Source organism: Chenopodium quinoa, unplaced genomic scaffold (assembly GCF_001683475.1).
Source record: "Chenopodium quinoa cultivar QQ74 unplaced genomic scaffold, ASM168347v1, whole genome shotgun sequence".
In the NCBI taxonomy this organism is placed as follows: domain Eukaryota; kingdom Viridiplantae; phylum Streptophyta; class Magnoliopsida; order Caryophyllales; family Amaranthaceae; genus Chenopodium; species Chenopodium quinoa.
The window spans coordinates 81,587-153,675 of NW_018743691.1; the positions used below are offsets into that span (position 1 = coordinate 81,587).

The 72,089-nt window shown below is 34.5% G+C and overlaps 2 protein-coding genes and 1 pseudogene across 2 annotated transcripts; 2 read left to right on the plus strand and 1 right to left on the minus strand.

Annotated features, from left to right (window-relative positions):
• Positions 1-758: 758 nt before the first annotated feature.
• Positions 759-1,860, plus strand: LOC110683693 (50S ribosomal protein L10, chloroplastic). The gene has a single exon (XM_021860081.1). It carries the CDS (start codon positions 984-986, stop codon positions 1,668-1,670), a length of 687 nt encoding a protein of 228 aa, XP_021715773.1. The 5' UTR covers positions 759-983; the 3' UTR covers positions 1,671-1,860.
• Positions 1,861-5,955: 4,095 nt separating this feature from the next.
• Positions 5,956-13,108, plus strand: LOC110683694 (annotated as a pseudogene).
• A 109-nt stretch (positions 13,109-13,217) lies between these two features.
• On the minus strand, positions 13,218-18,191 carry LOC110683695 (leukotriene A-4 hydrolase homolog). Its single transcript, XM_021860082.1, has 5 exons — positions 17,573-18,191; positions 15,836-16,287; positions 14,886-15,119; positions 14,452-14,778; positions 13,218-13,795 (listed from the first exon to the last, which is right to left on the minus strand). Exons 1-5 carry the CDS (start codon positions 18,102-18,104, stop codon positions 13,499-13,501), a joined length of 1,842 nt encoding a protein of 613 aa, XP_021715774.1. The 5' UTR covers positions 18,105-18,191; the 3' UTR covers positions 13,218-13,498.
• Positions 18,192-72,089: the final 53,898 nt, after the last annotated feature.

Consider the following 72,089-nt stretch of genomic DNA (forward strand, 5'->3'; position numbering starts at 1 on the left):
AATCTTAACTTTTACTTTACTTCATAATCACTTTATAATATCAATGATTAGCAATATTGTTTTGGGTGTTTTTGTCCCTCGGGAGAGTTACAACACGAAGACTGATCCGGGGTGAGCTGTACCTGCAAAACAAACGGAGACACCAGTTGGGTGGTGCTCCGCCTCCGACGCACAAGTTAGAAACTTGAAAGGAGAAAAAGGTGCGGAAATTTAGGTGGGGATCTGCTTGGATTCCAAGCTCAGGATGTCTCTATCAAAGAGTAAAATGTGTAATAAATGGTAAAACGTGTCCTCAAAATGAGGGACATCTCCCTATTTATAGGGTCTTTGGGAATTGTGCCCCTGATTAGGTTACTGAGCCCTAATCATTGGTGGGCTGCGCCGCTAGGCGGCATTCTCGGGATTTGGGCCTGAAGGCCGCCTTTTCCCATGATTTCGGGAATGACACGTGTCGAGCAGGGATTGGTCCATTTTAGACCAATCTGGGACTGACACGCGTCACCTTCTGATTGGGCCACGTGGCAGGGTAAAATTACCCTAAACAAATATTATTAATAATTTGGTCAAGATCATATGGTATTGTTTATAATTAGTTGTAAATTATATCATAATAACTACATAATTAAGTTTAATTATCATTATTGGATATCTTATTAGGTGCCCGATAACCGATCCGAAAATCCGGATACCCGAACTTATCGGTTCCGGTTATGGGTATCACTTTTAGTGATTTTGGTTATCGGGTACCCGAACCGTTAGTACTAACAGTACGGGTACCCGTCCCATGCTCACCCCTACTTAAAATCATACTCCGTATAACCGAGCACTTCGTATGAGTTAGTTTTGTCAGGTTTATTACACTAAACGCCGGATCACCAATTCCACATTAAAAAAAAGAAAAAAAAATAGAGAAGATACAGATAAGCCTCATCTCCCTCCATTTTCACCCTTTCAACCTCATCTCTTCATCTTCTGCAACAACAATGGAGTCCACCCTTTTCCTCTCCAAACCCCTTCCCTCCACAATCAAACCCACTCATTCTCTCTCCTCTCTTTCCCCAAATCCCTTCTTTTCCTTCAAACCCCACAATCTCTCCACGCACAAACACCCCACAACCACCATCAAAGCCGCAATCAGTCGCACAAAGAAGGAAGAAACAGTCGAAACAGTGCAAAAACATCTCGAAAACTGCTACTTATTAGCAGCAATCAATTACAAAGGTTTCACAGTTAAACAGTTCCAAGACCTCAGGAAATCACTCCCAGAAAACACTACTTTACTTGTTGCTAAGAACACCCTTGTTGAGAAAGCAGTTCAGGATACCCAATGGGAAGCCATTAAACCTTGTATGAAAGGTATGAATGCTTGGCTTTTTGTTCATTCTGAAGAAATCCCAGTTGCAATTAAGCCTTATAGAACTTTCCAGAAGGAGAGAAAGCTTGAGGACAATGATTTTACTGGTGCTTGTTTTGAGGGTAAGTTTTATGGGCCTGATGAAGTTAAGAGATTGGAAACTATGCCTTCTAAAGCTGAGGTTTTCGCGAAATTGCTTGGGTCTTTGAAGAGTCCTGGGAATGCTCTTGTGGGTACAATTCAGGCTCCTGCTAGGGATTTGGTGCTGGTTTTGAAAGCTTATATTAAGAAGCTTGAGGATGAGCAGCAGCAGTAGCAGGGTTGAGATGATTTTATTGTCTATTTTGTTGTAAGTTTTTAATTGTGTTTTTCTTATAAAGGTTTATTTTTATTTGGGAATTTTTATGTTGTTCTTAGTAGTGGAGAATTGTAGAGGTTGGAATTTGGAATTGGTGAATTGTATCATGAGTTTTAATGAAATAGAACCAAATTACTTTTGGCTATGATTTAAGTGTCTTTTTGGGTTTTTTGATGTATTGTGGAGGTCCTTGTTATTGTTGCAGGATGGTTGAAATGATTGCTTCCCCTTCAAGAGTTTTTCAGATCGTTTACGAATTATATACACTATAAATATGTATTTATGTTTATTTGGCTTGCTTGTGGATTCTATGAGGAGTCATGCTCTTTTTTTTTTTTTTTTTTTTTTTTTTTTTTTTTTTTTTTTTTTTTTTTTTTTTTTTTGCTCTTTTGCTCAGTTGATATTGCCTTTGTCTTTTGTTGAATGTAATGGTATCAATGCTAGAAACAGGAAGATACAACGATTATGGGGCTATGTGAGTATAACACCATGTCGACATTGATAGTTCTTCATATTGCATAAGAGAAGATATCTTGCTCACCTAGTTACCTTCTAGGAAGAGGTATACATTACCACCTCAAGCCCTCAATGTTTTATATTCAATACAAGTAGTTGCCATAGAATATTAACAAATGTCCTGGATCTAAAGTTTCTGAAGCTAACTGAAAAATATGGGCTGAGTGTCATATGAAGAAACTTGTTTGATCTCTGCGACGTGGAAGTTCCTCGTATTCCTGTGTAAGTACATAAACAGCATTTGTGCTATGTACTATGTGGACCAAACTACCATTGTGGCATTGTCTGTTAGTCTATGGTCTATGTGTTAATTGGACTCAGGAAGATGGAATGGGTGTTGCAGAAGATATATGGGAACACAGGCATTAAATTGGGCCATTTAATGTGCTTTGGCATGCCTTGAGATATGAGTTGAGTGAAATGTAAGGTTATGTCTTATGTGAAGCACTTGTTCAGCCTGTGAAAGAAGATATCAGAGTGCTTGTAAACATGCTCTATGGAGGTTCCTTTTCTTGGATGCTTTAAACAACCAAAATCGTAAGTAATATTTAGTTCAACCAGCTGCTGGTTAGTTACTCCCACCCCCCAAAAAAAGTACTAACCATGGTGGTTGTTATCAGGGAATTGCTGTTGACTAACCTCAATATAACTTGCTGTCATGCCTACTGTTCCTATACTTATCGCAGAGATTGTAATTCTGAGCTGAATAAGAGATCCCATGACATTGTAATGGTTAGTGTCTGAAGATGCGTTCAATAGACAAGCAAGTGATTATTCTTCTTGTTTTAAGCTGAAGGATGTGATTTAAGCCTTAGTAAATAATTTCCTAGAAGGTTAGCGTCTTAGCCCCAGGCTATGTCACTTCGATACCCTATTGTACTTCAGGTGTTGCGTGTCGAATCTTCCGGGACTTTGACATGGCACGACACCCAAATATATGGTGTCCTGTATATGAAATTTTTGTAAAACCTAGAGTGTCGGAGGATCTGACGCTGTGTCGGACACGACACCCAAATCCAAGTCACTTTACCCAAATCCACTGAAGGAGATATTTATGGATCTTTTTAATTTTCTGGCAATGTATTTTCCGATTCACTGAAGGAGATACTTTATAGCTTGAGCATCAGCATGTAAATGTTAAAATATATGTTGCAGTAATATGATTATGGGAGAAGCAGCTCCCTGTCTCTAACTATCTATCATTCTCACCAGTGAGTTTTTTTTTTCACTATTCAGCGTATCGTCTGATATATATAGTTAAGGGATGCTATTTGAAATATACTAAGGTGCATGATGGCAACTTCCTTTCAGATGCTTCTCTCTGTTGCGAAGTCCACTTTCTGTTCTGAAATGTCATGCGCGTTTCTGTTGACAGACTTATTGATGAGGAATACTTCTACAATTATACAGGCAAGCTTGCAGATGAACTATTCTGTATATACTCTGTAGCATTATTTTATCCTGTTTATGGTTCCTTAAATTGGTTAGAGCATGCTGTGTATTCAAAGGAAACCAAAGATGTCAAAGAATAACATGAAAAAGGTTTGTTATTCAGCTTGTTTCTGAATTTTTTATTTTTTACTTTTTATTTTTTTCTGTTTGAGATCCTTTAGTGTGTTTGCTATATTGCATGGTTTTGATGATATTCCAAGATTATTAGGGCCTTAAAGTTATTAATTGGATGTAAATGTTATGGATATACTTCGTATGTTTTAACTTAGAGCCATCTTGTCCAAAATATCCATGCCTGTCCTGCAGATGCTTGATTCTCTGCAACTACTTGTTACAATGTTTGATTTGTTGCAATTGCTGTTGAATTGTAATTTGAAATCTTTGTAGTTATTTTGAACTAACTCAGTTACAGAAAAGGAAGCCCCCATCCCACAAGTGGTCAATTCTGTTATGGACTAACTTAGGATTTTCTAATTTAAGGACTAATTAAGATATAAAAGCTTGATAATTTAGATTAATAATGGCAGAATTTGGATACAAAAAGATAGATTAATAGCTTAAGGCCATCACTCTCTTGATAACTTTAGGTTATCACTCTCCTAGTAACTTGAGGTTACTACTCTCAACATTTTTCCTCACAATTCACATGATAGGTAATGCATACACTATCCCTTATTTATACTAAGGCTTAGTTAGAAATAAGGGCTACTAACCTAAAAGTACTAAAATTCCCAAACTACCCTTGTGAATGTTAGTCTATTACAAATTCTTTCTGGTAGTAATTGCAGAGGATATTGCTTATCTCCTATAGCTTCTTCCTTATCTGCCAAGTTTATTTTTGGACTATTCCACCCTTCTTGGGCTTCACCTGTAGACACAGCTGAGCTGACCTTGCAGCCCACAAAGGAAGTCTAGTTGAGTAATTACTTTGTATCTGCTAAATTGTGAAGAGAGATCATGCTATTTATACCCCACTCTGGATTACATATAATATATTCGTATGAAAAAATGCCCACTTCCCTTTTACAGTGGCGTGTTCACTCTTTGAAGATCATGACTACCGTCAATCCTCTCTTTTGTCTTCTAAAATGTAATGTACACTGATTGACAAAAACAGCAGAGTCACAATAATAATTTTGGATCATCTGACAAGATGAGAAAATCAGAAGAATATTATTATGATAAATGTACCATAACACCTAATTTTTGAAATATTTGGGAAAAATTGGTTTGAATATGTTTTTTGACCATTGTTTCATGATGGATTGTGTCAGAAAAAATAACTGCCTATTATGTTTCATGATCATTATGGTCTCTCTTGTATTGGAGCATCCAGTAGAAATTTGTCTATCCTGAAGAAGATTGTCAAGTAGATTTGACATTATAATGCATTTGTTATTTGCAGATGCATATCAATGGCAGGTAATTACGTATCGAAGTTGATGAAAGGGAAATGAGATATCTGTCATGGTGAAATGTAAAACTGCTTATTAAATGGTTCCTGGTTTACAAATTCAGGTTAGTTATTCAACCCATATAAAAACTGTTTTGTTCTTGATGCAAACCATTTTTATTTGTTTTAATATGTCATTCTGTGTTTCTTTTTCAGAATATTGTAACTTATCTATTTACATGCTAGAGATGGGTGCTAACTGCTAAGTTGTTATACTTGCTCATATCTTACTAATCTTAGTATTTGAATCAAAGTTCATATACTACCTCCGTTACATATTATTTTGCAACGATTAGACATTTTTCTTCTCTACTTTATGTCAAATCGTTGCAAATAATATGTAACGGAGGTAGTATCTCATATGGTACAAGATCATAAACTAAAAGAATAGAATTTTATGTTTACATAATTTTACATGGAATATTGGAATGTTGCGCGTATGTGTTACTGATAATGCATCTAAGTTGCCTAGTATCACAAATTCACAAGGGAGATGCCATCATATTGACCACTGTTGCTACATATCACTCCCTTTACCTATATAGCCTTCTTTACCACAAGGCTATGAACAAAGTGGCTACCAAGTTGTCTTTGCTTGGTTATATCCTACATTTCCTACTATAACAATATTCGCTTGGTGTGTAAATTGCTATTGGATTTGTTACTTTCCAGAAAAGGATTTTTTTTTTTTTTTATAGAAAGTTTTTACTAATTGACAACTAAGGGTATAGTTTGTCAAAATTGTACGGTTAGCAAAAATGTGCCAAATTAGAATTAAAAATAAAATTATAGAGATAATTTTATTAATGAAAATGGAAAATCTGGGACACTATTATTTTTTTGTGTTTACTACGACATGGCATTATGAATTTATGATGCATCCCTGTGAAACATTATTGGTTCATAAAGCTTATTTTTATTATGTTCGTATAAAATACTCTATATTTGAATGTAACTTTTGGTCAAATTTTTTGCAAGCTGTTTCATTTACTGTATGCCTTCATGGCTTCACCTTTTGCCTCGTATCCAGGATACAGAACTTTCTAAATTCATAAATCTTAGCTCAAAAATGCCCCTTATTAGTCAGAGTTCAAATCGTTCCTAAGTCAGATTATATTACTTCCAAGATCTGCAAATTTGCAAACTCTGATTTTTATTCATCCCTCGATTCCATGACCCCTTTTGCTTCTTTACACTTGGTCCTTTCTAAAGAACTATGAGTAGCATAATTAATGGTCAGTGTTTCAAATTTTTAGTAGTTCACTGTTCATCTGACTTGTGTAACCAACTAACTACTATTAAGCAAAAAAAAAACCTTGAATTCTCTAAAGTAAAACAAAGGTTTTAATGGGGTTAAAGGATATTGATTTTAGTCATTCAGTGTCAGATGGTTAACATATTAGCCATTCTGCCTTTCTCTTCTTAATCCAAGGAAAATGGAACACCTGACTACCTAAAGAGAGGATTGGTATTTTGCTTCTATGTCTGAACAAGTGTGAAAAGTTCTGTTGGTGTAAATGTAAAATATATCTTGTTTCTATTGAGAATTTGTTGAAGGGTCAATCACTTATGAAAGTGACACCGTGATTGTGAAGGATCATTTCATTGTTGCTCTAGTTAGGAGCTCTGGGCCAGGAATGTTAATACTGATTTGACTCAATTCCTCACTGCCTGGTCAAGAATATACTCAATCTAGCTGGCAGCATTGCATCTTGCTTTAAAAAGGTTGAAGGAGTAACAATTGGGATGGAAATTATCTCCTAGTCAACCAAATTCCTTCCTTTTCCATGGATATAAATGGGCCAAGGAAAAGGCAAGTCTAGAGTCAATTTCTATTAGTCAACCATAGTATTCTTTTCTTTTCCACTTTGTTGTTCCTTCTGTGCTGTTTCATATTTCTTGTTATCACACTTGGATTGTTACTATCAGTGATACGTAAACCACATAATGTTTCTTGTGATGCACTTTCATTGATTGTGAGTTTTGTGACTTCTATGGAAAAAGGTATGCACTTAATATTCTAACCCATTTTAAGGGAATTGGGGGACATATGAAAATAAAAATTCAAAACAAAGCAAAACAAAATGCCAATGCTTGAACTAAAGCAATAACTTATCTGATCTCTGAAATTACTTCTATGATGGAATGTGTATATTACAGATTAAGCTGCGTCAAAAATGTAGATCTTTGTTTAAGAGGATTCTCAAATTTTATAGTGTTACAATTTCTCCAAGTGACTCGGAAAATTAATGGAAAAGTTTCTATAATGTAATCTTATTTGCTAAGAAAATACTTAAGAGGAAACGTTGTCCTCAAAAGATAAGGAAGAGTAGGGAAGATGCCACGACAATTATGTTTTTTTTTTTCCTGTTTTTCTAACATTATTAGGTTTGAATTTAGATTCATACTGTCAAGCATGAACATAGTCAAGCAATACAGTCAAAGATACAGTTGACTCCTTCCAAAAAAAAACAGTTGACATGTCTTTTTGATTATCATCCTGTATTTTCTTTGTTTTTCCAATAATTTAACATTTTAATAATCCCTATATTATTTTTTGTTGGTTATGCTTTGACCATTTTTCTCACAATAAGAATTCAAACGTAACCAACAGATAGAAACTGACGGAGTAACATATGTTTGTTCCTATATGCTTCTAACTTATGGTTGTTCTTTGTAGCTTATGCACTTCTTGTAGGAAATTAGGAACTAGAAGTTCATCATTTTTTATATCAATAGAGAGTACAAAATGGGCTGTCTTCAGCATCCCATACTTGTTTCCCAAAATGTATAACTTCTACTGTTGGCTTATTCAATACTAATGACTAAGGTTAGTACGAGTCAATTGGTCTTTTTAGTTTTTACTATAATGATGCAGCGGATAGAATTGACCTAATATGAACCATTTTCTTCCTGCCCCTTGGCGAGGGCTATTATTCTGAATCCATAGTCAGCGGAAAAAAAAAAAAAAAAAAAAAAAAAAAAAAAGAGTCAAGTATGATTTGACCATTGCTACCAAAATCCAGGGAACAAAGGTTAGCATGTAAATTTCCTATAATCCTATAAATCTTGCAGGGTAACATAATTCAAGGCCGTTGTGTCAAAAACCTCACCATATAGTCCCATCTATTGAGATAGGAATGTATATTGTGATATGATATTATGAAGATAATATCATATAAGATATTATTGTGAAAAGATATACGTAAGATATTGAGTTTAGGAAGTTAAGATAATTAGGAATATTAGGGTTAGGTATTCCTACTGTCTATATATATTGTAATGTGACCAACTATTATGAATGGGAAATATAGAGTTAAATTTCGAAACAATATGAAAATGGGCCTAGGCTACCCGAACAAGGAGGAGGAGAGTTTGGTCCACAAACAAGGCTTTGGAGCTTCCATACTAAAACCAATTGGCAATAGTAGGAGTTACTCCTCTACCTTATAAAGTGGAACCACATCTCCTCTTTCTCCAATGTGGGACACTCACAAGTGATACATATTGGGTTCCAACACCATCAGATGGACAGATTTAAGAAGATATAAAGTTAACGGAATTCCTAGAATATTCCTGGACATTATCCTAGAAGACTTAGCTAGCGTGCATTTCACTTGTGTTTTAAATGCTAGTCAGCTTTAGACCATGTCATAAAATGTAGTATAAATTTAAAAGTCTAGGAGTTATCAAACATCACAAAATAATACAAAGATAATATGCAACAACAGCAACAAAAAATGGGGGTGGACTATGAGAGAACATTACTCTTTTTTTCCATGAGTGATTTCCGTTTATATGTTCCTTCTTCTTCACTTCATAAGAAACACCTTCTGTTCTTCGTTATGTTATTGATACTGTATTTTGCTACTTGTGCTGGTACTGCTACTACCTCTAGCATTAGTTCTGATGCCAGAGGTAACATGACTGACCATTTTGCACTGTTAGCCTTAAAGAGCAAGATACAAGGAGATCCAAAAGGGGCCTTAAATTCCTGGAATCATTCCCTTCATCATTGTCACTGGGAAGGGATTACATGTGGCCACCGCCACAAAAGGGTTGTCCTCATAGACTTGTCGTCAAGAGGTTTGGTTGGTACCATATCCCCATATATAGGAAACCTCACATTTCTCCATAATGTAATTCTTCATAACAACTCGTTAGGAGGTTCAAGTCCTGCTCAGATCGGTTTCCTACTCAGGCTGTCAGGCCTGAGTTTATACCAAAACTCACTCACTGGGGCAATTCCAGTCACCTTATCTAAGTGCCTTCACCTTGAGTATCTTGATATAAGTGAGAACAATCTGGTTGGCAGATTCCCCCAAGAACTTAGCTCCCTTTCTATGCTTAAAGGTTTGTATATTCATAGCAACAATTTAAAGGGACCTATTTTTAGAACTATTCAGAACTATACCTCTTTAGAATTCTTATCTGGATCATTTAATTCCTTCGAGGGAACAATTCCTGAAACCATAGGTCAGCTGAAAAATCTCTCTTTCATTGCCTTTGGGTCAAACCATCTTACTGGGATGGTCCCTCCCTCTATCTATAATCTCTCGTATCTTACCGTGCTTTCATTTCATTACAACCAACTTCATGGAAGTCTTCCAACAAACATAGCATCCACACTTCCACGCCTTAGTGTTCTTAACCTGGCTGGTAACCAGTTTTCTGGACCTCTTCCAGTTTCCTTGTCAAATCTTTCGGGTCTTACTCGCCTTGAACTCCGTAAAAATAGATTTAAGGGTAAAGTATCAATGAACCTTAGACGCGTAAAACATCTCCAGACACTACTTATCAATCACAACCACCTAGGAAGTGGAGATGCTGATGATTTGAAATTTGTAGCTTCCTTGGTCAATTGCAGTGAATTGACGGCTCTTGATGTGGGTTCCAACTATTTTGGAGGTGTATTACCAAAATCCATGGTCAATCTGTCAACCAGAATTAGATCACTAGGCTTCGACAACAATATGTTATCTGGTGAAGTTCCTGTAGGTATGAGTCGTTTGTTTAACCTTGTCCTCTTGAACCTGTATGGCAACCAATTAACAGGAACAATTCCTACTGATATTGGAAAGCTTCATAACCTAGGAGGACTAGACTTTAGCTCAAACAGATTAACTGACACAATTCCTGAGTCTTTAGGGAACTTATCCAAGTTAAGTGAGCTTCAATTGTATGCCAATTTATTGGAAGGAACCATACCTGTTAGTCTTGGGAATTGCCAAAATATTAATTTCTTGATTATGACTCAAAATCAACTCACTGGAACTATACCAAAGGAACTTTTTGAGGGTTTAACTAACCTGGTTGAATTAGGTCTAGCACAAAACCATCGGGAAGGACCACTTCCTTTTGAGGTAAGCAAGCAATTGAGCCTGGTAGGGTTAGATATTTCTAACAATAAGTTGTCTGGTGAAGTACAAAGTGGCCTTGCTAGTTGTGTCAGCCTGTTGTACTTGTATATGCAAGGTAATTTCTTCCACGGACCTATTCCTTCCTCATTGAGCTTTCTTAAAAGTATGCAGGAACTTGACCTTTCTCTGAACAAGCTCTCTGGCCATATTTCTGGGTACTTTTCAAAATTTGCCTTAACATATCTGAATTTATCGTATAACGACTTTGATGGTGAGGTTCCTGTAGATGGTATTTTTGCTAATGCATGTGCGGTGGCCCTCATGGGAAATGAAAAGCTTTGTGGTGGCATCTTTGAATTGCATCTACCAAGGTGCACAAGAAAAGAAGCAACTAAAAAGAAACTCTCTCTCAAGCTCAAACTGATTATATCTTGTGGCTGTGCATTTATTGGTGTGGCCATCTTGTTTTCTTTGTATTGGATTCATCACAAAAAGAAACAAGAACTCTCTCTCACCAGATCATATTTTAGGGAGCCTTTCTTGGAAGTGTCGTACAATATGCTGTTAAAAGCAACAGATGGATTCTCTACATCAAATTTACTTGGTGCAGGTACGTATGGGTCTGTATTTAAAGGGGTGCTTGAGCCAAACCAAATGGTGGTTGCTGTGAAAGTACTCAAGCTTCAACAGCAAGGTGCTTCAAGGAGTTTTCTAAAAGAGTGCGAGGCATTAAGAAACATACGTCATCGAAATCTTGTCAGAATCATAACAGCTTGCTCTAGTATTGATTTTCAGGGTAATGATTTTAAAGCTCCTGTATGAGTTTCTGCATGGTGGGAGCCTGGAGAGCTGGTTGCACTCAATTGAGGACAATAGCAATGAGATTCTTGAAGTTGGATTAAAGCTCACCCTTCTTCAGAGGGTGAATATTGCTCTTGACGTGGCTTGTGCACTTGATTATCTCCACCATGGCTGTGAAAAATCTATTGTGCACCGTGACTTAAAATCAAGCAATGTCATACTTGACAATGATATGGTTGCTCATGTTGGAGATTTTGGTCTCGCAAGGTTTGTTCCACAATCCTCATACCCAAATCAGAGTAGTTCAGCTGGAGTTAAAGGGACTATTGGTTATGCTGCACCAGGTAGTTTCTACAAAGTTGCTTCTTTAATGACTCGTTTTCCTTTCTAAACTCTATCTCCTTGCTTCCTTAGCATAACTTTTTTCTTTATTACCTCCCTTTTTAGCCTGCATAAATATATGAAATCTAAAGCAGATTTGGTAAGCCGACTACTTTTTTTCTAGTTTATTTATTTATTTTTTATTTTTTGTTTTTATTTTATTATTATTATTTTTTTTTACTCAAAACTTTATTATTGGTGCAAAATTTTGGTGATGCATCAAATATAAGATTACAAAATAGGAACACCCAACTGTGACTATCCCAAAAGTATAAAAATGTGTTTTTTCACAGAGGCAGTATATTAAAGGAGTATTTCCTTTTAGTATGAAGCTATTCTTCTCTTATGTTCATGAGTTCATAAGAGAAGTTTTTTCTGTATCAGTCTTATCTGATGAATAATTATTTGTGGACAGAGTATGGGCTTGGAGCTGATGCGTCAACAGCTGGTGATGTTTACAGCTTTGGAATCCTGCTTCTAGAAATGATGACAGGCAAACGACCCACTGATGAAGCTTTCATTGAAGGTTTCAACCTTCACACTTACGTGAAGACAGCTTTACCTGATAATGTGATGCAGATTGTTGATCCAAGTCTTTTGGACAATCTTGATTATGCAGTCAGCGATACCAGAATTTATAGAGAAGCTACAAGTGCACAGAGGATAAGTTACATGGTCTCAGTGATGGAGATTGGGGTGACATGCTCAATGGAGTCAGCTCAAGATCGGATGAGCATAACTGATGCTTACGGTGAACTCCAAAGCATTAAAGCTATCATTCTTTGAGGTAAGAATTCACTTCCTTTCCCCTTAAAATTTTAAAGTAGTTACAGTTCTTTAAGTTTATCTAAAATCTGAATTCATGAATATCACATCATATAGCACATCATTGTAAAGCGGTTTGGTCTAAGAATTAAGCTAAATATCTAACAATTATGCCAATTACTCTGTCTGACTGCAATGCCCTGCTTTAATTAGTAAATGATTATTAGTTTATTACTCTTACATATACAGTTATACCGTTCTATTATTATACAAAAATATATCTAACATGTTAGCTAACAAATTAACGATTATGGGGTATACCGAATCATTGTTAGCTAGCGTGTTAGGTTTTCTTGATTTAATTCATACTTATGGTGTTCAAATTTTTCTGTGGGAGCAGGACGTTGATCGCAGGATGTTGATTGTACAGCACAACCCTTCTGTGAAAGAAGACTTATATCTTTGGTACTCACCACCAGACTTGTTCCAAAAAAAAATGCTTTGTCTCTTTTTATTCTATGATGCTGTCACCAGTTGACAAATTACAAAAACTGTTGTAATACCAGTAGTAAATATAAACACAGAATTTTGTGTCGACTACATGTTATTTAGAACTACTTATTCAGAATTTTTTTTTTTTTTTTTTAATTATTATTATTATTGTTGTTGTTAATTAATTAAGAACTAAGTATCTGATGTGTTCGGTTCTTGCTCTTTTATTAGATTCTTTTCCCCTTTGAATCTTTGAAGAACAATTCGTTTCATGACCTAGCTTGGTTATTTCATAAAAGGGCAAAGTAGTACTCTTTAAGTATTCAATGCACAATTTTTAAACACCAAAACAAGATTAAATACGTTCACATTGTTAGCTACTCATTGACTAATTGGCTAATTGCCTATAGGTACAGATATAAGCACTCCCAATCTTTCATGCTTTATCTCCACACTTCCGAGTCCTATGGCAAAACGGGCATTGATAACCACAGAGGAGTGCCAATATAACAAGGCAGAAGCGTTAAAAACCTTGTTCCCCACTTGTAAGTTGTAACTAGCCAGAGTTACAGATGCTTGGATAGAATCGCTTCCACCACGCCTTGCGCTATTGGGTGATAGCAGGCCCGTGTTTCTGCAAACACCCTTTTTGCCAATATTTTCTCTTCTTCCTTTCCAGGACCTTGCACAAGGTAAGTATAAAGGGGGCGAAGATACTTCATCCTCCCAACCTCCTTTAAGGTCTTCTCTACCTCACCATAATAATCTCGGCAACCAGATGAAATTGCCAGTTGAAGAAATGCCACTTTCACTTCATAGTCTTTTGATTCTGCAAGTCGGTAGCGTGCATCCAGTGCTGACACCTGTTAATCAATCAAAAGATTCCTTATGCTTGGTTCAATAATACATGGTACATGTGACAACTTTACATCAATGTTAAAACACGACTTCAAATTATTCCATATGCCTTATGCTTCTGATAGGACATGCAAGAAAATAGAAACAGCCAAAGCTTCATGTTTACCTAACTTATTTCATGACCCAGTTCAAAAAGAACAAAATATTTGTAATGGGAGGTTTCTAGTACAGAGAGAGAGATTCACAGAAAATGGAGTGGTGATATGACATGGAGTAAATTGCTAAATATTGCACACATAAGAAGGCTATCGACTGATGAAATGAGCAGCGACCACTTGGACGACGATGGACTAAAAAATTATGACCAATCAATAAAATTTAACATAATATTATTCCTGCAGTTGTTCTTAATCCATTCTAAGATAATGGAGATAACTCCAAAGATTCATGAAACAATGCAAATACCCTGTTAAATAATCTATAGCATCCCACAATCATGCTACTTTCAAGCACAAATGACATCTCACCAAACTCAACAACAGTAACAGTTTAAAATATATCAGTGATATAACAAGGAAAAATTTTGCATGATAATTACAAGCGGAAAAATAGATCAAATAAATGACAGCAGAAATGCTTTGACAACAAGAGGAAATGCTACCTGTGAAGCTTCAACAGATTTAGGCAGGAACTCTAAGTACAGCTCCCATTCCTGCCCTCCCCATTCAGCAACTTCGTCATCCCTTGGCATCCGCCCATGTATGAATTCATGCGCAAGGGATGTAATCTTAGTATAAAGCTTGGATTCCGGTGCCAGAGCATCAGGTGGAATTCCTGTGCCCTCAGTCCACAGCTCCAAATTGATTTCCTTTTCTATGTCAGGGACATTAGCTTTCAGGAAGTCCAAGAAGGTCTCAGTATCAATTGACTGGAACTTAAAGGTGGTAATATACTTCTTAACGAATTCATCAAAAGCAGGTCTGCCAATCTGCAAAATCATAGAGCAACAGAGTGCATATATCCCTAATTAATCTGTGTAAACATTAATACCCTTATAACATACTACTTATGAAGTATAAAGTCGATCTAACAAACCTGACGTTCAATGCGCCAAAGGAACTGAAAGCCTTTCTCATATGGAACCTGTGAATATACATCATCTGGATCCACTCCTTCTTGGTTTGTTTTAAGCTTTGTAAATTCCATGTTGTCTTTAAATCTTTCCATTTCATCATTCAAGCCTTTCCAACCTATACCAATATTTAAAGCAGCCCTGTCTTCCCCTTGCACCACCTCAACAATTCTTCTTTCTGCGTAAGTTGTAAAACCCTGAATATCACAAACAGAAAAGGTTAGTAGTTCTATACATGATATTAAAGGTTAGCAGTTTCAAACATGATGACCAATTAAGTTTTCAAGGGCCAAAATTGAACAATTTTAAGGCCTGGAGACATTCCATTCATGATCCAATTTCAAACTGGTAAAATAGCAAACTTAGCTTACATGTACTTTCAAGATAAGCAATACAAATATATAGTAATTATTGTAAATTTGCAGTACAGAATTTAATATGTATGCAACACGTTTACTCTATTTGTTTTAATCTCCCTCTCCCCAACAAAATAAAAGAAAGAAGGTTTGCAAGTATTGCAACCTTTGATTCTCTATTCATCATTTTATTTTAGTTATCTGAAGATAAAAACGCTCTTCACTACAAACAGTAAACTGACTAAACTCTCACTATTGACTTAAAATCTGTTTTGACCCTTGACAAACAGTAAACTCTCACTATTGACTAAAGTAAAAGTAACAATTACCAGGGACAATTATCCTGTTACAGTAACATTCATGGTCATATGATTACTGCAGCTATCACTCTGAATCAAGCACACAACAAAATATATGAAAATAGTCCAACATTTAGCAATATGATATACGTATTTCCAAATACCCACACCAGAAGTACTGAATTGCATGTTTGGTAGACAGTGATGAAATGAAATTGAGATGCATAAAACCTATATTGTCAACAGGGTAAGATGTACCTCATTCAACCAAAAGTGTTCGTTATTCTTATTGGTAATTAAATTTCCAGTCCAGCTGTGGGCAAGTTCATGAGCCACCACTTGCGCTCCAGTTGCATCCCCTTTAATGACCGTAGGTGTTAGAAACACCATCCTTGGGTTCTCCATACCTCCATATGGAAAGCTACGAGGCAGAACTAACAAATCAAACCTTTCCCAATCATAAGGTCCAAATAACTTCTCCCCTTGTCTAATCATATCCTCAGTTCCTGCAAACTCTCTTGCAGCTGAATCTAAAACTGAAGGCACTGACTCAGCATACACTCTCGTCCTTGGACCTACCTCTCTGTGGCTAATTTCTCCAACTGCAAATGCAAAAAGGTATGGTGGTATTGGCTGCTCCATGACAAAATCCTCCACAATCCTATCTTCCGCACACCACATTGAATCATCACATGCTGCTCCTGCCTCACCTGTGAATCAACATTGTCCATCATAATGTAGATCAAAACTTGGAACATTGATATGTCACAGAGCTTAACCATACTACTTCGAAAGTTCAAATTTATATTTAATTTTAAAATACGCAGTATGAGTAACATGATAGTAAGAAACATGCATGATTTTTCATGGCCAAATCTTTTCACTAGAAAAATTCTGTCATTTACTAGAATAAGCAGATTCGAACATTAATACTCCACTAACTAAGCAGGACACTGCTGCAGATTTTCAAAACAAAATAAATCAACCAAGAAATGTAATAAGTATATCAAAACATTGACCACAACCAGAGACAATGGAAAGACCAAACAAAAAGATGTATGGACAGTACTACAGTCCTACTCCTACCACTCCATAAAAGCCCCCCACCCCACCCCCCTCCTCCTGCTCCCCACCAACTCGCACGCATGGGCGCGCACACATTTGAAATCAACCTTTGATAAAAGTGACCATATTATCATTAGTGATTGTGAGAAGCTATGATGCCCACCTATAGAGTGGGAGCAAGATCCTGCTCTACCTTCAACATTACTTTCTACAAAACATTCTATAATTCATCTTGTTTACAGCAAAGGTCAAAGTTTGATCTCAAGCGCCACAAAAGGAAAATTAGAGACATATATACCAGGCAAAGGATACAATTTTACAAGCTAAAATAAGATATCACATAGATACAACATTCTTCATAATTAAAAACAAGATATGCAACTTCAAAACTACTCATCTTCAAAAATAATTTTTATTATTCATCCTATTTACTTTTGTATAAAGGTCAAAGTTCCATCTTAGAAGCCACTTAAAAAATATCAGAGACATACACAGGACAGAATATATAATCTTACACGCCTAAAACAAGATATCACTTTTTTTTTTCTTCTTGAAACCAAGATATCACATGAATGAAACATTCTTCATAAATGTATAAACGAAGTATACAGTTACCCACCCAGTGACCCAACCCAATAAAAAAATAAAAAATAAATAAAATATTAAGTCTTTCTTGATTTACCAAAAATCAAAAAATTGTTAAGCAGACAATTCATACTCCATTCCAACTTAACTGTCCATTTTATTCTCCAAATTTCGCAATCTACAATAGCTAAGATAAAAAAAAAATGGTACCAATTGAAACCTTTCTTCAATAGTCTAATACACTTTCACTATTCTAAACATTGGTTTGTTCTTTATGGTTGCGAGTATTCATTACTTGACAGAATTAATTTAATTCATAACAGTAAGAAAAAACAATGATCTCACCGGCAGTAGGAACACGGCGCTCGACATGTCGAGCAGACATAACAGCAGACAGAACCCGAGGTATATTAATCTTCGCCGAATACGTGATCCTCGCCGCCGGAGTATCCTGGCAAGGAAAAATCGACCTCGCATGAATCGCCTGACATTGAGTATAAACAAACGGCAACGTCTTATTAAACGTCTGAGGAGGCGTCAGCCATTGAAGAGCAGAAGAATTAGGCGAAGTTTGAAACGAAACAAGAAACTTGGATTGATCAGAGAGAGTAACAGTGAGAAGAGCACCTTTAATGGGGTCAATTTCAGAGGAGAGAGAAAATGGAATTGGGGTTTTGGTATCAGGGTCGATAATGGAGGTTATCGAAAGAGCGCGAGTATCGAGGGAGAGGTCGCCGGAGAAAGGGGAGGAGAGAGAGAGGAGAGCGGAGGAGTGGATGATTGAGGAAGAGAAGTCGAAGAAGAGAGAGAGTGAGATGTGGGTAGTGAAAGGGTGAAATGAATTTGTGTATGAGTGAGGATCGATTGACGACGCCATTGATGGAGGAGTTAGGGTTTTGAAGGTTTAACAATGGCGGAAAAGAGGGGAGGAGAGAGAAAGGAGTAGGAGTGAAAGAGTGAAGTGAAAATGGGAGTGTTGGGAGTGATTTATGCAAAGTGTAAAGGAGGGTGTGTTATGTGTCAGAGGATATGTGTTTTGTTTAATTTTTTTAGGGTTTTAAATTTGGAGGGAGAATAAATTAAAGGTGTACTATGTGTTTTTATTAAGGCTTTGTTGACAAATCAATAATATTCCTTGAAAATAAGGGGTCCGTTTAAATTTACTGAATTAAACTGAACTGAATTGATTGAAATCGAACTTGAATTGAAATTAACTAATTGGAGCTGAACTAAACTGAATGGAGCTAAAATGAATATTTTATGAGAGAATGAAATTAGGAGCTCAACTGAATTGAAGTGATTGGAGCTAAACTGAACTGGACTGATTGGAGCTGAATTGAACTGAAATTAAGCTGAAGTGAACAAACTCTAATTTATATTTTGCACGGGGTAAAATTAAAGTTGTATTTTATAACTAGTTTGGAGCTTGGGCGATAGTGCCATATTCCATGTTATGTTTAAATAAAAAGTGTAAAAACTATATTTATAAAAATGGTAAAATTAGTTGGGGATATAAAGAGGTAGTAGTATTTGTTATACAAATAAGTAGGGAATTGCATATAATGCTTAAAAACTTTTAGAATACTTAATCAAAAGTTACAATTCATGAATGTAAACTAGTGTGTCGCCCGGGCGTTGCACCGGTTGCTACTTTAATTAGACCTTGTGATTATCAATTATATACATTTATTTTTATATTTTTAACATAAATTATGATTGGCTTAGATGGTTAAGTAATTGTCTTTCTTATTAAAGGTTGGGTGTTCAAATCCCCTTATCATAATTTTTTTTATATGAAGCAGCATTCAAGTTGATCCTTGAGTTTTAATAACATTATAGATTGAGAGTATTATCTTCGTTCAAAATAGAAGAGATTGTCCAATTTAACACACATGGCGTCAATAATGTCCTATATATTGACCTTATTTTCTTTGTGTTTTATTAACTGTTATACTATGACTTTTTTCATTATTTACATAATGATTTTGATTTGATTAAGGGTCTGTTCTCATTGATTGAACTGAGCTGAACTGAACTGAGCTAAATTGAACTGAACTGAACTGAAATGAATATTTTATAAGAGAAGGAAATTAGGAGCTGAGCTGAACTGAACTGAACTGAACTGAATTGAGCTGAACTGAACTGAACTGAACTGAATTTCAACGTAAGAGAACAGGCCCTAATTTGCAAATACATAAAAAAGAACAAATATTACTGATTGTATGATGCATTGTTGGATTCGTTATTAATGTATACTTTCATAATATCAATTTTTCTATAATTTTACTTACACATAATTAGATAAATTAATGGTCAAAGTCGTGTCTTGGGATGCATGCTTGGTCAAAATGTAAAACTTATTAAAATATCGAGGGAATACATTTATACACTTTTTTTTATATACTACCAACACACCTTCTTAACACGTTATTTGAGAAAATTTGATAAGCAAATGAATTAAATACGGAGTAAAAAATATTACTCCGAAGTAAACCCCTACCTTTATCAAAAGTATTAACAAACAATTGAGACAATTATGCCCCTTAACATGTTTATATACATATATATTTACTCTTGTATTATACTTCATTTTTACATATATATTTACCCTTGTGTTATACTTCATTTTTATGAATAATATTGAGACAACTATGTCCCTTAAAATATCAACTTACATATATAACTTAAATATATATTTATTCTATATTTATGAATAATTTTGAGAAATTATGCCCCTTCATATGTTTATTTACTTATTTGGTCATATTAATGTTTATTGCCTTTTTTTTTAACTCTTAAGAATAATGGGTAAACATTTATTTGCTAAAAATATTTGCTTAGGTATTTTTACTTATCAATGCTGGCAATAAGGCCAAAAAGCTCCCAGCGTATAGCTAGCTATGATGCGTGCATTAGCCACCCTAGTTTATCAAAAAACTTCATTGAATCTTTTTTTTAATACCTGTATTTAACAATAAATTTCATAATGTAGAGTATAATTTTTTTAATGCATTAATTATTAAAAATTATAGCCGAAATAGTGAAAAAGTCAAATTATGACAATTTATTTAAAACGGTACTATAAAGTACTTCGTATAAATCACTAACTCAACAAAAAGTTTCAATATTCCATTTAATTATTGAATTTTTAATGAAAAAAATATAATACAAGTTCAATAAATACCCAGGAAAGCTAGAGGTCGTGGTATAAGTAGTGTAAGTAGCTTATTGGATGTCTCGGATCATTGATGTAATATGATATTCTAATTGTTGCTAACTTGTTTTATTTAAGTTAGAGGGGAACAAATTAAAGTTGTGTGTGGATGTTTTTAAGTGGTGAAATAGGATTACTTTATGCATAATAAAAAAAATATTCGTGATATCTTTAGATGATCTCTTTCTTTGATCATGTTGATTTGCTTGGTAGGAACTTCAAACTTTTGCCATGTTTTGTTTTATTAAAAGGTGGTGATTGTGGTGTTTCCGAATGATTCTTTAGGGCACTAGGCTGTGAATAATTCATACACACTCTAAGCCAACCCCAAAATTTAAGTGTGAATTTATCTATTCTGCTAGGCAAACCTTTTGGATAGTGTATTATTGTTGCATCATCCTCCTGGTTCATTTTCGATCCAAGATTATCTTTAGAGCATAACATAGTCATGATGTTTCGTATTTTTAAGATATAACACATTATTATAATTTAAGTTTTAACAATATAAGGAAATTTTGTGTAGAACTACCCTAAAGATAGGGTCATTTGTGAAAAATACCCATTTTTTTTATTTGTTTAGAACTACTCACAAGTTTGAAAACATTTGGGTAACACTACCCATTAACATTTTTCGTCCAATTAAGACGTTATCGGAGCTCACTTTTTTCACTTTTGCCACCCAATTAACTCTTCCAATTTGTATAAAGGTTTTAATTTACCTTAATTTACCTAATTAAGGTTTTAATCATAATTTATTTTAGGGTTCATGAGTGTAGTATTATTTGGGGATTTTGATTTCTAAGGTTTGGGGGTTTAATTGAATTGGGGTTTTTGCTTATTTTAGCATTAATTAACCATTGTAATTGAAAAAAGTAAAAAAATTGGGGCCAAAATAACGTTTTAATGGGACGAAAAACATTAGTGGGTAGTGCTACCCAAACTTTTCCAAACTTGCGGGTAGTTCTAAACAAATAAAAAAAATGGGTAGTTGTTCACAAATGACTTTATCTTTAGGGTAGTTCTACACAAAATTAAGTATATATATATATATATATATATTATAAGTAAGGTATGGAAAAAATTAAGAAAGAAGACTGGATATAACATGTGTTGACTTTGGTTTGACTGGTTAGTCAATTACAGTATATTCCGTATAAGATCCCTCACCTTTTAAAACATATCAAATAACTTGCTTCAAAAAAAAGTATGAGATAACTCTTATGAATAGTGCTTGGACTATTATACCCTCTAAAATGTTTATTCACGTTATTGTTCACATTAATATTAGTTAGCTCTAATAGTTTGCGGATATTTATAGCTCTAATAGTGTGCGGATATTTATACCCCTAAAAATATTTGTTTATATATTTTTTCTCAGTAATGCTACTAACTACTAAAGTTGTGTTATCTATAAGGCCAAACTAAAAGAGTTTTCCTAATATTGCGTTCATAGAAAAATCAAAAGTTACTCCATATTTACTTTTCTATAGACCAGCTTCCCTAGTGGACTAGTAGTAACGGAATTGATTCAATTTTATATGTATTGTTAGGAAATAAGGGTGTAATTGTGTTTGATTAATGCGGAACAAATCAATAATAATAAAAAAAAGAACGAGAAAAACAATAAAGAAGATAAATAAAGAACACAAGGATTTACATGGTTCAGTCAAATTAGACCTACAACCACGGGTGGGGGATTCGAGAGCTTCTTCACTACAATGGAGAAAGAACGAGAGAATAATACAACGAGTCTTAAATCTAATGGCTAAAAAAGGTATGATCTAATTGTTCAACTAAAGGGTCCTTTTATAACACAAGGAAACCCTAAAAAACCCTAAGATGTTTCCCCAAGTATACTCAAATAGCCGTCATAGAAAAGATATAATTTTAGGAAATTATCCCTGATATGTCCATTTTATATAGTAATTTACCCTCGTCCCTTGGTCATAATTAGTAGTGTTTTTGGCTCTTTCGAGCCACTATAATTACTAATTTGTGTTTTCTAGTGTTTTCGTAGTTTTAGTTGTGTTTTACAGGAAATTGCACGTTTGGAGCATTTTCCCGGGTTTTATGGATCGACTACGGAAGCTAGAAGGACACGACCACTTTTGAAGCCCAGGATCGGTGAGAGCCGACGATTAAGGGCTCGGTATGAGATACCGAGGCTATTGGATCGTTTAATCAAGACCCGATGAGGAAACTTAGATTGGGCCGAGGAATTGAGCCCAATCGAAATCCGAGCCTCGAAGAAGAAGACCGGGCCCGATCGGGAAAGCTTGTGCCCGATCGGGTAGGCGCGCATAAGAGAACACCATCAAGAAGGCGCGCCCGATCGGGTGAGCGTTAGCTCGATCGGGCGCGGCTGCCCAGGTGGATCGTGAAGAAAAAGGAGGGCCCGATCGGGCGGCCCTTCGCCCGATCGGGCGCGTGTTCTCTCAAGACCTGATTAGTTAGTTTTAATTTTTTTTAGGGAATGCTTAAGTATGAGATTTGTACGTAATTTTTGTGGACCTTCTTTCTTAGATTTTCTCTCTCTACTTAGGATTTTCCTCTCTCTTAACTTTCCTCTCAACTCTAGTTCTTAATTACTTTATTAATTTCATATTTGTTTGGTAACTATTTCTCTTCTCTTAATCTTAGTTATTTATCCTATTCCTTTGATTATGTCTTACTTCATTGCTTTGATTTGTTTAGTTTTTATTATGAATGAGTAGTTCTATTTCTAGGGTTTATGGGGATCCATAAATAATATGAAGGGGTAATTTATTGTTGTTAATTATCAATGCTAGATTAATTTCCTATTGATTGATTTAATGCTCTGTGACTAGATTAGGCCTGATCTTTTATGCATGAGTTTGACAATATTGATTCGAGATTCGACATATGAGAATTGATGTTTAGGTCTAGTTTCAATAGGCAGGTTAATTTATAAATGGTTAGGTCGAGATTCGAAAGATGAGATTTAATACCGGTAAATTAATTGTGTGATTATAATACGTAGCGAAAGCCCTTTATAATCTGATTGATGTATGCATTGATGAATGATTATTATATTCTACCCTGGAATATTATTTATTGGTGAACCTATGCCCTAGATCCTTTTATATATTTTTTTCTCCCTATTCTCAATCTTCGTAGTTTAGTTTATTATTCAAATATAAATATTGGTTACTTCATAATCTAGATTATATTAGTTAATTAGGAATAGAAAGACTTGTTTCCCTGTGGAGTTCGACCCTACTTCCCTATCTACTTTAGTTAGAGGACTTAGGTATTTACTTTTGATTAGGGGATACGACTTTACCCTGTCAATCCCTAAAATAATTAAGCTGAAACCGGATCCAAAAAATTGGAATTTTGACTAGGCATGGGCGTGTCTCATTTAGGCACGGTTGTACCTTATCGTGTACTTCGTCAACATATTTTCAATAGCATCAATTCTTTGTAAAACGGTCATAACTTTCTCGTTTCTTATCGAAATTGGACATATGACCTATCGTTGGAAAGCTCTTGAACCAAGCTATCACCTCCAACTTGAATCACCGCAGAATCATTTTTATTTTGAGAGATATATGCTTTCAAAGTCAATCCTACTAGATTTCGAGTCACAATTTAACAATCTCCACCTTGACTTGAAATCGACCAAACAAGGTTACTCCACCTTGAACCAAAAAACCAAGAGGTAATGCTCATAATAAAACATAAAACCTCCACCTTAAATAAAACTTCATAAGCCTACTCACATTAGGCAATTAACAAAACACACATCTTCCATAACTTGTGAACCGGTGCGTCTCCGAACACAAAATTTTGTACACAAAACCATCACATGATCTAGATTGAGAGTATAATGTCACAACGCCAAGCATGCTTATCAAAATTAACTAAACTCTCTTCAAACACTTCTTCATCTCAAAACCAAACAAAAAAAACTTAAGCAATACTAGAAAATAAACATTACATCAAGAAATTCTAAATTGCAATTGTACTTAATAAATCATAAAAGTACCAAAATTGAGACAAGAAATAGCATAACTAGATCAAAATCTAATGCATAACCAAGATTGCTACTTTATTACAAATGAAAATTAAAAAAAAAAAAATCTATCATAGACTCCATACCAAAAAAATCCACACGGTTTCTCGTTTTACCAAGAGATCTCATAGGGGCACTTATCATGAAGAGATCACAGAAACCGTAACCCTGAACTTCGTAACCCTAAAGTGCGTGCATAATCATCATCATCGTTGGTGTTGGCAATATATGCGGATTTTACCTCATTGGACTTCTCCTCTTTCTTCTTCTTTAATTTCCAACACTCGGCTTTGATATGACCCTTCACATGACAATAGTTACAAACTTTTCCTACCAAAATTCTTATTACCACCATGAGCAACTAAAGAATTATTTTTGAGCCAGATTATTAGGTTTATTAACCAACTTATTGTCAATTAAATCTCTCTAGGTTAAGGCATCCTTAACATCTTCCAAACTCAAAACATCTCTACCATACAATAAAGTATCTTGAAAGTGCTTATACGTAGACGGTAAAGAATACAACAACCTAATAGCCATATCCTCATCATTGATCTCAACATCGATGTTTTGCAAATCCATAATAATAGAGAAGAATTCATTTGAATAAGACTTAAGAGGTTTACCTTCTTCTAGACAAAGATCATGAAGTCTAGATTTGATTAGTAGACGGTTTGTCACACTCTTTGTCATATAAAGTGACTCCAACTTCAACCACAAGCCCACAACAGTCGTCTCCTTGGAAACCTCGCTCAAAACATCATCAGAGAGACATAATTGAATTGCCGAAAGAGCCTTCAAATCGATCTTTCCCACGTATCCTTTGTCATGCCCTGAGGCTTTTTGGATACACCTTCAAGAGCCTTGTGACAACCACTTTGAACCAAGATGGCTTGCATCTTCAATTGCCATAGGCCAAAATTCACTTGCCTATCGAATTTCTCAATGTCAAATTTCATTGGCATAATATAATCAAACTAATCTATAAACACCTAAAACCTAAGATCTTAAAACCTTGGCTCTAGCTAGATACCACTTGTTAGGTAATAAGGGTGTAATTGTGTTTAATTAATGCTGAACAAATCGATGAAAAATAAGAATGAGAAAAACAATAAAGAAGATAAATAAAGAACACAAGGATTACGTGGTTCAGTCAAATTAGACCTACATCCACGGGTGAGGGTGTAACACCCCAATAATTCTCCCTTTTCCAAACAACTTACTTTAAATAAAAATAGAGGAGAACCATTGACATGTTACCACCACGTGTTAAAACGTTAAGGCTTTATCAAAGTATTGCAGCGGAAATCCAACTTAAATCTTAAAATAATACAATTTAGAAAACTAATAAGTCAAAGCTTACAAATTGGAACCATAAAGGCCCTTATTAAAACCAAACCAATATTCAAAATCCCAAAACATAATTAAAATAGTAAAACATAAATAAGTTCAACACAAAGAACGAATATTCTCAATCACACCAATCCCTTGACAATGCGTATGTCAAATTCCCGAACTTCACATCATCAAGCTATCCTGTGCAATACTGCTCCCCAATAATACAAGTGTAATAATTGTATCATCACAGGGTCAGAAAGGCGAATGCCATGACCAAAAGAAAACACACAAAAGCACGCAATCAACAAAGCTGAGTACATACAAGCTACAACGCACAAAACCTGGCATGCTGAACTAATTAAAGTAAATAAACATACAACTTGAATTCATTAATCAAGACTCCACACTTAAACAATTTATATGACCCAACATACTTACTAACTAATTCCAAACACTTGACTCTTTATATTTAATTTAATTAATTTAGTTTGGAGTAAGCAATAGACGAGGTTGTCCAATCCACCAAATCATTTTGGTCCCAAATGACCATTTAAAATAAAAGTTTAGCGCAATGCAAGAATGGGCGCGACTCCATTCTCACAAAGTAGTCTAGGATCCCATCTAACTTTCTTTATAAAATAAAATTGTAAATACCAAAAGAAAAGAGGACATGTTGATCAAACAAGCCTCGAAAAGCCACGGGCTACCACTGTGTACCCCAACCCATAATTGTCAATACTCTAGAAGTGCACGCTTTCCAGAGTTTTATTGCTCATCCATGTTTCACTTTACGTGATTACAATTTTAATATATAGCCGACTCATTCAAGAAGACCATACATAACAATAATACATCAATTCACTTTTAATAGGACAATGGTGATCACATCACAAGTTGACCTTTAATTCCATTAAACTTTCAAATTATCCAAAATTGTTGAACATAATCAACTCACCTAGCCATTTTGGCTTAATCCACCTTTACTCAACATACTAACAAGTCATGATTGAGTAATAAATAAAGTAAATAACAACCTTGTGGAATAATTAATAAATTCATTCCACTTAAACCATTCAGTTCCAATCCTTTAATAATCCAAATGTGGTTAACAAACCAATTCAATATGTTTGTATCAACATTCCATACAAACAATTAATCCAATATAATTCAGCATGCTTGCATCCATAATTCCATACAAACATAATCAATTCACCAAAACATGTCTCGTAAACATAAGAACATGAATTAATTAAATGTATAACCAAACAATTTTCATCCAAGTGTTCTCTAATCATGAAACTAAGTTCCTTTCTTTGGTACCTAAACATGATACTACTTACAACGAAGTAGACATGTACCGATGTACGTACCTCGTATAAACAATCCTTTGTGCCACTTTTAATCACTTAAAATTCTCCTAGAAAACAACCAATAATCACAAATTAACACTAAAACAAATTTCCAGCAATATAAATTTGATTAAAAGTACTTAAAACTTCATTAAAAATATGTTTTTATGCTTAATTAATTATTAGAAATACAATAGGAACAAAATCCCCAAACTAATTGATTATTAGAACCCTAAAATACCAATTTAAATAAATTAGAACCCTAGGTTTTAAAATTTTAAAATCTGAAAATTATAACAACATTTATAATCTAAAATTTATAATCTTTTACCATAAAAATATAGATTTGATACTAATTTAATCAATATCAAACAGTTAAAACTAAAACCCAAACAATTAGATTAATAAACAAGATAATATAACAAAATTTATGGAGAAATAAGGTAAGGGAGGCATCTATGGTGGCCGGCCGGGCTGCTGGTGGTTCGACGGCGACCAGGGGGCGGCGCCGGAGTCCGGCGGACGGCAGGTGGCTGGCGGGCGTAGGTGACAGCAGAATTAGTGAGCATGGCTCACGTATAAAAGGGGGAAAGGGGAAAGAAAAGAAAAAAAGAAAAAAAAAAGAAAAGGAAAAGAAAGAAGAAAAATAAATAAATAAACGAAAAGAAAAATAAAGGGAAAGTAAGAGAAATAAAATAAAGAGAAGAGAGTTTACTAACCTTTTTGTGTGGGGAAAAATTTGGAGATGTATGGGGTATTTATAGGAGAGAAAGTGGTGTAGGGTAAGTAGTAAGATTGAGCCTCATAAAATGAATGGGCCAATTAAGTAAGTAAGATGAGTTTGGCTTTGTTTGTTTGGACATGAATTATAGAATGAAGGTATGTATAAAAATTTGTACCAAAATAATTTTCGACCCAAATTAAAAATTGAAACTTTTGAAATTAAATTCCGGAAAAATACAAATAAATATTATAAATAAAATATAATTTCATTTATAATATATTTAAAAATACGGGGGATTACAATCTACTCCTCTTAAAAGAAGTTTCGTCTCGAAACTTAGCACAAAATCCCTTAAATTGCAAAACATTTGCATAAAATCCTTTCATAGTTATCAATATTATGTTGCTGGAATTTCAATTGTGTCATAATATTGGCACTAATGACTTATCACCATCCCAATTTACATAATTCACTAGATACGTAAACAATAAAATAGCTATGAAAAGCATGAAAACACCATAAAATAGCATAAAATAGGGAAAAAAGCGCGAAATTATAGACATTCTACCCCCCTTAAAGAACAAGAGTTACGCCCTCGTAACTCACCTCATTAAATAACTCTAGATATCTCTTTCTCATATAATCCTCGGCCTCCTAAGGGCTCATGTTTTTTCCTCAATAGTCGAGTATGCTAAAATATCATCAATAAAAACAACCACAAACTTATCTAAATACTCATGGAATACTCGATTCATCAAATCCATAAAGATTGCAAGTGCATTTGTCAACCAAAAGGCATGACTATAAACTCATAGTGCCCATGTCTAGTCCTAAAAGCAATCTGAGGTATATCCTTATCAGCCACTCTTAATTGATGATACCCCGAACATAAATCAATCTTGGAAAACACACTAGCTCCCTTCAATTGATCAAACAAATCATCGATCCTGGCTAGTGGGTTCTTATTCTTTATTGCCATATTGTTTTAACTCCATATATTCAATGCAAAATCTCATGTTCCCATCTTTCTTCTTCACAAAATACATCCAAAAACTCATTCACAATTGGCACATTTTTCACATTCACCTTACTACTTATTACTTACAAGTTACACAACAAAAGAACAAAGGATACCCCTTACTTACAAGTTTCGACAACTTCATTACATAAATAATCCCAATACCTTTTGGTTTCCCAAAACGTCTGTAAGACACATTCTCTCCCAAAGGACTCCTTAAATAAACCTTCTGCACTTCACAATCAATCTTAGCTTTATAAGTAGCCAACCAATCTCTTCCCAAAATGACATCAAGGTCACCCAACTCAAATTCTATAAGATCAGATGGAAAAAAATCAGTCTCTCCAATCCTCAAAGGTAAACCCTTATGTATCTTTGTGCACCTCACAACTTCACCAGTAGGCAAAATAATAGGCAAGTCAATTGGATTCGATTCAACTAGCCTTATTACTTCACAAAAGAACTATAAATAAAAGAATAGGTGGCTCTAGAATCAAATAAAGCTTTAATAGAAATATAATGAATAGAAAAGTTACCAGTGACAACATCAGAAGACCTTTCAACTTCCTTCTTGCTCATCACAGACAAACGACATGGAGTGACATTCTTTCCTTGATTCCCGAAGTTGTTGTTGTTAACATTTCCGTTCTTTGCATTCCCATTTTGACCATTTGAATTCCCTCATTGATTGCTTGTTGGAGTAAACTTATTCCTATTCCCTTGTTGCTTCAGTTTTGAGAAACACTCAAACTCCCTATGGCCCTTCTTGTTACAGAATCTACATACAACCAAGTTCCCATCACAATCCTTTCCAGGATGATCCTTGCCACATCTCATGCAGTTGTAATGTCTTTCAGCTTGGCCATTAGTTCTAGATGACCCTCCATTGTTCTGAACATTCCTATTCTAGAAATTCTCGTTCCCTGGCTTCTTGGAGTTACCTTGGTCACTCGAATTTCCAAAATCCTTACGCTTTTCTCCAACACTTCCACTCTCAGGTGCACTCCTGACATTCAGACCGTACAAGTGTGCTGCTCTCCCATACACCTTATCAAGAGTCTTAAAAGTCTTTCCAGCCAAGTCATTTTGTAACTACTTAGTCAAACCTTGCTCAAATCTTTGAGCTTTCAACTCCTCAGTAGGCACTACTTCAGGAGCAAACCTTGACAAGTTCATAAACTTGTTATAGTACTCAATAATCGACATATTGTTCATTTGCAGATTGATAAACTCTTGAGCCTTTTGTTTCCTTAAGAATGGTGGATAGAACTTCTCCCTAAGTTTGGTTTTGAAAGTCTCCCAACCAAAATTAGCCTCGGCACGAAGCACGTTTCCATTACCCCTCCACCAAATATCTGCCTCTTTCTTCAAATACATGGCAGCTTGATCCACTCTCATATTCACAGGACAATTCAAAGCAGCAAAGATCTTATCGAACTCCCTAATCTAATTCTCCAAAAAAGTTGGGTCTACACCTCCCTCAAATTATGGTGGCTTGACTTGGGAAAGCTTCTTAAACATCTCACCCGCAGGATCAGGATTATCATTGCGGTTTTGGTTCAAGTTCTCAGCTAGAAGCCTAATAGCATCAGCTAAAGCATCGTTGTTAGCCATCCTCCTTCTCTGCCTAGAAATGTAACACACTCTCAGGCCGACATCAACACGAAAGAACTCACTTGATCAATAAATCACATTCATAATCATCAAATATATATATTCAGGTAGAAAGGTGGACACGACCACACAATCGCCCCTACTAAATCACTTTTAAAGGAATTGATTATTTAATTTTAATCATTCCTACGCACACGAAAATTAAATAAAATAATTCCCTTGATTCAATTCCACCAAAAATCCATGCATCAAGTGATAACATCATTAAATAAACACATATTATTAGACACATAATTACATGCTTCACACAAACAAATCATTTAACACTAGTAGAAAAATACAAAAAGGCAACCCCCAAATGGCACCGGTTCAGGCCAAACCAGTGGCAAAAACCGGCCTAAAATTGGGCGGGGATTTAGACTAAGAACAATGGCATCGGTTCAGCTCAAACCGGTGCCAAAAATAAAAAGGCCACTGGTTTGAACCGGTGCCACTGAACCGGTGCACCAAAAAAAAACCGGCTTTGTTCCTTTATAAACCCTAACCTCCTTCTCTCTCTTCTCAACTGAGCGCCTCTCCTCCTTCTCTCTCCTCTCTCTCTCCTCTCCTTTCCTCTCCTATCCGACCTCTCTTCTCTGTCCTCTCTCCTCTCTCTGTCCTCTTCTTTCCAATCATACACATTTTGACCTGAAAACTCCTTCTAAGCCCGGCCTTAAGACGCGAGGCGCCCCTCTCGCAGTAGGTGCTTCTTGCTCGCCTCGCTCTTGTGACATGCTATGTTTCCCCCATCCACCTACCTCTACTCGGATCTCTTTCTAAAACCACCTCCTTAGAAAGAGCCTGTTTTTGCCTGACTCTATCTTCTAAGTGAGTTGGCGAGTTATAGGCGACGAACTCAATGGAGTGAGTTATAGAGATCCTGCTATTTCTCTCTAAAATAAAAAATCATCTTATTCCTCTCGATCTCCGACCTCTCTTCAGTCTTTTGCCCACCACCACCGACGCCACTAACCACCGTCGCCACCAAGTCCGCTTATTTTCAGGTTAAATTTGAGGTTAGTGCATGTTTCTGGGTTTAATTATTCGGGGTAAGGGTTTCTAGGTTTAATTATTTATGTTATATGCCTTAATTTTTTGGGTTTGATTGTTGTAATATTGTTCGAAATTGATTGGTGTAATTGATTTTGGAATTATTTGGGTTAATTGATTTTGTCATTTTTTGCACTTAATTGATTTTTCGAAATTTCTGGGTTTAATTGATTTTCGAAAGTTTTGGGGTTAATTGATTTGCTGGGTATAATTGATTTTTCTGGGTTTGCTGGGTTTAATTGATTGCTGGGTTTGATTGATTTTCGAAAGTTTTGGAGTTCGTAGATTTGCTGGGTTTTATTGGGCGATTTATTTGGGTTCGTAGATTTGCTGGGTTTAATTGATTGCTGGGTTCGTAGATTTTCGTCCTTTTCTCTTTCTCTTTCATGCATGAGTTTTCTGGGTTTTTGTTTTTCGTATTTTTTTTAGTTTTAATAATTTATGGGTTTTAATTGATGCAGGTGTTAATTCATGCAAGGATTCAAGACTTTGATTTTGGAATATTGTTTTGATGTTGTAATTTTTTTTTTTTTACATTATCAATTTTTGAGTTGAATTTCATTATAATTCATTGTAATTTTTTAATTTTTTTTTTGTTGTATTGTACAATAACAATTTACTTGTTGAATATAATGTGATTATATTTCATTGCGCAAATGTTGTTTGGTTTTTTTTTTGAGAAACTGATGTTTGGTTACTCCGTATTTTACAATTTAGTGTTTTTATATTATTTTTATTATTATTGCAAGAAAAAAGAAAAAAAACCAAAAAGGCATCGGTTAACCGGTGCCAAAAAGAGCTGCCACCAAAAAAAAATTTCGCGGAACTATTTAAGGCACCGGTTAACCGGTGCCAAAACCAGTTTATGGCACCGGTTTTGAACCGGTGGAAAAAAGGGGGGTAATTGGCACCCCCAACATTGAAATCGGTTCAAACCGGTGCCTTAAGCCGGGTTTGAACCGGTGCCCTTTGCTATTTTTCTACTAGTGTAAACATTTCACATTGCACAAAGAATCTCATTCCATTCCATATTACATGCTTTAATCATTAAACATGATACTAAGTGATCACTCAAGTTTGCACCATTACATAAAACATACATAAATTAAATACCTTGCATGATCACTTCATACATAAATAAAATAAAGCATAAAAATAAATTAGTTACTATGCATAAAGAAATAAATAATCTATTCTATATGCCCTTCCTAATGCTACCCAAATCTCACCGATAAATAAAATGAGCACACAAGATAGGAATAAAATAAATAATTATATTCATTATATTTTAAAATAACTAAATTATTCGAAAATAAATATAACAATAACTACACTTTTTTTATTTATTTATAAATGCCGAAATAAATATACTAGAATAGAATAATTTTTTGAAAACCTAAGTTAACTTTAAAAAAAGGTAGTTAAATAAACTCATTAGATTTAAAAGGTTAGGTGCCTAAAAACTTTAAAATTGGCTTTAGTGGTAATAAAATCTAACCAAAGCTCCCAGATACCACTTTGTAACACCCCAATAATTATCTCTTTTCCAGACCACTTACTTTAAATAAAAATAGAGGAGAACCATTGGCATGTTACCGCCACGTGTTAAAACGTTTAGGCTTTATCAAAGTATTGTAGCGGAAACCCAACATAAATCTTAAAATAATATAATTTAGAAAACCAATAAGTCAAAGCTTACAAATTGGAACCATAAAGGCCCTTATTAAAACCAAACCAATATTAAAAATCCCAAAACATAATTAAAATAGTACAATATAAATAAGTTCAACACAAAGAACGAATACTCTTGTAGACACCCATTTGTGTCTCCCCAAAACCAAACCCGGTGATGAGTACCTTTCACGTCGAATCATAATCGAATGAAGTAAAAGTGTGGAAGGTTTAGTGTTACGGGTAGTTTTAATTTCTTTTCTTCTCTCTCTGTTTTTGAAAACCTATTTTAAGAAAATAACCAATCCAGTTTGTTTTGGTCCGTTGCAAGGGTCCAATAATGGTGTAGTTGGATGGGGTTTGAAAAGAGCTTTCCAACGATATATTATAAGCCCAATTCCGATGAATAATGAGGAAGTTATGGCCAAATTACTAAACTGGGCCCGGTTTGATACTTATATGCGGCCCAATGATCTAGAGGAGGGCCTAATATGGATTTATCATTCATAATGCAATTAGAATTGATTTTAGTCTTCTAGATTCTTCTAGAAAGTTCTTTTCATTCCTAATTCAATTAGCATTGATAGATTGACTTTTTGGAGTTTTAATCTAAATAAAAGAGTGTTTTTAAGGAAAATACGATTTTTCCCTTCTGTACAGCTAAATTTTATCTGAATTAAGAAAACGCGTGAAAATATTAATTAGCGCCTGACGACAGACATTAGCGCCTGGCGCTAGCTTTAGCGCCTGGTGCTAACTTCTTTTATCTTCGTCGAAACTCTGATTTGTTTTTCTATCCGTTTGGCTGATTTTCTCTATAAATAGCCTTCTAAAATCTCCGTTTTTCATCATCAATTCTCATCAAATATATCAACAATTCTCTAATTCTCTTCTCTCTCTAAGCTAAAGCTTATTCTCTCTCTCTTTTCTAAACTAGCTTTTTTTGCATACAAAATTCCGCATTGACAAGACCAAGACACACCTAGCATAATTCAAAGTTGCCTTCGCCCTAGACGTGTGTAAGGCGTCGCTCGAAGTGCGCCTACTTTAAAGCATGTTGTGAATATGCTTGACACTCATAGGAAGTGGGAATTGACATATACGATTAGGGACAAGGAAAGTAGGAAGCCGCCAACAAGTTTTTAAGGAACTTGTAAACCGTTCACGGATTATAAAAAGGCAACCACGATAAGGGACAACGATAGGAAACAACGATTGAACCGTGAAGGTTACACCCCATTCATAATCCATGAGATTACTAACTCCATATGGTTCGGAACCACGAAAGGAGGATCGGGGATGATGGTACGAAGTGAGTCATGGAGTCACATTCGCCCGTATTGGCCTCTACTCGATTCTTATAGTAAAAAGTGATTTCTGCGATCTCAAAGGCATACAAACAGAGATTCAATTTGCTCCAAACTATTATTAAGCTAAATTGGTTGAATATTGATGCAACATATAATTCTAAAATATTTGTGATCACTTTAATTAATAACAAGATTAAAAGGAACCTAAACCGGTCGTCCAAATTATCTTATTAGGCGTGATTTTCAATTATATTTTCCCTTTAATATGCAATATGGTGATCATAATAATAATAGAATAAACATTAATATTGGAAGCAATTCAACCATAATTCCAACAATATAAAATCGTTAGAAAAATAATAGAAATAAAAGGAACATAATTCTTACTTTGATTCTGTTTGTTTGCATCTACAAAATAATAAACGAGTTTGTAACTTCAAGAAAATAATAATAAAACAATAATTAAATTAAATTAAATAGGGTTGATTTGGGGCCAAACCCTCAAACAGTTCTACCTTTCACGCCTTGGCTTAAGGACAGAACCACAAGTAAAGTATGGACTCCTTGGAGTACTTGAAGAAGGAATTTTGAAATAAGAAGGGTAGGCTAGTGTTTAGGCTAAAGCATAGAAGAGAGAAAAAACTAGAGAATTAATTGATGCCCCGTACATCAGAAATGAGGGGGTATTTATAGAGAAAATGTGCTGAGGGAACACACGGAACCCTAAAATGATAAAAATCCTAAAAAAGTATCCCGCGACATGACAAACTGTACCGTGACATGGGAAGTCCCACCGTCAGACTGGAAACATTCCCGTGACACGGTGAAATTTTAGTGTGACGCGGGAAATATTTAGCAAACGAGTAAGAAAACACGTTAAGGGTTTACGCGGAAAGGACACGGAAATTCCCGTGTCACAGCAGGTTTCCCGTGTCACGGGAAATCCCACCGTCACACTGGAATGATTCCCGTGACACGGTGGATTCCTGCCGTGGCGCGGGAATTTTCAGCTCGCTTTTCAGTTTAAATACATTTTTAACCCTAATTTCGTTCAGCATTTTAAGTGCCGATTGGTAATTTCGGGCCTTTTTCTGATTTATTATTATTTGGGCTAAAATAAGAAAATAATTAAATAAAATAAATAAAAGGTTTGGGCCAAAAATAAATAATAAAACAATAAAATAAAAAATGATTGGGCTAAAATTAAATAATAAGTTTGGGCTGAAATTAAAACTATGCTTTTACCAAATATCAAGACTAATCCATGGACTGTTCAAAAATACGAATCTAATCAAATATGATTTTTTAAGCACTCTCGGGATTAAATACTGAACCCGACCAATAGCGGCGGTGAAAGGTTGTTCATCATCGGGTTTGGTTTTGGGGAGACATTTTTAGGTGTCTACAACGTGAAAGGTTTAATTTCTGAGGGTTTGATCTCAAATCTCTCTTTCAATTATTTAATTTAATTGTTAGATTTTATTATTTTCCTTGAAGTTACTAACGCGTGTATTTTGTTATTAGAAAGAGATACGAGGCATCCAAGTAAGTGCTTTAATTGATTTATTGATATTATGATATAGAAATCATGTCTAGGTTGTTATTATGATTCCTAATGTCCTGTTAGGGTATTTTGATCTTCCTAGTATCATGTTTAGGGTAACAACTAAAAATTCCTAATATAAAGTATAATTAAAAGTATGATGCCTTTTATTTTCTTTCCTAATATTCATGTTAGTATCATGTTAGGGCTAAAGCTTTGATCTTTAATGTTTAGTGACATGCTAGGGTTTGTTATTAATCTTGTTAGTGTCATGCCTAGGATCTTGCTATTATTATGCTTTAACATGATTTATGATTTTTATTATTATTATAATTATTTTTATGATTATTATCATGTTACTTGATATTTATTTTATTGTTATTGCTTGATCACACCTTTTATGCATGTTTAAAGGGAATTTGTATTTGTAATCACGCTTAATAAGATAATTAATAATCTTGTTTAGGGTTAACTTGATTATAATTCAAGTGATCGCCAATAATAGCCTTATTTGTGCATTAATATTCAACAACATAGATAAACAGGTTTAGGGTTAATCCTATTAATTGCATGTTAGTCAGAAAGCGCACATGAATACGATCAGAATAAAGTAGAGGCCTATTATTAGGGCAGGTTGAATCTCTTTTAAGTTGGATTTGTACCTTCATCCCGAACTACCAGTCATGGTTCCAGACCTATTGGAGTTAACGATCTCTTGGATCGTTAAAGGGTGTAACCTTCACCGTGTGAACGGTTTACAAGTTATTAAGACTTGTTGGCGACTTTTTTGACTATCTTCTTTCCCTTTGGATGCCATAGTACTTAAGTGTATGATCACAGTGGGGTTCAAGTTTGGGGTAATGCTTGAAATATTCCCTAAAACTCTCAATCACACCAATCCCTTGACAATGCGTATGTCAAATCCCCAAACTTCACATCATCAAGCTAACCTGTGCAATACTGCTCCCCAATAATACAAGTGTAATAATTAGATCATCACAGGGTCATTGAAAGGCGAAGGCCATGACCAAAAGAAAACACACAAAAGCACGTAATCAGCAAAGTTGAGTACATACAAGCTACAACGCACAAAACCTGGCATGCTGAACTAATTAAAGTAAATAAACATACAACTCGAATTCATTAATCAAGACTCCACACTTAAACAATTTAACTGACCCAACATACTTACTAACCAATTCCAAACACTTGACTCTTTATATTTAATTTAATTACTTTAGTTTGGAGTAAGCAATAGACGAGGTTGTCCAATCCACCAAATCATTTTGGTCCCAAATGACCATTTAAAATAAAAGTTTAGCGCAATGCAAGAATGGGCGCGACTCCATTCTCACAAAGTAGTCTAGGATCCCATCTAACTTTCTTTATAAAATAAAATTGTAAATACCAAAAGAAAAGAGGACATGTTGATCAAACAAGCCTCGAAAAGCCACGGGCTACCACCGTGTACCCCAACCCATAATTGTCAATACTCTAGAAGTGCACGCTTTCCAGAGTTTTATTGCTCATCCATGTTTCACTTTACGTGATTACAATTTTAATTAATAGTCGACTCAAACAAGAAAACCATACATAACAATAATATATCAATTAACTTTTAATCTTAGTTAGGACAATGGTGATCACATCACAAGTTGACCTTTAATTCCATTAAACTTCCAAATTATCCAAAATTGTTGAACATAGTCAACTCACCTAGCCATTTCGGCTTAATCCACCTTTACTCAACACACTAACAAGTCATGATTGAGTAATAAATAAAATAAATAACAACCTTGTGGAATAATTAATAAATTCATTCCACTTAAACCATTCAATTCCAATCCTTTAATAATCCAAATGTGGTTAACAAACCAATTCAATTTATTTGTATCAACATTCCATACAAACAATTAATCCAATATAATTCAACATGCTTGCATCCATAATTTCATACAAACATAATCAATTCACCAAATATGTCTCGTAAACATAAGCACATGAATTAATTAAATGTATAACCAAACAATTTTCATCCAAGTGTTCTCTAAACATGAAACTAAGTTCCTTTCTTTGGTACCTAAACATGGTACTACTTACAACGAAGTAGACATGTACGTACCTTGTAGAAACAATCCTTTGTGCCAATTTTAATTACTTAAAAGTCTCCTAGAGAATAATCACCTCCTAGATAACAACCAATAATCACAAATTAACACTTAAATAAATTTCCAGCAATATAAATTTGATTAAAAGTCCTTAAAACTTCATTAAAAACATGTTTTTATGCTTAATTAATTATTAGAAATACAATAGGAACAAAAGCCCCAAACTAATTGATTATTAGAACCCTAAAATCCCAATTTAAATAAATTAGAACCCTAGGTTTTAAAATTTTAAAATCTGAAAATTATAACGACATTTATAATTTGAATTTATAATCTTGTACCATAAAAATATAGATTTGATACTAATTTAATCAATATCAAACAATTACAACTAAAACCCAAAACAATTAGATTAATAAACAAGATAGTATAACAAAATTTATGGAGAAATAAGGTAAGGGAGGCATCTATGGTGGTCGGCCGGGCTGCTGGTGGTTCGCTGGCGACCAAGGGGCGGCGTCGGAGTTCGGCCGACGGCAGGTGGCTGGCGGGCTTAGGTGGCAGCAGAATTAGTGAGCATGGCTCACGTATAAAAGGGGAAAAGGGGAAAGAAAAGAAAAAAAGAAAAAAAGAAAAAAAAGAAAAGGAAAAGAAAGAAGAAAAAAAATAAATAAATAAAAGAAAAGAAAAATAAAGGTAAAATAAGAGAAATAAAATAAAGGGAAGAGAGTTTACTAACCTTTTTGTGTGGGGAAAAAATTGGAGATGTATGATGTATTTATAGGAGAGAAAGTGGTGTAGGGTAAGTAGTAAGATTGAGCCTCATAAAATTAATGGGCCAATTAAGTAAGTAAGATGAGTTTGGCTTTGTTTGTTTGGACATGAATTATAGAATGAAGGTATGTATAAAAATTTGTACCAAAATAATTTTCGACCCAAATTAAAAATTGAAACTTTTGAAATTAAATTCCGGAAAAATACAAATAAATATTATAAATAAAATATAATTTCATTTATAATATATTTAAAAATACGGGGGATTACGGAGGGATTCGAGAGCTTTCTTCAATATAATGGAGAAAGAACGAGAGAATAATACAAGGAGTCTTAAATCTAATGGCTCAAAAAGGTATGATCTAATTGATCAACTAAAGGGTCCTTTTATAACACAAGGAAACCCTAATAAAACCCTAAGATTGTTCCCCATGTTTACTCAAATAACCGTCATAGAAAAGATATAATTTTAGGAATTTATCCCTAAAATAATTAAGCTGAAACCGGATCCAAAAAACTAAAATTTTGACTAGGCATGGGCGTATCTCTTTTAGGCACGGTCGTGCCTTATCGTGTACTTCGTCAACCTATTTCCAGCAGCGTCAGTTCTTCATAAAATGGCCATAACTTTGTCGTTTCTTATCGAAATGTGGAATATGACCTATTGTTGGAAATCTCTTGAACTAAGCTATCACCTCAAACTTAAATCACCTCAAAATCATTTGCTGTTTGAGAGATATCTGCGTTTAAAGTAAACCCTACTAGATTTTGAGTCACAATTTACTTTATACGTAGTATATGATTATGTCGTTGAGATAATTTGGGTATGTAGGTATCCATAGATTGTTAAATCACTAGAGGTCTTTTAGAGCAAAAATAAATGTAATAAATTTAAGAATTGTTTAAATTCGCAATAGGTAGATTGAGCTCATTAAGATATGATCTCGATCAAGTGGATCTTTGATTGAGCTTTAGCTTTAATTAAGCTCGAGTAGTTCGCAATTAATGGCTGATTAGACAGTATTTTTGATGGGAAATTGATCATCAGGGTTTTTTTTTTTTTTTTTTTTTTTTTTTTCCAACGGGGTAAACAACCAAGACTAGGCCCGTTTCTGAGATTTTGGTGGCCTAGGGCGAACACATAATTTGGGGCCCTATTAGTTTATAATCATAGTTTTCTTTTTTAACTTGTAGGGTATGCAATACAAATGATTAACCGCTTCAATTTTAACTCCACATGTCAAATTTGAAAAATAAAAGACAAAAATAACAAAGTTCTCAAAAAATGAATTAAAAAAAAAGGTACTGTAAAATTTTAAAATGGAAAAAAATAATAAGAAAATAAGCATAAGCCTTACAATAATAGATAGCGATTCAGTGAAACTATGAAGGAGTGAAGACAAAAGACTTAGAAACTTTTCACCCAAATTTAAATGAACAAATGGAACCAATCAAACAAATCAAGAAATGTAGAAGATTGAATAATTGTAAGAAGTAAAATTATACAGGAGAATTATGAACTTTAGATATTGTAGAGAATATTTCAAGCATTACCCCTAGCTTGAATCCCACTGTGATCATACACTAAAGTACGGTGGTGTCCAAAGGGAAAGAAGATAGAGCAAAAGAGTGATCATACCTTGTAAACCGTTCACGAGGTGAAGGTTACACCCCTTAACGATCCAGTAGATCGTCAACTCCAATAGGTCTGGAACCAAGACTGGTAGTTCGGGGATGAAGGTACAAATTCAACCTAAAAGAGATTGAACCTGCCCTAATAATATGCCTCTACTTTATTCTGATCGTATTCATGTGCGCTTTTTGACTAATATGCAATCAATAGGATTACCCTAAACCTATTTATCTATGTTGGTTGAATATTAATGCACAAATAAAACTATTATTGGCGATCACTTGAATTCTAATCAAATTAACCCTAAATAAGATTAGTAATTATCTTATTAAGCGTGATTACAAGTACCAATTCCCTTTAAACATGCATAAAAGGCGTGATCAAGCAATAACAATAAATAATCAAGCAACATAATAATCATAACAAATAATAATAAATATCATAATAATCATAATTAAAATAATCATCATAAATTATAACAATTATAATCATAATTAAAATAATAAAATTAATCACAATTAACATAATCATGTTAAAGCATAATAATAATAGCAAGATTCTAGACATGATACTAACAAGATTAATAACAAACCTAGCATGTCACTAAGCAATAAAGATCAAGCTTTAACCCTAACATGATACTATCATGAATATTAGGAAAGAAAATAGGAAGCATCGCAGGAATCATAATAAGCATATTCGATATTATAATCTTTTCCCTAAACATACACTAAGAAGATCAAAACACCCTAACATGACACTAGGAATCATAACAACCTAGACATGATTTCTAAATCATAATATCAATAAATCAATTAAAGCACTTTTTTGGATGCCTCGTATCTCTTTCTAATAACAAAATACACGCGTTAGTAACTTCAAGGAAAATATAAAATTCAACAATTAAATCAAATAATTGAAATAGATATTTGGGACCAAACCCTCAGAAATACCAAACCTTTCACGTCTAGGGTGAAGGCAAATTCGAACTTGGCTAGGTATGTCTAGTGCTAATGTATGAGGAATTGTGTTTGTAAAAGGGTTGGTTTAGAAAGAGAGAAAGAATCAAGAAATTCTTAGTGAGAGTTGATGAGAAGAATTGATGAAAATTGGTGAGAAGAATTGATGGAAATTAATGATTGAAAACAGAGGTTTTAAGAGGCTATTTATAGAGAAAATCAGCCGGATGTGATAAAAAAAACAAACCATAGTTCCAAAAAGAATAAAACACGACCGCAGCGTCAAACACGCGCGTGGCGCCAAGCGCTAGAGTCTAGCGCCAGACGCCAGGACTGGCGCTAGACGCTAGGCTTGGTGTCCGGCGCTGCAAAACAGTTTTTGCGGATTTTGTTTTTATCATATCTTTTGATCCAGAAGTTCAAATTATCATATAATATGTCGTTGGAAATATCTTGAAGTCTACTTTCCAACCCAATTAGAATCAGATTAAAATCATTTGTAGATAAAAAGATATGGGTGAAATAGTGGAAGGGTATCAGTTTTTGATAGAGTTTCATATCTCATTCATATCTTTTTCGTTATAGCTCGGATTTAATATTATAATATATCATTGGAAATATAATTTCAAGATCTATACAACCATATAATATTTGGGTAAATATTATGAGGCACGAAAATAATATTTGGATATATTCCACTTCGTACAAAACAAGGATTCTAAAAAGGAGTAGTTTTATTCAATTTCAAACTCTTTGAAACATAGTTATCAATCCTAACTCCATTAGGATTTAAGAGAACCTTCTAGAAGACTATAATCAATCCTAATAGCTTTAGGAATGATAATTAATAGTAGGCCCTCCTCTAGATCATTGGGCCGCATATAAAAACCAAACCGGGCCCAGTTTAGTATTTTGGCCATAACTTCCTCATTATTCATCGGCATTGGGCTTATAATATATCGATGGAAAGTTCTTTTCAAGCCCCATACAACTACACCATTATTAGACCCTTATCATGGACCAAAATAAACTAGAATGCATGTTTTTCATAAATAAGGTAAGAAAAGAAATATTTTCAAAAATAAAAAGAAGAGATATTTTAATAAAAACATCCTCATCACTAGAATTTTCACACTTTTGCTTTATTCGAAAATCAAATGGCGTAAAAGGTATTCATCACTGGGTTTGGTTTTGGGGAGACACATATGGGTGTCTACAGATATAATTGAAGCTTTCTTGTAGAAAATTGAGACCAGATATCACTATTTATAATAATTTTCATCTTCAATTGATATAATTAGGGAATAGATATTTATATGAAAAGAAAAAAAAAATATGAATATGGTCAGAATTTGGAAAGAGGGAAATGTAGGAGTTTATAGGTACGAATGCAAAAAACATGAATCATATTCATATAACACCTAATCCCAAGATCATGCATAACACATAAAGAATTAGAATTAATACCTTTGAAGCGTGATTCCACATGCGATCGAACAAGAACAGGGGAGATAAAGAACCTCAAGTGTGATTCCTCTACTTGGTCCACAGGCACAGATTAAGTCCTCCACTAATGCTAGTTAGTTGCAATCGAACACTTCAATTGACCTTCTATGGAGTAGAACGAGCGACGAACAAATCACGAACCACCACGAAGGGAGGGGATAGGCGTGTGGTACAGAGAGAGAGGTTTTGGAATACTGGTTGCATGGTGCACAATTAACTGTTAATTATGTTGTATCATACAACCCTAGGCATGGACTTTATTCATAGATCTCATCTCTAAATAAGAGTCCATGACAAAGCCCAAATCCTAACTCTATTCTAACTATACTAGCCTAATCCAATTCATGATTGGTTACTCGTTCATGAGGCCCATAATTGGCCTCTAACTTGCTTAACCCAATACCTTTGTTGTGTGACCTCATATGATCCATTCTAGTGGGCTTTGGACTATTTGACTAGCCCAAAGATCAATGATCATAGTCTAGCAATAAATAATGACGACCTAAAAGAACGAACTTATTATCTCCATAATAGTGATCCTTGATATATCTAGTAATTGCACTTATCAAAGACAGAACTCCTTCAGGAAAGAGAGTGAAATATGAGGATTTTTTGCATAATTAGGTATGAATAAATTTAGTTTTGGGAATTAAATATTACAGTATGTGTGAATTTCAAGGGTTAATAAAACCAATGAGAAAAATAAACTTTTGATATAGTTTGATAAAAACTGATATTTAAGTCTTTAGTCTCTTTATAGCTTTGTATTTTAAGGAGCCTTGACTTTAACTAAAATTGGGCTTTCTAACAATGGGCCCTGACCAAAAGACACAAGACTACTACTCATTTCTAGGCTTCTAGCGATACTTGCCAGATCATCATGAGATTTGTAAAACGTTTATCTTGTGTCTTGTACTAAAGATGTACTAGCAAGTAGCAAAGAAGTCTAAAATGATGAATTAATAAAATGAAAGCTCTTGTGTTTTCATGCAGAACCACTATGAAAAGATCAAAATGTGCGAAATTATAATTGACTACTCCATTATTGTCATCTTAAAACGAAATAATGCATGTGCATACATGCACTGGTTGTTCACAAAGTATTGTGTAGCACGGACTCACGTGAGTCCAATCATATAATTAAAAAAAAATTTGAGGAAAAAAAAACTTAATTATCAGAAATTAGATAAAAGGAATTAGATACTAGATTATAAATATTAGATATTAGATTATAAGTGTCAGAAATTAGATAATAATAGTCATAAATTAGATTATATTTATCAGGTATTAGATTATTAAAAAAAAATTGAGGGAAAAAATCTTAATTATCAGAAATTAGATAATAATAGTCCGGTAGTAGACAGATGTTGCTGAAAAAAGGGTGGAATGATATTTGGAGACTTAGAGTTCCTCAGCGAATTAGAATGTTTATTTGGCTTGCGGTTGGTCATAGGTTGATGACTAATGAAGTTAGCTTCATTAGAAAGCTTACTAATGACCCTAGATGTGCCATATGTGGGATGGGAGATGAGTCGATGAACCATATTTTGCGGGGCTGCCAAACTGCTAGGACCATATGGCGCAAACTGAGTTGGTTAGACAGTGAGGTATATGCTGATATGGAGTGTTCAAATTGGATCCTTTATAATATTCAGTCTGGGACTTGGCAAGAGGAAGAAAGGGCGACAACCTTTGGTGTGATTATTTGGTGGTTATGGAGATGGATAAATAAAAAAAATTTCTAGAGAGGCTGACATTCCTTTTGATCAACTGACTTTCTTGATATCTCGAATTGGTGATGTTCCAAGGGCCATGGATAATTCCATTATTTATGATGAGGATCATTTGAAAAGGAGACAGAAGGTGCTAATTAAGTGGAATTTTCCTAGAGATGGTTGGGTTCATCTTAACACAAATGGTGCGTCAAAGGGCAACCCAGGCTTCGCTGGTGTTGGGGTTTGATTCAAGGTAGTGATGGTGAGCTTCATGGTTTGTTTGCGACTAAGTGTGGTATTTGCTCCAATACAAAGGCTGAACTTTTGGGTGTACTGCGAGGCTTGGCTTTCACTTGGAACAAAGGTCATAGGATGGTACAATTGACTGTTAATTCGGAAGTTGTGGTCCGATTATTGGTTGAGGATTCTCCCTCTTCCTCCCCTTTCATTCACATTATTCAAAAGTGCAAGGCACTCATCTCTCGGCCAGAGTAGAAAGTGTCTATTAGTCACTGCTATAGGGAGGGTAATCGAGCTGCTGATTGGTTAGCCAACTATGATGTTCATGCTGATCGGAAGATGGTCATCTTTGAGGCCGTCCCTAAGGATCTTCGGACCGTTTTATTGGAGGACTTGTGTGGAGTAACTAGGGCGCAGTTGGTTCCTTCGAGCAAGCCTTAGTCCTAGTTGTTTATTTGCTTTTAGATCCTGTTTCGTTTTTGTAAAGAATATTTCAAGCATTGCCCCAAACTTGGACCCCACTGTGATCATACACTTAACTATAGTGGCGTCCAAAGGGAAGGAAGCTAGAGCAAAAGAGTCGCCAACAAGTTTTAGGAACTTGTAAACCGTTCACAGGGTGAAGGTTACACCCCTTAACGATCCAAGAGATCATTAACTTCAGTAGGTCTGGAACCAAGACTGGAAGTTCGGGGATGAAGGTACAAATCCGATCTAAAAGAGAAAGAACCTGCCCTAATAATAGGCCTCTACTTTATTTTGCTCGTATTCATGTGCGCATTCTGGCTAACATGCAATCATTAGATTAACCCTAAACCTGTTTAATCTATGTTGGTTGAATATTAATGCACAAATAAACTATTATTGGCGATCACTTAAATTATAATCAAATTAACCCTAAACAAGATTATTAATTATCTTATTAAGCGTGATTACAAGTACAAATTCCCTTTAAACATGCATAAAAGGCGTGATCAAGCAATAAATAATAAATATAAACCAAGCAGCATAATAATAATATTTAATAATAATAATCATAATTGAAATGACAATCATAATTAAAATAATAATCATGTTAAAAATAAAGCATAATAATAGCAAGATCCTATGCATGATACTAACAAGATTAATAACAAATCCTAGCATGTCACTAAACAATAAAAATCAAAGCTTTAGCCCTAACATGATACTAACATGATATTAAGAAAGAAATAGGAAGCATCATAGAAATCATAATTGATATTCTGAATTTTTAGTTGTTACCCTAAACATGACACTAGGAAGCAATAAAACATCCTTACATGATACTAGGAGTCAATCAAATAATCAAAGCATGATTTATATATCATAATATCAATAAAACAATTAAAGCACTTACTTGGATGCCTCGTACCTCTTTCTTTAACGTCTAGGGCGAAGGCAATTTCGAATTTGGCTAGGTGTGTCTAGATCTTGTGAATGCGGAATTTTGTTTGTAAAAAGTTGGTTTAGAAAGAGAGAGAGAATCAAGAAATTCTTGATGAGAGTTGGTGATTATAAACGAAGGTCTAGGGACGCTATTTATAATGAAATAGTCCAGATTTGATAAAAAGAAATCAGAGTTCGAAAAGGAATAAAACACGCCTCTGTCGGCAGGCGACATCCTGAAGTTTGGCGCTGCAGGAGATTTTTCCATGTGTTTTCTATTTTTTGATAAAATTAAGTTGTAAAAGTCCGTACGAGGGATAAAATCGTAATTTCGCTTAAAACACTTCTTTTATTCCAAATAAAACTTAATTATCAACCCTAAATCCCATTAGGATCCAAAAGAACCTTCTAGAAGATTCTAGAAGACTATAATCAATCCTAATTTCATTAGGAATGATAATTCATAATAGTCCCTCCTCTAGATCATTGGGCCGCATATAAAGATCAAACCGGGCCCAGTTTAGTAATTTGGCCATAACTTCCTCATTATTCATCGGAATTGGGCTTATAATATATCGTTAGAAAGCTCTTTTCGATCCCAACCCAACTACTGTATTAGTGAAGCCTTGTAATGGGCCAAACTAAACTAGATTGTCTATTTTCATAAAATAGAGCAGGTTTTCGAAAACAGAAAGATAGATTTTTAATAAAAACTAATCGCAACACTAGACTTTCCACACTTTCACTTCATTCGATTATGATTCGAAGTGAAAGGCATTCATCACTGGGTTTGGTTTTGGGGAGACACAAATGGGTGTCTATAGTTTTGTTTTTGTTTGTTTTCTTTTCTTTTCGTTTTGTCTCGGGGCTTGCCCCATCTTTCACCAAAAATAAATAAATAAATAAATATCACATATTAGATTATAAGTGTCAGAAATTAGATAATAATGATCAGATATTAGATTATACTTATCATGTATTAGATTATAATTGTCAAATATTAGGTCTTAATCGTCATAAATTAGCTTATGGTGGTCAGATATTAATTTATATACTTCCTCCGTTTCTATTTAGTTGAACCGTTTGATTTAGGCACATATATTAAGGAGAAGAGATAGAGTGAAAGAGAAGGAAAAAGCAAGTGGGGTACCTTGTACATGTAAGGTAAAAAAGTTACCCCAAAAGGAAACGTGTCAACTAAAAAAAACTTCCTAAATAGGAATACGTGTCAACTAAAAAGAAACGGAGGTAGTATATGGGAAAAACTCAAAGCTCATGTTACTGCTAAGTTGTCATATCATGTTGTTGTAAAGTGTAGTGTTGATTCATGGTCTCATGGATGTGCTGAGGTGTTCGATTCGGAGTGTTGTGAGATATAGCAATCTATCTCGCAAGTGGTCCCCCTTTTATTTTTTATCAATACTATTGGGACTCTTTTATAGTACTACTGGAACTTTCAAAAATATTACCGACACTCTATATTATACCGCTGACAATATTAATAGTACTACTAAAGGAAACACTTAGTAATAACGTTTTTTAATTAAGAGTAATAATCACTTGTTTTTCGATTATTGACTTTTAACGGTACTAGTTATCACAACTCTACTACTTATATATCAAAACAAATTAACCTTTTAGTTTAATAGCCCACCATGCTTCGCAATAATAATTCTTTAACTAGAGAGTTTTAACCAATACCTGAACTTAGTCGACAATGGAACCTCTGGCTTTAGTTTAATAGCCCACCATGCTTCCGATTTTACCAAGGTAGCTAACCCCAACCCTGTCTTCCTTAGATTAGGCACAACATAGATATATTTCATTTCCTACCTTAGATCGTAATCTCTAATTAAACAATACTTACTGTGTTTATGATGGAACTTTTTAAACATAAAGATAACTCATTTGATATATAAGGTTCAAGGGGATAACGTTCCCTTCTTGAACGAAACTTTTATTTAATTTGAAAATATTACAACACTCATATATTACAGTGAACACACAAACTGAAATTTAAACAGACATAAGCTGAACTAGAGTTTCTCTACTTTAAGAGAGATGGAGAACCAATCTGTCTCTTAAGGTGAGTATTTTTCTGTAGAGGACTCTCTAATGCTTTTAGAGAAATTCTCTAGCTAACTCTTCCAACTCTGCCTCTTCCTTCTTGGCCTAAGTCCCTTTATATAGGGAAACAAAACTACATAGGATCCTTATCCTAACTCAGCATGAAAGCAATTATACACCATTGCTTTTTACAAAGATATTTTAAGACTGAAAAATTAACAAAACGTGGCTACAGTGAAAGTTTCTTGAATTATTGTTGGTGTGGGCTCAAGCATTCACAAATTTCATCCATCATCATATCTTGTAGGATCCCCTCACTATCTTTGTTGTCTTCATAGTGAACACGCATAAGATTCTCTTCTTCTATGGCAAAGTCTACAACACATTTGGCTGCATATGATTCACCCCAAGTTATGAAGGCTTCAAACAGATACTCATGGGCTTGAAATGACATAAACCTTCCACTTTCAACATCTTCTAAATATTTGTAGATTGACTCGATATTGTTTATGACATCTACTTAATATTCTTTCATCTCGTTAGGTGCCACAATTGTTGTATTACCAGCATGAAATATAACAGGTTGATTTTCTTTCCTATTTATAAAATCGTTAAGATATTGTGAAATGTAGAAAAATCCCAGTGCTCTGGCTTCAGTTGGATTTTTAACAGTCTTTTGACGAATTAGTATGGGATCTTGAGTACTAAAGGCCACTTTCCCAAACATTATCAGATAATGAGGCGGACTGACCTTTCCTTCCACAACTTCAATATTCGCACATTGCACCCTTGCTGCTAGCTGAAGATACTTTTTTTTGTCATAATAAAACCTTCGGACTTTATTAAATGCATATTGCTGGAAATTTGTAAGCTTTGAAAAGAACGAGTCATCAGGAGTAGGGAAATAATGAAAGGCATATACTATTCCATAATCCCAAGCTTGGTAATGTATCTTAACGAATGGAGCGTTTTGAGTAAGAGGATATGGATTGATGCATAATGCTGCTACCTTAGAGTTTGTAGGAAACTCTACTCGTTCTCTCCATAAGTCTCTATGATCATAAAATCAACTGGATCTTGTAACTATTAGCTCGTACCATGTTCTGAAATCATTATCTCTTATTTTATTAAGTATTATATTTTGTATATCAGGGATGAGTCGAAATAACATGATTGTTACTTCAAACATCAATAGCCTTTGGACTGCTTGATGGCAACCCTTGATTAAACCATCTCGTGATTGTTATTTTGCTAAAATGATCAAGCCTTGCATCAGGGCCCAACTGGAGCTCGCTCCATTTGTTTTTTTTGTTTCATCAATGGGAGTTTTCCTCTCTGCATCCATATTTTGAAGTTGGTGTGCATGTATAAGGCTTTTGTGTTGCCTTGAGTTTCTTCATTCGACATTAGCTAATTTTATGGTCAAACTGTCTGCCAAAGAATTCTTAGATCCTTGAATATGTTTAATAGTAAAAGAGAATTGGTTAATCCATAATTGCCAACGCAGGAGTCTCCCTTGTGCTTGCATATTAGACAAATTCTTTTTAATAAAACCGAGTATGCCTTTGCAATCAGTTCTTATTATTAAGAACTGTTTAGGGGCTAAGAAGATTAAGAACTTCTCGATCCCTCTAATAACTGCAAGGATTTCCTTTTGCATTGTAGGATAATTTAACTCAGTTTATTAAAACTTCCACTACAGAACCTGCAAATTCTTTCTCCTTCTTTGATTTTTAACACAGCGCTCCAGCAGTGCTCTTAACTAGCATATGTTTCATGGATTAAATCATCTTCACTAGTAGGTAGTGTTAGTACAGGAAGATCTCTACACATAGATTTTAAATCTAGAACTATTTTGGAATCACTTTTCTTCCAGTTCCATGTTATTTCTTTCTTAAGTTTTTGTTGTAATGGTTTCCTTAATAGAGCAAGATTTTCTATGAAATCAGAAGCATAGGTTAAACACACTAGAAATATTTCTAGTTGTTTTCTATCTTCAATTTTATCTGGGAATTTTTCAATCTTTTCCAAAATATGCTTTTGCAATATTATTTGTCATGTTTTAATTTCTACTAGTCCTAGAAATTCAATTTCTTGTTTAGCATAAACACGTTTATCTTTTCCAAGGATTATACCATGCTCAGCACATTTTTGAGTTACCTCTTTAAGATCATTATGTTGTTTTAAATCTTTCGAGAATATTAGAATATCATCTATATAGACCAAACAACAATGATTAAGTTCTCTAAAAATATTATCCATTCTCCTCTAGAATATTTGTGGGACATTTTTTAATCTAAAAGGAATTACTAACCATTCATAATGCCCTTGAGGGGCGCTAAATGTTGTTAATGGAATGATATCTTCTTCCATTTAATTTGCCAGTAGCCAATCTTACAATCCATTTTAGAAAACCATGTGGCTCCTTGTATATTATTAAATAACACAATTTTATTATTAGGAATGTAATAGCCATCAAAAACAGTATTGTCATTTAGCTGTTTGTAATTAATGATCATTCTAGCGTTACCTCTTTTCTCTTCTGCATGATTCCTTACCATGAATGCTGGACTATTATGAGGACTCTTGCTATTCCTAATTATCTTTTTATTCAGAAATTCATTTGTTCACCAAATTCATGTATATCTTGGTAGGTATATGACATTTGCTTACTCTAATAATCTTATTAGGATTCGTTAGAGTCATCTTAGCAAATGCCTTATCCTTTTCCCAATGTTCTAGTGGATTGAATATAATTTTTCACATAATTTTTCCTGCTGCTTAGTTATCTGGACTATTAATGATGAATCACACTCGAAAATTCTAAGTGCAACCTCTCGTTGTGTAGGAGTAACCCTATCACCATGTTGGCTGTGCATAATTTCCATAGTCTGATGAGTATAAGCCTCTGTTATTTTCTGTATAAGAACAGAATGACCATTAATGGTAAAGATTATTTAATCAATGGTTTGAGTGTATGGAGTGTATAATCTCTGAAAATTATTTCCTATTATCATATCATGCTTAGGTTGATCAGTTGCCCATAAAGTAGGAATAACACATTGAACTCCTCCAATTTCTATTGGTAATTTTTCAATTATCTCCGTATGCATTATGACACTATTATTAGCAATTCTAACTTGCATAGGATTTTAAGTCTTTTTCCACAAGAATTCTGGAAATAATGACCTCTTTCCAATGTAGAACAACCACTATCAATACATGCACATGAATTTATACTTATTATAACCCTTAATGCATATATTAATGTGAATAAAAATGTTATTAGGATTAGTACTGGATATTTCATTACAAGCTTCCATTTGCATATTAACTTCATCTTCGTATACTGGTTCACTCACTGTTTTGGTCTTATATCCAATTACCTTCCTTTTATCAATAGGATTATTTGGATCTTCATTTAACTCTAAATTAGAATATGACCCCATATCAATGCTATGCCTTGATGGTTGTTTTAAGGCTTTTTTACCTTCATATTTTTCATTTAGTTTCTTTAGTAGAACTGATATTTCTTCTTCATCCTTTTCTAGCTTTTCATCACTGTAGGGAATATTTCAAGCATTACCCCAAACTTGAACCCCATTGTGATCATACACTAAAGTACGGTGGCGTCCAAAGGGAAAGAAGATAGAGCAAAAGAGTCGCCAACAAGTTTTAGGAACTTGTAAACCGTTCACTGGGTGAAGGTTACACCCCTTAACGATCCAAGAGATCGTTAACTCCAATAGGTCTGGAACCATGACTGGTAGTTCGGGGATGAAGGTATAAATTCGACCTAAAAGATATTGAACCTGCCCTAATAATAGGCCTCTACTTTATTCTGATCGTATTCATGTGCGCATTCTGATTAACATGCAATCAATAGGATTAACCCTAAACCTGTTTATCTATGTTGGTTGAATATTGATGCACAAATAAAACTATTATTGGCGATCACTTGAATTATAATCATATTAACCCTAAAAAAGATTATCAATTATCTTATTAAGCGTGATTACAAGTACCAATTCCCTTTAAACATGCATAAAAGGCGTGATCAAGCAATAACAATAAAATATCATCAAGCAACATAATAATAATCATAACAATAATTATAATCATAAAATTAATAATAATAATCATGTTAAAGCATAATTTTAATAGCAAGATCCTAGGCATGATACTAACAAGATTAATAACAAACCCTAGCATGTCACTAAACAATAAAAATCAAAGCTTTAGCCCTAACATGATACTATTAGAAAAGACAATAAAAGGCATCATAGAAATCATAATTGACATTATATTCTTTACCCCAAACATGATACTAGGAATTTATTGTTGTCACCCTAAACATCAAATTAAGAAAATCATCCTAACATGATACTAGGAATCATAATAACAATCTAAGCATGATTTCTACATCATAATATCAATTAAACAATTAAAACACTTACTTGGATGCCTCGTACCTCTTTCTAATAACAAAATACACACGTTAGTAACTTCAAGGGAAATAATAAAAACAAAACAATTAAATTAAATAATTGAAAGAGTGATTTGGGACCAAACCCTCATAAATATCAAACCTTTCACGTCTAGGGCGAAGGCAACTTCGAACAATGCTAGGTGTTTCTAGTGCTTATGTATGAGGAATTATGTTTGTAAAAGGGTTGGTTTAGAAAGAGAGAGAAAATCAAGAAATTCTTGATGAGAGTTGATGATTGAAAAGGGGGAGATATGACCTCTATTTATAGGAAAAAAGAGAGTTGAAAAATAAAGAAAAGAATCCGAATTCGAATCGAAATAGAACTCGATGGACAGCAGTTTTTGCGGATTTTGTTTTTATCATATCTTTTGATCTAGAAGTCCAAATAAGACATATAATATGTAGTTGGAAAGCTATTGTAGTCTACTTTCCAACCCAATTAGAATTAGATTAAAATATTTTGTAGATAAAAATATATGACCAAAATAGTGGGACGGTGTCAGTTTTGGATAGAGTTTCATATTTCATTCATATCTTTTTCGTTATTGCTCGGATTTAATATTATAATATATTATTGGAAAGATAATTTCAAGATCTATCCAAACATATAAAATTTGGATAAAGATTATGAGGCACGAAAATAAAATTTGACTGTCTTTGAACATCTTTAAATTCGAATAGAATTAGGATTTAAGAAAAGAAAAGTTTTAAAAAAGAAAAGTTTTTATTTAACTCAAATTCTTTAATCTTATCTTTTCAAAAAGGATAATCAAGATCTTTTAAAAAATTATAGAAGCTTCTAATTAATCCTAATTAGTTTATGAATAGGATTAAACTTTGGACCCTCCACATGATCATTGGGTCGTAGGTAAAATCCGGTTTGGGTCCAGTTTAGTATTTTGGCCATAACTTCCTCATTATTCATCGAAATTGGGCTTATAATATATCGTTGGAAAGGTCTTTTCAATCCCCATCCAACTTCACTACTATTGGACCCATATAATGGACCAAACTAAACTGGAATGCACGTTTTTCAAAAATAGGGTAAGAAAAGAAATATTTTCAAAAACAAAAAGAAGAGATATTTTAATAAAAACATCCTCATCACTAGACTTTTCACACTTTCGCTTCATTCGATAATCAAATGACATGAAAGGTATTCATCACTGGGTTTGGTTTTGGGGAGACACATTTGGGTGTTTACAATCACCTTGTTTTTTCATTTTTATTATTGTTGAATTTTGTCTACTAAGACTTGGTGTTTTAAGACTCATATTTCTCTGTATTTTAGGTTTTGTAGTCATTCCAATATTAAGTAATCCTGATTTATCAATTAACATCTTACTTGATCTATTACTAATTGCAGGGGGTTCATAAAGAATTCTTCCCAAGTTTTTTCAATTTCATTAGGATTTACTTTTTTAGGTGTAATTTTCTTCTTAGGACCTCCTCCTTGCTCATATTTTTGAGCATCGACTATTTGTTTTTTAAAGATGAATCTATAGTGTTTATCAACTTATAAACTGCCTTCCATCTTAATTGTATGGGTCGCGTTCCTTTATGCATTTTCACTCCTTCTATTAATAGCTTGATAGCTAAAAACTTTGACGCAAATGAATCCTCTAAGTTCACATAATATCTAGGTTCACATATATAGCTTACCGTTCCTTGACTTAAGTTACATGTGATACCACTAATTATTTGATCATAAAATTCTTTATGTCTAATATCACAAATAAAACTGAAGCATCTAACATCCTTGCCAAAATCTTGTAAAGGAGTTATATATACTTGTACTGCACCAATACAAATGTAACTATAATTTCCTTTTTCTTAATGTTTTTTAATACTTTTCTAGTTTATTTTATTAATTTCGACAGCCTTTTGTTCACAATCTTCGATTACTATACTTCCTTCCATTTCTTCACATACATATTTGGTTCCAGTTTTAAAGAAAGAAATTTTAAATATTTTATCCTTAGTAATCTGGGGGAAATTCCATCTTTCTTTGTTTATCTAATCTAGGTCATTATCTTCAAATGAATACTCAGCTCTTTTTAGTTGACCTATAGTCATTTTGCTTCCACTTCATTGTCATCTGATTCTGAGTTTTCTAATACTTCTCCTTCCATCATATTATTTATTTCTTCATAACTTTCATCTTCAAACTCATCATTATCTTCAGGTTCTTCATTATACTCATTTTCCTCTTCTATTATTTCTACTATTCCTTTATTATTACTTAAAGCCAATTCTAAAGCTTCTTCTTCTGGTATTTCTATGTAATCCCAACTTCCTAATGCTTCCATTAGTTTAGAATTAGCTTTCTTACATTCATTAGTATAATGTTCTAATTCTCCATAAGACCAACAGTTGTATGTTTCTTTTTCTCATGAATATATGTTGTCTTTTTGAAAAATCTACTTGGTTTTCTATATTTATGTTTATAGTACTTTTTTTTTTTATATAGATTTCTCCTCTTGATAGGTCAAATTTATTTTTCTTATAATTCCTTCTCTTATTATAGTTTTTACTTTCACATCCATAGTTATTTAGAAAATCCCAATAAGTGAGAATTGTCTTTTCATTTGTTGAGCACCTGAAACCTCTCTACATTTCTTTTCAATCCCTTTTCTTAGAATAGCAATTCTATTACCTAAGCTAGGTTATCCCTAGCTAAGAATTTCTCTCTCCATTCTTGATATTTTTCGCTAATTTCTTCATTAAGGGGTCTGGGTAATTTGCCATAGAACATTCCAAGATTTGTTTCATTTTCACTAATTTTATAATAATATGTTTTAAATTCCATAATGTAATTATCAACATATTTCATATTGCAGATGGACAAATTACTTAACTTTCACTAGTAGAATAAATGTGATGGGAAGCTATAATTGGAAAGCGGTTTACATAATCCGCTTCTCATTTCATTAATTTTTTTTTTAAAAATAGAGAAGTGAATTGGCAAGCGGTTTGGGGTTGAACCACTTACCATTAGTTAAATTGGTAAGCGGTTCAACCCCGAACCGCTTACCATTTAAAAAAAAAAAGCGGGCTAAGCACAGTGTACAGCTTACCCTCTTCTCCTCCTTGCTTTTCATCAATTCACCCATTACACATCCAAAAAATTGAACTCCCGCGCCTTCACTCCTCCCCTCTGTCTCACTCGTCCTCACCTTTCTTCTCACTTTTTCAGATTCCGGCCACCGCCACCACCACCACAACTCCATTCATATGGTTTTTAATTTTTTTTTATTTTTGCTGTTTTAAGGATGTAGTGGGTGGGTCGAGGCTGCTCGAGACTGCTGGTTGTTGCTCGAGGCTGCTTGTGGTTGCTCGAGGCTACTGGTGGTTGCTGGTGGTGTTCGTGGGTGTAGTGGGTGGTGTTGAACCGAGCCCAAGCAACATACAACAACTCTCTGTCTCTCTCTCTCCCTCCAATTGTCATCCTCATCCCTCAATCTTTCTCTTTCTCACTCTCAAATTAGGGTGAGTTCTTGCTAAATTTTAGTTTCATATGTATTAATTTGTATTAATTGTTTGTTTATTCCAAAATTTAAAGTTAGGGTTTCAAGTAGTTAACACAATTTTCTTTTAATTGTTTTATTATTTGTTTGTATATTCGATAATGTTAATTGTTACTTTAATTGTTTACATGTTATATATATATATATATATATATATATATATATATATAAGTAAACTTAGTTTGATTGTAGGTATGTTAATTTAATTATTAGCACTATTTAAATGAATGAACTTGTTTATTGTTGAATGTCAAATAAATGCAAATTATCGAATGCTTGCATCTTCATTTGCCTAGATACCCGTTCGATTCTTTCTCAATAGGAGAAAGTCTTGAATATTCCCCAATTGGGATTGTTTTTGGACGTTTAATCTCACTTAGGTAGTGAATGTATGTCTCTTTTTCGATTTTAAGGAATATCTGAGCTTATCATTTTCTCACCATGTTCTTTGGGTACATATGTAGGTAAGTTATTACCTACATTGTGTACTTGGAGAACTGGGGGGAAATGCTGCCGGATTTTCCTTAAAATTGAAAAGTTGACATACATTAGTGAGATTAGACGTTCAAGGATGGGTTAGGTTGGAGTGATAAGGACCTTTTGGGAGCATTCATTTTTACGCGATAATGATGATATATATGATATGTACTTTGATTGACATAATATATGTTACATTTATACATTGTTTGAAATGTGTTGGTATGTTTAAAGGCAATTTAAAGCGTCAATGGATCGTGGTTGGATGTATGGTAGACGTGATACATTGGAATTTTTTAATGGGGTTCAAGAGTTTTTCAAGAGTGCTTCACAGTATCAGCTCAGAACGGGTGTCAATTACCTTTATTGTCACTAGTGGAAAAAACGCCATCCGTAACGGGCAAAAAGGGCCCATCTGTAATGGGCAACGTCCGTTACGTATGCGGCCGTTACGGATGGCCATTGTAATTCGTAACGGGCACTGTCCGTTACGAATAATGAATTATTCGTAACGGACATTTCAAATGTTCGTTACGAATAACTCATTATTCGTAACTGACATTTCAAATGTCCGTTACGAATAACCCATTATTCGTAACTAACATTTAAAATGTCCCTTACGAATAACCCATTTTTTGTAACGGACATTTGAAATGTCAGTTACGAATAACTCATTATTCGTAACGGACATCTGAAATGTCAGTTATGAATAAATCCTTTTTTGTATTAAAATAAGTCCTTATTCGTAACGGGCACCTAAAACGCCCGTTACGAATAAGTGATTATTCGTAACTGACATCTTAAATGTCCGTTACGAATAAAGTTTTATTGTATATAGTTTAACACTTATTTGTAACGGGCAACAAAAATGCCCGTTACGAATAACTGGTTATTTGTAACTAACAATTCTGCTGCCTGTTACAAATAATTATTAAATTAAATTTTCATTTTATTTAATTTCGACAGCATGTATTTATATATAATTAATATATATTAATTAAAACCTGTTATAATAAACCTGTTCCTGTAAATAAGCAATTATACCGAACAATCTTTCGTAAAAATTAATACGACGTAATATAAAAACTGAAGTAGTAACACATTACAAATAAAAACTTGTATAAATTTATCCAACATATACAACAACACTAAAAATATTACGTTGTTCTACCTAAGCTAATAGTTATGCATTCAATAAATATTTACTTCTAAAGTATTGCGCCCACTGTTCTCGAACCACATTCAACTCGTCAACATCATACGGGGCTGTCCTTGGACAAAAATCCTATCGAAAAAAAAACATATGAAAGAGGTTACAAAATAAAAAACAATCCATAATAAAAACAATCATTAGAATAAATGTGATGAACCAAATTATAGAAATAAAACTCATAATATAGAAATAAAACACATAACATCCTTAATTGACTTATATTTTGATTTCTACGAGTTGAAATCAATAAAAAGTGAACATTTACTCACTTTTGGGAGCGTAGAGAGCCAAAAAGGCTTCAAAATTGCGCTAAGGGACTTCTATCTTTCCCATCTTTCAAGTATTGGCTCAAATTAACACAATATAACACATAACATCCTTAATTACCTTATATTTTGGTTTCTATGAATTGAAATCAATGAAAATTGACCACTATCTCACTCTTGGGAGCGTATAGAGCCAAAAACGCTTCAAAATGCCTAAGGGACTTCTACCTTTCCCATCTTTCAAGTATTTGTTCAAATTAACACAATATAACACATAACATCCTTAATTACTTTATATTTTGGTTTATATGAATTGAAATCAATGAAAATTGACCATTTACTCACTTTTAGGAGCGTATAGAGCCAAAAAGGCTTCAAAATTGCCTAAGGGACTTCTACCTTTCCCATCTTTCATGTATTGGTTCAAATTAACACAATATAATACTAAACATCCTTAATTACCTTATATTTTGGTTTTTATGAATTGAAATCAATGAAAATTGACCATTATCTCAAACCAACCAGAAAATTTAGCCTCAACCAAAGAATGAATCTGAACATATAATTCTAACCAAAAAATTTAGTGGTTATTAGAATGCTGCGTGATCAGATGAAAGGCTTCAGTGCTGTCCATTTAGTCATTGATGATATTTTGCTTTTTAGTAGTAAGTTTGATTATGTTAGCTGGGAATTTGTGAAAAGGGGGGGGGGGTAATGGAGTTGCTCACACTTTAGCACATTATTTGGCAGGTTAGTCTTCGTGTTTGGGATGATGTTATCCCTTCTTGTATTGTATTGTAAGATATCAATGACCATATATTTGGTACAATAATATCAAGTATTTAAACAAGTCCGAATCAACGTCTCAAGTATAATAAGAAGGTTACCTATTAATTTAGTTTGATGGTTCTAGGGGCACCACAATGAATCCAGGAAAAACGAAGTAAAAAATAGTTCCCATATTGCTTATTATAGTATAGACAGCAGTCAAAATCCATTCAGAATTAGACCATGGACTTTTGAACACATAAGATGGAAAACTTGATGCGGAAGATGTTAAATACTTATAGGTTAAGTATGCGACTTTTTTAGGAGATTGTTGAGTTTACATGATTCACAGGACATGATAATCAGACACTTTGAGATTAACAGTTGCCACATTGACCCTCATTCGCTAATATGAGCTCAAAATCACAAATTCAGAAGTACAAAAGGTTTTAAAGCCAAGAAAAGTTGTCGCACAAATTAGCTTAACTCAGATACATTACATAGAGTAGCCAAGAAATATACTTGAACAAGTAAAAATTCGTAGATACTTCTACACAAAAACAGTTGTCCAGAAGCACACAAAACAAGCTACACAGTACTAACTACCTAAGAGGTACACAAAGGCTAAGAAACAAATAGTAAAAAGCTTAACACAATTGAAGGTAGAATATTAGTTAGCTCAAACAAACATCATAGAAGCTCCCCACACGAAACCAAACATAAAAAAAAAAAAAAAAAAAAAAAAATCATCATAGCATTGTAGCTATAATCCCAACAATACGGTTTTAGTTCTAAACAATTAAAACTAAAATTAAAATTCAAGAACATGCAAATGAAATTGATAGAAATTCAGAAAATCACCTGTGACATTTCAAGCCAATTGCCTTCAATTTAGGGCATCCAACATCAGCATTCAATTTTCACCGCCCTAACCAAAGCTTCTCCAATTTCCACCACCCAACAAACCACCACCCACCGGAGTTCCTCTGATAACCCAGGCAGCCTCCAATTTCTGGCACACACAGGCCCAACAATCCCAACACTGGCGACGGACAAAGCGAGAAAGAGAGGACCAGCGAAGATCGATCCTAGCTGAGATTGCGCTTCAATGGGGAACAGGGAGAAAGAGACGAAAAGGCGAGAGAAGGGACGACAACCGGCGACGGAGAAGGCATCGGAGAAGAGATTGCGCTTCAACGGGGAACAGATCGTAGCTTAGATTGCACTTCAATGAGGAAAAGTGAATAAGGGACGCGCGAAATGAATTGAAAAGGGGGAATTGGAAATAATTTAGGGTTAGCTAAATTCGAATCCGTGCAAAAAAAAAAATCGAACTTTTACTCGTAACGAATATTTTATGTCCGTTACAAATAAGTAGGTCAATCACGTTTTGACTTTACTTTTGTAACGGACAAACAATGTCCGTTACGAATAATTTAGTATTTGTAACGGACATTAAGGTGTCCGTTACAAATAAATATTTATTCGTAACAGACAGAAAGATGCCTGTTACGAATAAATATTTATTTGTAACGGACACCTTACCGCCCGTTACAAATACTACTTTTTTACGCAGATGGATAATTTTTTGTAACGGACCTTAATTTCGCCCGTTACAAATGATGTTATTGTAAAGGGAAACAACATGCCCGTTACGATTAAGCCGTTACAAATAGACTTTTTCCACTAGTGTGTCCTTGTGTCAATTGTAATAATGTCACAAGGGTCAATAGTGTTGATACCATCATGGCTCATGTACAATGTCATGGGTTTAGGCCTCAATATCATGTTTGGGTTTGGCATGGTGAAAAGGGATCGTATAGAGAGAATGTTGTTGGCAATGAGACGCATGTTGAAAGTGCCGAGATTCATGTTGAAGAAGCAAATGGGAGTGATGATGGTGGTGATGGAGATGACACCGAGGATGGTGGTGGTTATCACTTGGATGAGATGATGCGTGATGTTGAAGGTAATTTGGTGACCGATCTGATGTATTTGAGTCATTATCAGAGGCTGCCAAAAAGCCTTTGTATCTTGGGTCCAAAAAATACACAAAACTCTCAGTCGTGCTTACACTATTTAACATTAAGTCTAAAGCATAATTGGAGTGACACTAGTTTCACTTCTTTGTTGACTGCGTTATGTAATATGTTGCCAGATGGGAATTTAACTTCCTTATTCCTATTATTATGCAAAGAAACTAATGTGTCCATTTGGTTTGGAGTATAAGAAGATACATGCATGTCCAATGATTGTGTTTTGTATCGAAATGAATATGAAGAGTTGGAGGAGTGTCCACATTGCAGTAAGTCGTGTTACAAGCGATCAAGCTGCAATGCTGGTATAAAAGGACCTCCTGCCAAGATGTTGTGGTATCTTCCTATTATTCCAAGGTTAAAGAGTCTATTTTCAATACCAAAAGACGCTAAGAACCTGAGATGGCATGTTGAGGGAAGAAAGAAAAATGGTTTTTTGAATCATCCTGCTGACTCTCCACAATGGAAGAACATCGATATAAAGTTTAGGGCATTTGGTAGTGAAGTTAGAAATTTAAGGCTTGGGTTGTGCACGGACAGTATGAATCCATTTGGCACTCTTAGTACCAAACATAGCACATGGCCGGTACTTTTAGTGATTTACAACTTGCCTCCGTGGTTGTGTATGAAACGGAAATGCATAATGTTTTCACTTTTGATAACGGTGCCAAGGCAACTTAGAAACGACATTGATGTTTACCTTGAGCCCTTTATTGATGATTTGAGAAAGATGTGGGACCAAGGTGTTACCGTTTATGATACCCATAAGAACGAGATGTTTCTTTTGCGTGCTGCCCTCATGTGGACCATCAATGATTTTCCCGCATATGGCAATCTATCCGGGAACAAGAAGGGCATAAAGCATGTCCCTTTTGTATTGATGACACACCGAACGTGTACCTTGAGCACTATGGCAAAGATGTGTACGTGAGGACCCGAAGATTTCTTAGGCGCGATCACCCGTATCGTAAGCAGAAAAAGGCCTTCGATGGGAAAGTTGAGGAGGGGGTTGCACCTAGGCCATTGAGTGGAAAGGAGGTTTATGCTAGAGTGAAGGGTATACCATGTGTTTTTGGTAAAACAACTAAACCAATTGACCCACATGCTCTCTTTAAAAAGGAATCAATCTTTTGGAAGCTTGAGTACTAGAAAAAACATGATGTTAGACAATGTATCGATGTGATGCATGTAGAGAAGAATGTTTGTGATGCAATTATTGGGACAATTATGAACATTCTTGGAAAAACGAAGGATAGAAAGAGTGCGCGATTAGATTTGCAAGCGTGGGGTGTTTGTCCGGAATTGTGGGTTCAAGCAAAGGTAGGGATGGCGAAGGTAAAGGAAAAGGGAATCAAAGATGGTGGTCAAAGCCGTAAGGGGAAGCACAACGAAAAGGTCACGGGTATCGCAAAGAAGAAAGGTGATGGAAAAGGCAAGAACCAAAAGGTGTATTTACCTCCAGCTTGCTACACATTATCAAAGGAAGAAAACGAAGGTTTTGTGCTTGTTTGTATGACATTAAGCTTCCATCTGGGTTCTCGTCAAACATGAAAAGGTTTGTTTCCTTAAACGGAGAATTGAAGTTGACAAGTATGAAACCCCATGATTGTCACATGATGATGCAAGTATTCCTACCGATTGCAATTTGTGGTATTTTACCAAAGCACGTGAGAGAAGTTATTACAAGCCCCTAATGGCAACGGTTCAAGCCAAACCAGTGCCAAAAACCGGCCCAAAATTGGGCGGGTTTTTATACAATGATAAAAGGCACCGGTTCAACTCAAACCGGTGCCAAAAACAGTTAAAGGCACCGGTTTGAACCGGTGCCTTTGTGAACCGGTGGAAATTTAAAAAAAAACAAAGGCCGCCCTTTTCTCCTTTCTTCCCCCTTCCTTTCTTCCACCTCTTTCCTTAACATTTTATTTCCTTTTCCCTTCACCACTGTTTCATTCAACCAATCCCAGAAAACCCGAACCTCGCCTCCCCTCCTTTTCCCTCCACCACTGCTGCCACCTTGAACACCACTGACGCCGCGCAACCTCTCTTCTCCCCTGTTCGAAGACCACACCTCGGCTCCTCTTCTCTGCTATTCAAAGAAGTTGCGCCTCCAGATTAAGGGTCCTCTGCTATTCTCCTCTTCTCTTCTTTGCTCGTGTCCTATGCTGTTCGAAGACGCCGCGCCGCCGCACCACCTTCCATGGCTGCTCCTCCATCTCTCCTTCCCTTCAAGCTACATTAAACCACAATTTGAGTGTTCTAGGTTTAATTTTTTTTCTTTATTCACAATTATTTTATCAATTATGTACTTTTATTAATTTCTTTTGCTTGTTGAAGAATTGTTAGGCAAATTAAAATTTAGGTTTAAATATAATTTTACTTCAATTTATAGAAATTTTTGGTTTTTTTATTGGGAAATTGTGAAATTATTACAAATTAGTCAAGTTTGAAACTCAATTAGTTGGATTTTATTATGTTTTAATGGTTAATTTAATGTGTTTTGGTGGATAATTGTGAAATAATTATAGAATATATATTAACCTTGGTACTTAAATAGGTGAAATTTAGTATGTTACTTTTAATGGTTAATTTGAAGTTGTTTTGATGGATTATTTTGAATAAGTTAGAGATTAGTGAACTTTGTTATTAAATTAGTTGAATTTTGGAATGTTTAAATGGTTAATATTAAGCTGTTTATATATTTGAATAAATTTGAGATTAGTAACCTTGCTTGTTACTAAAGTAGATGAATTTTGGAATGGGTGAATGGTTACTTTTAAGTTGTTTTGATGGGTAATTTTAAAAAAATTAGAGATTAGCAACCTTGTTAGTTTAGAAATTTTTAATAAATTAGATGAATTAAAGTAGTGAATACATTGTTTAGCAATTGTTAGTTCGATGAATGATGTGTTTTAGCTTATAAATAAATTAGTGAATTGACATGTTATGAGAAAGATATAGTACATACCTAATATTTAATCTAATTTTTGTTTATTGTTTTTTTTAATATATTTGTGAATTGAAGCACGAGTTTAGCTTGAGGACTACATATTGAGCTCAAGTGGGTAGTTTCTATATTGGTATGACTTATAAACTTTACTTAGCCATATTTCTTTCTATTTATCAATTTAATAAAAGTTTATTTATGAAATTGCAACTTGTGTATTGTTTGATTGCAAATAAATACAACAATATATAGAATACTTGCATCATCATATGCCTAGATACCCGTTCAAGGCTTTCTCATTAGGAGAAAGTCTTGAATAGTCCCCGGTTGGGACTGTTCTTGAATGTGTACTCTCACTTAGGTGGTGAATGTATGTTTTCTTTTCGATTTTAAGGAACATCTTGGCTTACCATTTCCCCACTATGTTCTCTGGGTACATATGTGGGTAATTAATTATCTACATCGTGTACTTGGAGAACTAGGGGGAAATGCTGCCGGATTTTCCTTAAAATTGGAAAGTTAACATACATTCACTAGTGAGAGTATAAATTCAAGGATGGGTTAGGTTGGAGTGATAAGGACCCTTTGGAAACATGCATTTTTTCACTATATGAATGGTATATTCACATTTTGTACTTGAATTTGATTTACATAAAATATGTAGCAATTACACATTATTCGTTATATGTTGCTATATATGTTTAGAGACAATTTACTAAATGGAGAAGGATCATGGTTGGATGTATGGTAGACGCGATACATTGGAATTTTGGAATGTGGTTCAAGAGTTTTGCGAGAGGGCTTTAGCTTATCAACGCAAACTGGGTGGCAAAGGCCTTTATTGTCCTTGTGTTGATTGTAATAATGTGAATGTGGTCGATAGTGTTGAAATCATTAGAGATCATGTATTATGTTGTGGGTTTAGGCATTTATACCATGTGTGGATTTGGCACGGAGAAAGTGGAGAATACAGTGGAAATCTTGATCGGAATGATGTGCGTGTTAGAAGCAATGAGATTCATGTGGACGAGGAATGCGAGAATGATGACTATATTGTTGATAATGGTGAGGATGGAGCCAATGATGATCAGGCGGATGAGGTCGAGGATGAACAAGTGGATGAGATGTTGCATGGTGTTGAAGGTGGAGTGTTTGAATTATTATCGGAGGCTTCCAAAAAGCCTTTGTATCCCGGGTGCCAAAAATACTCCAAACTATCGGTCGTGCTAAAACTTTTCAACATTAAGTCGAAGCATGGGTGGACGGACATTAGTTTTACTTCTTTGTTGACCACATTAAGTGATATGTTGCCTGATGGGAATGAAATTCCTAAGTCTTACTATTACGCAAAGAAGCTCTTGTGTCCATTTGTTTTGGAGTATAAGAAGATACATGCATGTCCTAATGACTGTATTCTGTATCGAAATAAGTATGAACAACTGCATGAGTGTCCACGATGCAAGCGGTCGCGCTACAAGCGCATGAGTTACAATCCTGGCACGGAGGGACCTCCTGCTAAGGTGTTGTGGTATCTTCCCATTATTCCAAGGTTTAAGCGTCTGTTCTCAATACCGAAAGACGCTAAAAACTTGAGGTGGCATGCAGAGGGAAGAAAGAAAAACAGAATGCTGAAGCATCCAGCTGACTCTCCACAGTGGAAGAACATTGATTTGAAGTTTGAAGAATTTGGTGATGAAGTAAGAAATTTAAGGCTTGGGTTGTGCACGGACCGGGTGAATCCATTTGGCACTCTTAGTACCCAACACAGCACATGGCCGGTACTTTTAGTGATTTATAATTTGCCTCCTTGGCTGTGCATGAAACTGTAGACACCCATTTGTGTCTCCCAAAAACCAAACCCGGTGATGAGTACCTTTCACGTCGAATCATAATCGGATGAAGCGAAAGTGTGAAAAGTCTAGTGATGAGGATGTTTTTATTAAAATATCTCTTCTTTCTATTTTTGAAAATATTTCTTTTCTTACCTTATTTATGAAAAACGTGTATTCCAGTTTAGTTTGGTCTATGATATGGGTCCAATTGGTGTAGTTGGATGGGGCTTAAAAATACCTTTCCAACGATATATTATAAGCCCAATTCCGATGAATAATGAGGAAGTTATGGCCAAAATACTAAACTGGGCTCGAACCGGATCTTACCTACGGCCCAATGATCATGTAGAGGGTCCAAAGGTCTAATCCTATTCCTAAACTAATTAGGATTAATTAGTAGCTTCTATAAGTTTCTAAAAGATCTTAATTATCCTTTTTGAAAAGATAAGATTAAAGAATTTGAATTAAATAAAAACTTTCCTTTTTTAAAACTCTCCTTTTTCTTAAATCCTAATTCTATTCAAATTTAAAGATGTTCAAAGGCAGTCAGATTTTATTTTCGTGTCTCATAATCTTTATCCAAATCTTATATGGTTGGATAGATCTTGAAATTATCTTTCCAATGATATATTATAATATTAAATCCGAGCTGTAACGAAAAAGATATGAATGAGATATGAAACTCTATCCAAAACTGACACCATCCCACTGTTTTGGACAAATCTTTTTATCTACAAACTATTTTAATATGATTCAAATTAGTTGGAAAGTAGACTTCAAGAGCTTTCCAACGACATATTATATGCCTTATTTGGACTTCTAGATCAAAAGATATGATAAAAACAAAATCCGCAAAAACTGCTGTCCATCGAGTTTTATTTCGATTCGAATTCGGATTCTTTTCTTATTCTTCGACTCTCTTTTTTCTCTATAAATAGAGGACATATATCCCCTTTTTCAATAACCAACTCTCATCAAGAATTTCTTTATTCTCTCTCTCTTTCTAGGTTAGCCTTACAAACACAATTCCTCATACATTAGCACTAGAAACCTAGCCAAATTCGAAGTTGCCTTCGCCATAGACGTGAAAGGTTTTAATCTCTGAGGGTTTGGTCCCAAATCTCTCTTTCAATTATTTAATTTAATTGTTTGTTTATTATTTTCCTTGAAGTTACTAACGAGTGTATTTTATTATTAGAAAGAGATACGAGGCATCCAAGTAAGTACTTTAATTGTTTGCATTGATATTATGATATAGAAATCATGTCTAGGTTATTATTATGATTCTTAGTATCATGTTAGGATGCTTGATGTTTTGAATGACAATAATGATTCCTAGTATTATGTTGAAGGAAAAGGTAATAATTTCAAATATGACAATTATGATGCTTCCTATATTCTTCCTAATATTCATGTTAGTATCATGTTAGGGCTAAAGCTTTGATCTTTGATACTTAGTGACATGCTAGGGTTTGTTATTAATCTTGTTAGTATCATGCCTAGGATCTTGCTATTAATATTATGCTTTAACATGATTATTTTAATTATGATTATGATTATAATTATAATTTATTGTTATTATGTTGCTTGATTTTTATTGTTATTACTTGATCACACCTTTTATGCATGTTTAAAGGGAATTTTTACTTGTAATCACGCTTAATAAGATAATTAATAATCTTGTTTAGGGTTAATATGATTATAATTCGAGTGATCGCCATGCATTAATATTCAACCAACATAGATAAACAGGTTTAGGGTTAATCCTATTGATTGTATGTTAGTCAAAAAGCGCACATGAATACGATCAGAATAAAGTAGAGGTCTATTATTAGGGCAGGTTCAATCTCTTTTAGGTTGGATTTGTACCTTCATCCCCGAACTACCAGTCATGGTTCAACACCTATTGGAGTTGACGATATCCTGGATCGTTAAGGGGTGTAACCTTCACCTTGTGAACGGTTTACAAGTTCCTAAAACTTGTTGGCGACTCTTTTGCTCTATCTTTTTTCCCTTTGGACGCCATCGTACTTTAGTGTATGATCACAGTGGGGTTCAAGCTAGGGGTAATGCTTGAAATATTCCCTACAGAATCGTAAGTATGTAATGCTTTCATTGCTAATAACTGGTCCTAAGCAACCTGGAAACGACATAGATGTTTACCTTGCGCCGCTTATTGACGACTTGAGAAAGATATGGGACGAAGGGGTTTCCGTTTTCGACGCTCATTAGAACGAGATGTTCACATTGTATGCAGCCCTTATGTGGACCATGAATGACTTCCCTGCATATGGAAACTTGTGTGGGTACAAGGTCAAAGGGTAAAAAGCATGCCCCATATGTATTGATGACACATCAAGCGTATACCTTACTCATTCTCACAAAGATGTTTACCTACGGACTCGAAGGTTCCTTAGGCGTGATCACCCGTACCGTAGGCAGAAAAAGCCTTTCGATGGAACCGTGGAAGAGGATATTGCGCCTAGACCATTGACTGGTGCTGAGATTTGTGCTCGGGTGAAAGGGATACGAACGGTGTTTGGAAAATCAGAAAAAACTGTGGTCTCAACTGCTCTGTTTAAGAAAGAATCAATCTTTTGGAAGCTTCCGTACTGGAGAGAACATGACGTTAGGCATTGTCTTGATGTGATGCATATAGAGAAGAATGTGTGTGATGATCTTTTGGGAACGCTTATGAATATCCAAGGCAAAACAAAGGACGGAAAGGGTGCACGGTTAGATTTGAAAGAGATGGGGATTCATCCAGAATTATGGCCTCAAGAAAAGGTTAGAAAGAGGAAGGAACCAAGAAAAGAAGATGAAAATGTTTCAAAAAAAGGGAAGGAGAAGAGAAAGGGAAAAGGAAAGGCCAAAGATGCGTCAAAGAAGAAAGTTGAGGGTAAAGGGAAGGATGAAAAGAATTATTTACCCCCGGCTTGCTATACATTGTCAAGGGTAGAGAAACGTATGTTTTGTGCATGTCTGTACGGCATTAAGGTTCCATCAGGGTACTCATCTAACATGAAAAGATTTGTAACCTTAAATGGAGAATTGAAGCTGACAAGTATGAAATCCCATGATTGTCACATTATAATGCAAGTATTCCTACCGATTAAAATCCGTGGTATTCTACCGAAACACGTGAGGGAAGCGATTACAAGCCTTTGTTTGTTTTTCAATACAATTTGTAGCAAAGTTCTTGATCCTTGTACACTAGATGCTTTGCAAGCATATGTGGTTGTGACTTTGTGCAAATTTGAGATGTATTTCCCACCCTCATTTTTTGACATAATGGTTCATCTGGTTCTTCATTTTGTGCGTGAGATTGAGTTGTGCGGTCCAGTGTTCATGAGGTGGTGCTACATAAAACTAGGTGTCATTGACATGTTATGAGAAAGAAATAGTTCATTTGATAAGTAATGTAGGAAATTGGGCTACATAAAAGTCATATAGGCCATATTTAGGCCATTTTGAGTAAAATGCGTTGTTAAACTTATTGAAATGATATATTGATGTGATTTTTAGCCTTAGACACCTATTATTACCCAACATTGACATGTTATGAGAATTAAAAAGGTCATTTGACAAGAAAGGTAGAAAATGGGCTGAATAGAAGTCATATGCGCCATATTTGGGCCATTTTGTGTTAATATGCTCTTTTGATGTGATTTCTTTCCTTATACACCTATAACTAGATAATATTGACATGTTATAAGATAAATAAAGTCCATTTAATAAGAAATGTAGGAAATGGGCAAAGTCAAGTCATATAGGCCATATTCGGGCCATTTTGAGTAAAAAGCGTCATAAACCTTAATAAAATGCTCTTTTGATTCAATTTTAGGGCTTAGACACATAAAAATAGGTGTCATTGACATGTTATGAGAAAGAAATAGTTTATTTGATAAGTAATGTAGGAAATGGGCTACATAGAAGTCATATAGGTAATATTTGATAAAAATACATATTGTTTTGCCTAATTAATTAATTAATTCTAACATAATGTTTTTGTATTTCAAGTTTTTCAAGGTCCAAAAGGATGGTCCGTTGACAATCAAGGATCTTAATGAAGTTCGTGACATGTTGGCGTCTTTTATCACCTTCAACATGTAAATGGCATTTTAATTGTAAATTATTTATGTTAACTTTTGAACTATATATATTATTATTCATTATATATATTTACTTACTATCATTTGTATATATATATATAACACTTTTTTTTAATGTATTGCTTTTGGGAATATTTATATCTATATATATATGAATTTTTGTTTTTAATATTATTTTTGTATGTTATTATAATATTTAATAATATTATTATTATTAGTAATTATAATAATAATATTATTAATTATTTTATTTAATATAATTGCTGGAATTACAGGTTATTATTATTGCTGGAAACAGGTTTTTTTTTTAAAAATATTATTGCACGAAAAATGGAAAAAAAAATTGATACTAAAAAGGCACCGGTTAACCGGTGCCAAAACTAGGTTCCACCCAAAAAAAGTGGCGGGAGATTATTTTAGGCACCAGTTAACCGGTGCCCAAAGCAGTTAAAGGCACCGGTTAACCGGTGCCAAATTGGGTATAGGGCACCGATTTTGAATCGGTGCTAAAAAGGGGGGTATTTGGCACCCCCCACATAGAATGCGGTTCAAATTGGTGCCTTAGACCGGGTTTGAACCGCTGCCAAAGCCCATTTTTCACCTAGTGCATGGATAGTTTGCGTGTTGAATATCCATCAAAAGGGGAAAGAGCACTGATGCAGTTGCATAATAAGATGTTTGTGAAGTGGTTCCATGATCGTGTGATGCGTCAATTGGATGAGACTGTGTCTGATACAATAAAGTGACTAGCTTATGGTCCAAAGGAAGTTGTTCATTCATTTGAGGGGTAAGACATAAATGGGTACACGTTCTGGACTGAGAGTCGGGATCAGAAATCCTCGTCGACTCAAAATAGTGGTGTCACTCTTGTGGCTTCATCAAGAGAGTTTGCAAGTGCGAAGGATACATCACCAGTTGACGCACTATTATCATACTACGGATGAATTCAGGAAATATGGGATCTAGATTGTCGTGACTTCAAGGTTGGTCTATTCAAGTGTAAATGGGTCGATAATAATAGGTGCAACGTGAGAATGATGACTTCATCCTTGTAGATCTTGGCCACTTGCGGGATAGTCTTGAACCATTCATCCTTGTATCTCAAGCTAAGCAAATGTTCTATGTAACTGACCCGTCCGATCCAAAATGGTCCATCATCCTTGCTGGAAAAAGGAGAATTTTAGGGGTTGGAGAGGTTGAGGAAGAGGAAGAATATAATGCATTTGATGATTCTACCCCTTTCACTACTCCTACACTTGATGTAGCAACTAATGTAGACGATGATGCTACTTAAATTCGATCTGATCACAATGAGGGAATACACGAAGGTACTATTATTGATGTATGTTTTTTTTACTAAATATCTTTCGCTCCTACAACCTTGTTTATTTTAAGAAGTGTTTTATTTTTTTGCATTTTCAACGTAAAAGCATGTAATATAAACTAAATATATGAACTGTTAAGAGGATTATATGTGAATTTGTTATGAAACCAAAGAAGTTAGGTAAGTGTTTGGCTTTTTTGGTGCCTCGGATTTGATTGCCATTACTGATGACTAACAAAATGCTTTGCTTGTTTACTGTAGGTGTGTACATATCATGGATCCTGATGAGGACCTTCATTCTGATGAGGATATGGATGATGAAGATGATGACAGATTTGGGGGAACCGGATGACTAAGCTTATGACGAGTTGCAACATAAGCTTGATGAATATGAGCGTATAGTTGAAACTGCTCCGCCTATTCAGGATAATGTGGTTTCCGAGTTTGTAGGTGATTCACATTGTGAAACTCAAATTCAAATCCAAGTGAAAACCACCGGTGGTGGAGGAGGGGTAAAGGCACTAGTGAACAGAAGGAGTAGGGGTGCAACAAAAGCTTT

What these genes read in the sequence shown, in the direction of transcription:
- LOC110683693 (XM_021860081.1), top strand. Translation starts at nt 984, where the DNA reads ATGGAGTCCACCCTTTTCCTCTCCAAACCCCTTCCCTCCACAATCAAA.
- LOC110683695 (XM_021860082.1), bottom strand. Translation starts at nt 18,104, where the DNA reads ATGGCGTCGTCAATCGATCCTCACTCATACACAAATTCATTTCACCCT. An exon ending in GCGCCGTGTTCCTACTGCCG is followed by an intron (nt 16,288 to 17,572) that starts GTGAGATCATTG and finishes GTTGATTCACAG; the next exon opens with GTGAGGCAGGAGCAGCATGT. An exon ending in TTTGGCGCATTGAACGTCAG is followed by an intron (nt 14,779 to 14,885) that starts GTTTGTTAGATC and finishes ATGATTTTGCAG; the next exon opens with ATTGGCAGACCTGCTTTTGA.